We start from the raw sequence: 72,089 nt of genomic DNA, 5'->3' as shown, positions 1-72,089 counted from the left end.
TGGACCCGCCACTGTATACCTGTTCTGTGAACCCGCCACTGTATACCTGTTCTGTTCAGTGGACCCGCCACTGTATACCTGTTCAGTGAACCCGCCACTGCATACCTGTTCTGTGAACCCGCCACTGTATACCTGTTCTGTTCAGTGGACCCGCCACTGTATACCTGTTCTGTAAACCCGCCACTGTATACCTGTTCTGTTCAGTGGACCCGCCACTGTATACCTGTTCAGTGAACCCGCCACTGCATACCTGTTCTGTGAACCCGCCACTGTATAACTGTTCTGTTCAGTGGACCCGCCACTGTATACCTGTTTAGTGAACACGCCACTGCATACCTGTTGTGTTCAGTGAACCTGCCACTGCATACCTGTTCTGTGAACCCGCCACTGTATACCTGTTCTGTTCAGTGGACCCGCCACTGTATACCTGTTTAGTGAACACGCCACTGCATACCTGTTGTGTTCAGTGAACCTGCCACTGCATACCTGTTCTGTGAACCCGCCACTGTATACCTGTTCTGTTCAGTGGACCCGCCACTGTATACCTGCTCTGTGAACCCGCCACTGTATACCTGTTCGGTTCAGTGGACCCGCCACTGTATACCTGTTCTGTGAACCCGCCACTGTATACCTGTTCTGTTCAGTGGACCCGCCACTGTATACCTGTTCAGTGATCCTGCCACTGTATACCTGTTCTGTGAACCCGCCACTGTATACCTGTTCTGTTCAGTGGACCCGCCACTGTATACCTGTTTAGTGAACACGCCACTGCATACCTGTTGTGTTCAGTGAACCTGCCACTGCATACCTGTTCTGTCAACCCGCCACTGTATACCTGTTCTGTTCAGTGGACCCGCCACTGTATACCTGTTCTGTGAACCCGCCACTGTATACCTGTTCTGTTCAGTGGACCCACCACTGTATACCTGTTTAGTGAACACGCCACTGCATACCTGTTGTGTTCAGTGAACCTGCCACTGCATACCTGTTCTGTGAACCCGCCACTGTATACCTGTTCTGTTCAGTGGACCCGCCACTGTATACCTGTTCAGTGAACCCGCCACTGCATACCTGTTCTGTTAACCCGCCACTGTATACCTGTTCTGTTCAGTGAACCCGCCACTGTATACCTGTACTGTTCAGTGAACCCACCACATCAGTGCGCATACCTGTGCAGTTAAGTGAACCCACCTACCTACGTGAGTGCACGCAGTGTGATAAACCACTCCGTGCATACCCGATATGGACAAAACAGGTAGAGGAAGAGGTAGTGCCAGAGGCAGAGGAAGGCCACCCGACAGGTCTGCGCGAGGTCGTGTAAATGTAATTTCGTGTGGACCTGGCCCACAGTACAGTGCTCGGAAGAAGGCACGTCCCATCACCTCCCAAGATTGTCAGGACGTGGTTGAGTATTTAGCGACACAGAACACCTCATCTTGCTCAGCCACCAGCGCTACTACTAGCACCACTTCCGCTGCATTTGACACTTCGCAAGAATTATTTAGTGGTGGTGAAATCACTGATGCACAGCCATTGTTGTTACAGCCAGATGAATTTTCGCCAGCTCATATGTCTGCGTTACGCGGCAACACTATGGCTGTAACGTGTAAGGAGGATGAAGGACCTACACGTTTGGATTTTTCTGAGGCAAGCGAAGCTGGGCAGGATGATTACGATGATGACGATGATAGGGATCCTCTGTATGTTCCCAATAGAGGAGATGAAGAGGGGGACAGTTCAGAGGGGGAGTCAGAGAGTAGTAGTAGGAGATAAGTTGCTGAAAGAAGCTGGGGCAGCTCTTCATCAGAAACAGCTGGTGGCAGTGTCCGGCACCATGTATCGCCACCTATGTACAGCCAGCCAACTTGCCCTTCAGCATCAGCTGCTGAGGTCCCCATAGTGCCCACATCCCAGGGTGGCTCAGCGGGGTGGACATTTTTTTATGTGTGTGCCTCAGATCGGACCAAAGCCATCTGTTCGCTCTGCCAACAAAAATTGAGCCGTGGAAAGGCCAACACTCACGTAGGGTCAAGTGCCTTACGAAGGCACCTGCAGAAAAGGCACAAACAGCAATGGGATGGCCACCTGAGCAAAAGCAGCAGCAGCACACAAAAGAAAAGTCACCCTCCTTCTCCTCTTCCTCCTTCAGGTGCATCATCTGCTTATGCCGCTTTCTCCCTTGCACCTTCACAGGCACCCTCCTCCACTCCGCCTCTGCCCTTGAGCGGTTCCTGCTCCTCTGCCCACAGCAGCAGTCAGGTGTCCGTGAAGGAAATGTTTGAGCTGAAGAAGCCACTTTTGGCCAGTCACCCCCTTGCCCGGCATCTGACAGCTGGCGTGGCGGAACTGTTAGCTCGCCAGCTGTTACCATACCGGCTGGTGGACTCTGAGGCCTTCCGTAAATTTGTGGCCATCGGAACACCGCAGTGGAAGATGCCAGGCCGCACTTATTTTTCGAGAAAGGCCATACCCCAACTGCACCGTGAAGTTGAGAGGCAAGTGGTGTCATCTCTTGCGAAGAGCGTTGGGTCAAGGGTACACCTGACCACGGATGCCTGGTCTGCCAAGCACGGGCAGGGCCGCTACATTACCTACACAGCCCATTGGGTGAACCTGGTGGTGAACGATGGCAAGCAGGGCGCAGCGGACCAAATTGTGACACCTCCACGGCTTGCAGGCAGGCCTCCTGCCACCTCCTCTCCTCCTGCTACATGCTCTTCGCTGTCCTCCTCCTCCTTGGCTGAGTGGCAGTTCTCCTCTCCAGCTACACAGCCCCAGCTCCGCAGGGCCTATGCTGCATGCCAGGTACGACAGTGTCACGCCATCTTAGACATGGCTTGTCTCAAAGCGGAGAGTCACACTGGAGCAGCTCTCCTGGCTGCTCTTAAGAAACAGGTGGATGAGTGGCTGACCCCGCACCACCTGGAGATAGGCAACGTGTTGTGCGACAACGGCAGCAATCTGCTTGCCGCTTTGCATATGGGGAAGCTGACACACATACCCTGCATGGCACATGTCATGAATCTAGTGGTTCAAAGATTTGTGGCAAAGTACCCTGGCTTAGCGGATGTCCTGAAGCAGGCCAGGAAGTTCTGTGGGCATTTGAGGCGGTCTTACACAGCCATGGCACGATTTGCAGAAATTCAGCGGAAACATGCCGGTGAGACGCCTTATTTGCGATAGCCCCACTCGCTGGAATTCGACCCTGCTCATGTTCTCCCGCCTGCTAGAACAGAAGAAAGCCGTCACCCAGTACCTCTACAACTGGAGTAGAACAAAACAGTCTGGGAAGATGGGGATGTTCTGGCCCGACAACTGGACACTGATGAAAAATGCATGCAGGCTCATGCGGCCGTTTGAGGAGGTGACCAACCTGGTGAGCCGCAGTGAGGGCACCATCAGCGACTTAATTCCCTACGCTTACTTCTTGGAGCATGCTGTGCGTAGAGTGGCGGATGAAGCTGCGAATGAGCGTGACCAGGAACCGTTACGGCAGGAACAGGCATGGGACCAATTTTCATCAGACCCAGCTGTTTCCTCAACACCTGCGGCAGCACAGAGGGGGGAGGAGGAGGAAGAAGAGAGGTCGTGTGCAGAAGACAAGTCAGACTCAGAGGATGATGAGCAAGGTGTTTCTTTGGGGGAGGAGGAGGAGGAGGGGACGGCGGCAGGAAAACAACCGCAGCAGGCGTCGCAGGGGGCTTGTGCTGCTCAACCTTCCCGTGGTATTGTTCGCGGCTGGGGGGAGGAGGTTAACTTACGTGACGTCACTGAGGAAGAGCAAGAGGAGATGGAGGGTACTGGATCCGACTTTGTGCAGATGTCGTCTTTTATGCTGTCCTGCCTGTTGAGGGACCCCCGTATAAAAAACCTCAAGGGGAATGAGCTGTACTGGGTGGCCACACTACTAGACCCTCGGTACAGGCACAAAGTGGCGGACCTGTTACCAACTCACCGGAAGGTGGAAAGGATGCAGCACATGCAGAACCAGCTGTCAACTATGCTTTACAATGCCTTTAAGGGTGATGTGACAGCACAACGCCAGCAAGGTACCACTGCCACTAATCCTTCTCCCGTGTCCACGCAGTCAAAGACAGGACGCTCCAGCGATCTCATGGTGATGTCGGACATGCGGACGTTCTTTAGTAGCCCTTCCGGATCCACCCTCCACCAACGCCTGGAACGGCAGGTAGCCGACTACCTGGCCTTAAGTGTGGATGTAGACACTGCTGTGAACAGCGATGAGGAACCCTTGAACTACTGGGTGCTCAGGCTTGACCTGTGGCCAGAGCTGTCCCAATTTGCCATCCAACTTCTCTCCTGCCCTGCGGCAAGCGTCCTCTCAGAAAGGACCTTCAGCGCAGCTGGAGGCATTGTCACAGAGAAGAGAAGTCGCCTAAGTCACAAAAGTGTTAAGTACCTCACCTTTATCAAAATGAATGAGGCATGGATCCCGGAGGGCTGCTGCCCGCCCCAAGACTAAGTCAGTCCCCGCACACACAGCATCTCTGCCTGCACGCCGTGTGACTGGCTGCCTGGCCTGCCCCAAGAAGACTAAGTCGCTCCCAGTCCCTCCACACAGCATGTCTGCCTGCAGGCCGCTTCACTACCTTCTCCGCCACCACCAACAGGGTCCGGGACTCCAGGCGGATTGCTGAATTTTTTAGGCCGCTGCTAGCAGCGGCCGCTGTAATAATTTTTCGGGTGCGTGTACATGACTGCCTAATTTTTCTGGCTGCACTGCGGGCAGCTGCAACAACAAAAGAAAAGGCATGTACATGCGCCCATTCCCCTTCGTGATCATTACCTTGCCGTGGTGAAGGGGCTTGCGTATCACAATGAAGCAATGACCGGCGCCTAGATGAGTGTCTCGGGGGGCACACAAAAGATAATAAGGTCGTTGCTTCATTGTGGTCAGACCAAATTTGATCAGCTGGACAGTCACTGTTCTGTCATTCAGCTACATCAGCCAGGCCGACCATATGGGCTGTAAAGCCACCAAAACCTGCACTCTCGCCATGGTGCGCACCAGTCCAGCACGGCCGTCACTACACAAACAGCTGTTTGCGGTGCTTTACACGGTGAGTTTGGTGTGTCAGTGTGAAGCAGTACCTTAATTACACTACCTGATTGATGTATACACATGCAAGATGTTTTAAAGCACTTTAGGCCTGTCATTTAGCATTCAATGTGATTTCTGCCCTTAAAACGCTGCTTTGCGTCAAATCCAGATTTTTCCCGGGGACTTTTGGCATCTATCCCACTCCGCCATGCCCCCCTCCAGGTGTTAGACCCCTTGAAACATCTTTTGTGGCCAGCATAATTATTTTTTTTTCAAAGTTCGCATCCCCATTGAAGTCTATTGCGGTTCGCAAACTTTAACGCGAACCGAACGTTCCGCGAAAGTTCGTGAACCCGGTTCGCGAACCTAAAATCGGAGGTTCGGCCCAACTCTAGCTATTAATTGCATGTAGTTCCCTTTCTTTTCATATATATAGGGACTAATGACTCGTATCTCTATGTCTTTTCGAGGGGGGGGGGGGTTGCATATCAATGTGTATTATCTGTTATGGCTATTGACTAGATGCCTTTAGAACTATAATGTTTTTATACCTTGTAACCCATGCAGCCGGGGAGGGCCTCCTCCCCGGGTAGGCGCCACCATTAGGATTCGCCTACTCTATGGCCTGGGCTTGGTGAGTATCTCCACCGAGCTAAACGGCCCAAATGTTACGCAGATTAGCCTCTGTTCCCTCTGGACTGTGGAGGGCATAGAGGCACTTTCACTCTTGTTTTTTCTCTTTCTTCTCTTCTTCATTTCTCCTTTCCTCTTTCCTCTTCTATTATACTCTACCCTCCTTTGGACCAATGACGTGAAGACGTTACTCCTGCACTGGCTCTGTTCGGAGAAGTGCTGGCACTCAATACCATTATCCCTATATTTTCTTTCCTTTCATATATATCCGCGTTACAATAAACAATCATGGCTAGTCTCCCTCTAAAGATAATAACACATAATGTCCAGGGATTCAACTCTCCCCAAAAAATAGGCAAAGCCTTCCATTATTATAAAGCATGCCATGCGGACATTGTATGCCTCCAGGAGATTAGATTCTCCAGGGATAGTCACCCAGCTTACCTTAACCGGCATTTCCCCCTGGCTTACCATTCTTGCGCCCCGGATAAGGTGAGAGGGGTTACTATTGCCTTTAGGCGAAACCTCCCTTTTATCTGTGATTTCTCCCTACTCAACCCAACAGGGAGATACGTTCTGTTAAAGGGTACATTGTTTGACAGCAAAGTGACAATAGTGTCATACTATGCTCCTAATAGGTTCCAAGACCGTTTTCTATCACATTTACTCCAGGTTATTGACCATCACGCTGAGGGTATTCTTATCATGTGTGGGGACACTAATGTGGTTTTAAATTCAGACTTAGACAGAGCAGCAGGTCCTAATTCTGCAACAGCTTCCCAGCACTTTTCCTTCTCCACCTCACAAACAGTCAAGCAGCTTTTCTCTAACCGAGATCTAATAGACGCCTGGCGCGAGTTGAATCCTAGTGCAAGAGATTTTACTTTCTATTCAAACCCACACGGAAGCTTTTGCAGAATTGACCACTTTTTTATACACTCATCATTTATCATGAACATTCAATCAGCTAAAATTCTTACAGTCCCATGGTCAGACCATGACCCTGTACAAATACAGGTCTCCTCATTGATCCCTAGAGGTCGTATGTTTAAATGGAGACTTAATGACTCCTTACTGTCCCGCCCGGACAGCCTAGCTAAAATCCAAAACTGCATCTCTGATTACCTAGACCACAATGAAGGCTCAGTGAGCTCAGCAACCATCCTATGGGAAGCCTTAAAGGTTACAGTTAGGGGGGGCATTATTAGCATTGCTACTCATATGAAAAATTTAAAAACCCAGGCCATTTCTGACCTGACAACACAGCTAGAGGAGGCCAAATGCAATTGGAAAGCGGCTCCAACGGCGCCACTAAAGCTAGCAAGAGAAAATCTCCGCACAAAGTTAGATGCTTTGCTTAGTGAAAGGGTTGAAAAACAGCTTAGGTGGCAGAAAAACAAATATTATCGCTGGGCCAATAAACCACACACACTCCTAGCGAACAAACTGAAGAACTGTAGCTATAAACCCCCAACCTTACGGGCTCGTAGCCCCGCTCACCCACCTACAGCAAACCCCCATAAAATAGTCTCTATTTTTCAAGAATTCCTCCAAGATTTGTATAAATCTGGCAACCGCCCAGATTCCTCCAGCTTGGAAGCCTTCTTTGCCCCCATACAACTTCCCTGCCCACCTCCAGAAGCAATCAAAAGTTTATCTTCTGACATTAGTACAGAAGAGGTCCTAATAGCAATAAAATCTTTAAAAACATCCATGACCCCTGGCCCAGATGGGTTCTCACCCCTATTTTACAAAAAATTTGCGTCCACAGTAGCCCCAATACTGAGGCAGACCTTTAATGAGTACAGAGAAGGCAACATCCCCTCCCCAACCTCCCTTCTAGCAGATATTGCTATGCTGCCCAAATCCGACTCAGACCCACTTGATGTTACTAACTTCCGGCCCATATCTCTCTTAAATGTTGATGTGAAACTATTGAGCAAAATACTGGCCACTAGGTTGAATACTTTCCTCGAGAGTCTGATACATAGAGATCAAGTGGGCTTTGTCTGGCAGACAAGCCACTGATGCAGTTTTCCGCGCCATCCAAGTTTTTGAATGTTTGAGAGCCAGAGAGATCCTAGGAGTATGCCTTAGCCTTGACATATACAAGGCTTTTGATACCCTCTCGTGGGACTATTTACAGTTTGCATTGCAACGCTGGGGATTTGGCTCTCCATTCATTAAATGGATACAAGCTCTCTACTCCTCGCCCCGAGCCAAAGTGCAATATGCTGGATATTCCTCAGATACTTTTCACATCGAAAAGGGAACAAGGCAAGGCTGCCCCCTTTCCCCCATCTTGTTCATCCTTGCCTTAGATCCATTGGCACAGATAATCAGAGATGCAGCGGAGGTAAAGGGTTTGGAATTGGCGGGTATTCAGCACAAGATCAATCTCTTTGCTGACGACATGTTGTTATTTGTCATAGACCCTCAATCTTCAATCCCACACTTAATGACAATACTTCAAAATTTTTCACAGATATCTGGACTGACCATTAACCCCCATAAATCAGTTCTTATGAATATATCAATGGGTAGTAACTCTTGGTCCTCTTTAATAAAGGATTACCCTTTCAAGATAGCCACAGCACATTTAGAATACCTAGGGATATGCCTCACTTCAAACTATGATTCCCTATTCCAAGCTAATTACTACCATCTTTCTAAGCAAATCACCACTTTAATAACCCGATGGTCCCCCTTACAGTTGTCCTGGCTTGGGAGAATCCACTCCATAAAAATGACTATCCTACCCAAGATCCTCTACTTATTTCGACTCCTCCCAGTTAGGGTCCCCCCGCACTTCTTAAGGCTTCTGCAAACTAAACTGATGAACTTCATTTGGGGAGCTTCTAGGCCCAGGATTGCTAAACCTACTCTTTTCATACATAAGAATCAAGGGGGTCTGGGTTTCCCAAACATTATTAAGTACTACCAAGCGGCTCAAATCACTCCTTTAGTGAGCCTTTATAAAGGCCCAAAAATGCCACTTTGGTCCCTATTTGAAATTGTAGCTGCCGCCCACAGTCAGTCCAATGTCCTATATGGCTCCCTCCTAGGTCCAGACCCTCTACTCTGGGTAAAATCTTTAAACATTTGCTCTCTGTATGGGATTCCTTCAAGTACTCCCAAGGCCTCCTTTCCCCCACTCTCCCACTACTACCCATTTTGGAAAATCCGCTTTTTGCCCCGGCCTATGAAAGCCCGGCTGCGTTCCGTTGGTGGTCTTCTAAAAGGGTGCTCCTGGTTCGGGACCTGATTAAAAACTCCAAGATTATCCCCTGGTCGGACCTTCAGGAACGATACCAGATCCCGAGCTCTGAGTATTTTCGATACCTCCAGCTGAAGCACTGGATTGAGTCCCTACTAGTAAATCACCAAGACCAGGATATTAATCTCTCTTGCTTTGAAAGAGCGTGCATACAAAATCCAGGAGGCCGCAGCCTAATCAGCACCTTTTATTCTGCCTTAAATAGCCCCCCAGATGGTTTTGTCCATACATACGCCAAAAAATGGGAACAAGATCTACGGGGCACCAAACCTATAGAGGATTGGAGGATGTCTTGGGACACCATTAACCATATATCAATTAATACCAACCTTATTGAATCTTCCCTAAAAGTTCTAATGAGATGGTATTGGGTACCAGCTAGATTGGCCCATTTAGGGGGCTCTGGCAGCTGTTTCCGAGGTTGTACTGTCAAGGGTGATTTACTACATACCTTTTGGAGATGCCCCATGATAACCCGCTTTTGGACCAAGGTCTACAAACTAATACAAGCAGTCTTTCATATCTCTTTACAGAAGGACCCTTGGTCAGCTCTACTACATTTCCGCATAGATTCCCTCTCCAAGCATCAAAGGGCTTTGGTACACTTCATCTTTGTCGCCGCCAAACAAACAATTGCCAGAGCCTGGAAGCAACAACTAGTTCCCTTTGAGGAAGCTAAAAACAGACTAACTAATTTTATGACCCAGGAAAAGCTAGCAGGCATTCTCCTGGACAAGCTAACTAAGGTAGAGAGGATTTGGCAACCATGGAAGGATTATTTGGTCATAATAGGGAGAGGTTAACATCATTTGGGTGAACGATGGTCCTCTAACTCCAGAGGTGGGGGTATCTGATCTCCCGTCCAGGTAGGTCCACTCTATTCTTCTTTTTTTCTTGACCTTCTTCTTCCTTTCCTTCTTTCCTTTCTTCTTTCCTTCTCCTCTTATGTTGTTCCCCCCCTCTCCACCCCATTGTGGTGGAGGGGACGGGATGGGGTGTGGGAGGGGAACTGAAGGGGGTGGGGGTGGGACCCGTGGGTGGAGGGGGGGGGCGGTGGGAAGGGGTTGGGCGGGCAATGGGTAGGGGATTACCGGTCTCACACTCTGTGGGGATCCCGGCCATTCTGGGTCGAGTTTCCCAGCCAGTTGATTTCAGGCTACGCCTCAGGCGTACCCACTCTATTGTTGAAACGGTTCCTCATGACAACATTAGCCTTGTGTAAATGGTATGCCTTCTCTTTTTATGTTCTCATTGTCATGTGGTCCAGTTCTGAGTGAACACTGATTCCCTTAGGCCCGGTTCACATTAGCGGTTGTTTGCCAAACGGACCGGATGACCTGACCGGATCCGGACCGGATCCGGATCGGAACCGTACGGTTCTGATCCGGATCCGATCCGGATCCGGTCAGGTTGCATCAGGTGTCCATCAGGATGCGATCCGGATCCGTTTGGCAAAAGTACGTTAAAAACAAAAAAAATGTTGGGGTCTGGGAGGTCAGCAGAAGGGGGACCTGTGGAATCAGGCCCTCTGCTGTTTAGCACTCACCTCCACCTCCGACATGCTGCCAACATCTCCGGATCCGGATCCAGCTGTGCTGCTCCACTCCAAAATGCTTGCCCATGTGTCCCCATCCAATATCGCCGCAACAATCCCCATAGGAAGTGGGGTAGAACATCCGGATTTCTCAGCCAGTGTGTTGTGCGCTCTCCGGTTCCCATTGGTGTGTATTGGCCGGATGGTGCAGTCCGGCTCCGCCCCGGATACGGCTGCCGGAGGAGCCGGATGAAAAAATAGCGCATGTTGGAACGGAGGCCGGAGTCCGGATCCGGCCCGGATCCGGTCCGGTTCCGGTTCGGCAGAATGGACGCATGTGAACGGACGCATAGGCTTTCATTGCTATGCCGTGCGTCCGTTCCGTCCGTTCTGCAAGCGGTGCGGCTCCGGCACGGCGATTCCGGAGGGCCACCGCAAGTGTGAACCGGGCCTTACTGGTGTTGTACACTTATTTTATTGAAAACCTTTAATAAAAATTTTGAAACAGAAAGGGGTCTTAGATGCTTTCCTTGCGTTGAAAGACATCCATGGCTACAATTACTAGGTAATGCCTAATGATGTTGATCCAGGGATTTTATCTGATTTCCATGAAGTCGGGTAGGAATTTTTCCCTTTTGGGGCTAATTGGACCATGCCTTGTAAGGGTTTTTTTCACCTTCCTCTGGATCAACAGGGATATGTGAGGGAGCAGGCTGGAGTTGTACTTTGTACTGGTTGAACTCGATGGACGTATGTCTTTTTTCAACCAAAATAACTATGTAACTATGTAACTATGTGTGTGTGCATGCATGCTAAGCGTGTGTCTCCCTCCCCATCACGTGTGTCTGTGTGCATGCTTAGTGTGTGTCTCTGTTCACCCATCACGTGTGTGTGTGTGTGTGTGTGCATGCTCAGCATGTGTCTCCCTCCCCATCACGTGTGTCTGTGTGCATGCTTAGTGTGTGTCTCTGTCCGCCCATCACGTGTGTGTGTGCATGCTCAGCGTGTGTATCCCTCCCCCATTACGTGTGTGTGTGCATGCTCAGCGTGTGTCTCCCTCCCCCTTCACGTGTGTCTGTGTGCATGCTTAGCGTGTCTCCCTTCCCCCATCATGTGTGTGTGTGTGTGTGCATGCTTAGTGCGAGTCTCCCCCCTCCCCTTCACGTGCGTCTCTCTTTCCCCCCATCACGTGTGTGTGTGTGCATGCTTAGTGTGTGTCTCCCTCCCCCATCACGTGTGTGTGTGCATGCTTAGTGTGTGTCTCCCTCCCCCATCACGTGTGTGTTTGCATGGTTAGTGTGAGTCTCCCCCATCACGTGTGTGTGCATGCTTAGTGTGTGTCTCCCTCCCCCATCACGTGTGTGTGTGCAGGCTTAGTGTGTGTCTCCCTCCCCCATCACGTGTGTGTTTGCATGGTTAGTGTGAGTCTCTCCATCACGTGTGTGTGCATGCTTAGTGTGTGTCTCCCTCCCCCATCACGTGTGTGTGTGCATGGTTAGTGTGAGTCTCCCCCCCATCGTGTGTGTGTGTTTATGCGCGTGCCTGCTTAGTGTGAGTCCTCCATCCCATATATGTGTGTGTATGCTTAGTGTGAGTCTCCCCCCCCTCATCACATGTGTGCACGTGTGCTACTGCACAGGCATAGCCATGCTTGCGTGGGTGTATGAAGGGGTGTGCCCTGTGTTAAAGGGCGGAGCTTAGGGCACCAGACCTTATGTGCCTATAGGCTCCCAATCTGTAAATCCGGCATTGAGTCTGTGCTTTCAAATGGGCTTATCTGCTTATCTGCCATAGGTAGTCATGTGGCACGGGAGGATCAAATTATAAGTTGTGATTAGACACAAATGAGGGGGAATTAAACAGGCTAAATACATTCAGGGCGCATTTCTCTACGTTTCCCGTCTGTCCTGGGCAAGAGTTCAGGTCCACTTTAAAGAAATGTATTTTAGGGCTTGCTTGAAGGTGTTGAAGGAAGGAGCGAGTCTGAGGGGGGTGGAAGGGAGTTCCATAGAATGGGGGCAGCTCTTGAGAAGTCTTGATCCGCCAGGCGGATCGCTCAAGACCAGTCTTATCAACTGAACGACGGACTGTACACATGCCCGATTTGACGTCTGGACGAATGAACGACGGGACGTCCAAACGACGGGTCGTTTAAAAAAATCCGACGTGTGTACGAGCCTTAAGGCACCGAATCTTAAAACTGACCCTGAAGCAGATAGGGAGCCAGTGTAGGGCTTTCCAGAGGGGTGAAGTAAAAGCAGAGCTGTGGGAAGAATGGATGAGTATAGCTGCTGCATTCATGACTAATTGAAGGGGTAAATACGTTTCAAGAGAAGGCCAGACAGTAGGGCATTGCAATAGTCAAGGTGGGAGATGATGAGGGCATGGATGAGAAGCTTGGTAGTATCTGGGGTCAGAAAGGGGGCAGATTTTGGAGATGTTGCGAAGGTGGAAATTGCCGGCTCTGGTAATATTTTGGATGTGGAGGCTGAAGGAAAGGGCAGAGTCTAGGTTGATGCCCAGGCAGCAGGCCTGTGAGGTAGGGGGGATGGTAGTGCTGACTGAACTATGATTACACTGAATTAACAAATGTCTAATCATGGCATGGTACAGCGGTGTAAAAGCCACCTTGTGGTGCTAGGGTCCTCCCAGTTCAAACTTGGACCAAGAAAATGAAGGGATTATCTAAAGAGCACCACCTGATAATATAAAAGATCAGTGCAAAATTGTAGGTACTGTATATGGAAAAACTGTAAATGTGTCAGGAGAAAGGGATCCATCTGAAAATGGCGCCTGTGAATAATGGCGCACGATGTTGCCGCTAATCCGTTTGCCGCTTATCGCTATTTAACGTTAAAGCCTTATTGTTATTTAACGTTAACACACAAAACCCTCTCTGTACCTATCCCTAACCCCTAAACCCCCCTGGTGGTGCCTAACCCTATCCACCCCCCTGGTGGTGCCTAACCCTAAGACTCCCCTGGTGGTGCCTAACCCTAAGACCCCCCCGGTTGGTGCCTAACCCTAAGACTCCTCTGGTGGTGCCTAACCCTAAGACCCCCCTGGTGGTGCCTAACCCTAACCACCCCCTGGTGGTGCCTAACCCTAACCACCCCCCTGGTGGTGCCTAACCCTAAGACCCCCCCAGTGGTGCCTAACCCTAACCTTGACAGTCTTACATTAAATCCATTCACCGTTTTGCAGTTAAATAACGTCTGCAGTTTGGCTTATGTAGGGCGCTATTGATAAATAACGTTACTGTGGGCAGTAACGTCTGTTTCGCAAATGAACAGCACTATTGATAAATAACGTTAGTGTGTGCCACTATTGATAAATAACGTTAGTGTGTGCCATTTTTCTTCTTTTTTCCCCTGTGCGCCATTATTATGCAGTACTAACGATAAATAGTGATAAGCGTATCTTTTTAATGCGGCGCCATTTTTATGCATAGGCGCTGTGCACCATTATTCACTGATCCGGGAGAAAGATCCAAACACACCAATTTGCAAAATGACAGAATATCTTTATTCAATATATGTAACGTTAAAAAACCAGGGACAAGAATGGCAGAGGGGGGGGGGGGGTTGTAGTGGAAGAGAGGGCATAATGCTGAGAAGTGTAAGACCACAGATGGCAGGCACAAAAAACTCAGAAGTATACATAGGCCTGCTGGTATCTGAAACACATCCAGAAATGTAAAAATATATGTATGCAGCAATGATCCCTCACAGTATTAACACACAGTGCAAAAGAAGGAACAAATAAAGTGATTAGTACCTATGTACAGTCAAAAATGGCGCGGGGGGGAAAAATGGCGCACAATGCTGCCCTGTAAAGTGCTTAAAACGCTATTTAGCATTTTAAAGTAATAGCACATACGAACTTTAAACTTCATTTAAAACGCTATTTATTGTTTTAGTCGTGATGACTAAAACAATAAATAGCGTTTTAAGTGAACTGTAAAGGTAATATGAGTAATGACTTTAAAACGCTAAGTAGCGTTTTAAGCACTTAATCGGCGGCTCTGTGCACCATAATGTTGTGCTTCATCCGTGCATCGTTAATTATCTTCTATTCCTTTATCAATACAGTACTTACTAAAGTTAATACCGTATATACTCGAATACAAGTCGACCTCGTGTATAAGTCGACCCCAATATTTGCCCCTCTTAAGCTGGATTTTTTTTATTTACTCAAGTACAAGTCTACCCAGGAAAGTTAAAGACTGCACTTGGGCACCAGGATGTCTCAGTGTGGTCACTGTGACCCCTCTGCGTGGCCCCTGTGTCCGCCAGGCTGTGTGGCCCCTTTAGCTTTGTGGCCCCAGTGTCCCCTTGGCTGTGTGGCCCCTGTAGTCTATGTGGCCCATGTCCCCCTGGCTGTGTGGCCCCTATGTCCCCTAGCTGTGTGTCCCCTGTTTTACAGGAGCTGCAGCAGCCAGCATCTGTCTCCCCTTCCCCAAAGTGCTACAGCACACAGCTTGCTGAAATTCCCCCCTCCCTCCCACCACTAAGGAAAGGGCCCCCATCTCACTCACTCCCTTCCCAGCAGCTCTCCACAAAGCCCCCCTCCCTCCCATCACCACGCAAAGGATGGCTTCTTCTTCCTCTCGCTCAGCCCTCTGTGTCATCAATGCAGCATCAGCGCTGAAGTGGAAATGTAACTCACTGACTACAGGGGCAAATCCAGGATTTCCAAGGGGGGGTTCATGAAAGCGGTGTGTGGGCGTGGCCAAAACATTGAGTGGGTGGGGCCAAATTCTAGCAGTTTCTAGGCTAAATTGCACCCAGGGTGAGGGCGTGAAATGCACCCCCAACGTGGAGACAGGTACAGGTGCTCGCAGTATAGGTAGCCAGCTATAGGTCACCCCCCAGTATAGGTAGCCCATATAGTTGCCCCCAGTATAGATTAGATAGGTATATGCCCCCCAGTATAGATTAGATAGGTATATGCCCCCAGTATAGATTAGATAGGTATATGCCCCCCAGTATAGATTAGATAGGTATATGTCCCCAGTATAGATTAGATAGGTATATGCCCCCCAGTATAGATTAGATAGGTATATGCCCCCAGTATAGATTAGATAGGTATATGCCCCCCAGTATAGATTAGATAGGTATATGCCCCCCAGTATAGATTAGATAGGTATATGCCCCCAGTATAGATTAGATAGGTATATGCCCCCCAGTATAGATTAGATAGGTATATGCCCCCCAGTATAGCTTAGATAGGTATATGCCCCCCCAGTATAGATTAGATAGGTATATGCCCCCCAGTATAGATTAGATAGGTATATGCCCCCCAGTATAGATTAGATAGGTATATGTCCCCAAGTATAGATTAGATAAGTATATGTTCCCAAGTATAAGTTAGATAGGTATATGCCTATAGATAGATTAGATAGGTAGGCGGGGGGAGCGAGGAGAGAGGAGTTTCCACTTACCTGTCTTCATCCTGCACGCAGCTTCTATCTTCATCCTCTCCCGGCGCGCGTCACATCGGTAAGAGCTTCCCCTGTGATGACATGCGGTTACGTCATCACAGGGGGCACTGTTACCATAATGACAGACGCCGGCCGGGACAGGATGTTGATAGAAGCTGGCAGGATCGAGGAAGGTAAGTGGAAAGTCTTCTCGCCGCAGCTGCCTGTACGCCCGCTGCCCGCCGCCAGCAGCAAGCGAGGCCCCCTGCAGCGTGAGGCCTCGGGTGCCCCTGCTGCCAGTCAAACCCTCGGACCCTCCACCGTACACACATACGGCAGCCCCACTTCCCATCTCGGTGCAAGGGGGGGTGTTCCAGACACCCGGAACACCCTCTTCCGTGCGCCAGTGGACTACACAGCGCAACATCCTCTGTTGTCCCTCTGCTCGTTCTGGTCTGTTAGTTTACAATACCACAGCTACGGCTCCGATGTCATGTGATTTCATGTGTCATCGGAGCCGTAGCTGTGGTATTGTAAACAGACCAGCGTGAGCAGAGGGACAAGGGAGGATGTCACGCTGTGTAATCAGTGAGTTTCCACTTCAGTGCTGACCATTAGATGACTGCGGCAGAGGGAGGAGAGAGGGGGAGAAGACCATCCTTTACGTGGTGATTGGAGGGAGGGGGGCTTTCTGGAAAGCTGCCAGCGTTAGGACTGAGTAAGGGGAGAGAAAGAGGCTCCCCTACAATTCTCTGCTATAAGTTGTGAAATTTAGGATTACTCAAGTATAAGGCGACCCCCCCCCCACTTTTATACTTTGAGTCAGTCCTAAATTTCTCGACTTATAGGCGAGTATATACGGTACCCGTTTATTGGCTTGGGCTGCTTGCCGTTTATATCTTTTGTTCATGACACAATGGCAAGTTTGTTTTATTCAGCATTTGAATTAATGACACAGCGTACAGTTCCTAATGACTTTAATTATGGTAACTAACGTTATTAGGGACTGTGTATCATTAATTAAAATTCTAAATAAAATGAATTTGCCATTGTTACATGAACAAAAGGATATAGCTAATAAACGGGTATTCACTTTAGTAAGTACCGTGTACTGATAAATCAATAGAAGATAATTAACAGCAAGCGGATCAAGCCAATGAACAGACTATCCACGTGGCATCTTAAAGAAATGGAGATTAGCGGCAGCTGCAAGCAAGGGTAACAAAATGGTGAATGTTTGTAAATACTGTGATATGATGTATGAATTAGCGTAGAGAGAAAGCAGTTACAATTAGGGAAAAGTTAAATAATCAGAACTTATATAAAGGTGAGAAAATATTGAAATACTATAAGGGGAAGCAATATTTAAAGATCGGCAAGTTATGTGAGGAAAATGAAGTGGGATTTAAATATTGTCAGTGCGCCATCATTTCTCTTCCTGTACTATTAGAGCAGCCGTGCGCCATAATGTTTTGCTGGAGAACGGTAAATTAAGTTTACCATGCATTTGAATGGCGCGCCAGAAAGTAGGCACGGAGCTATGCGCCATTTTTTCCTGCTCTGAAACAAATTACATAACCATTCAGTGGATAATTCATACAAGATAGGGTGCAAACACTGTGTACACAACTTGACTTCTCCAAAAGAACCACAAACCATCTGTGCAAAGTAAAATTAATATCTACATGAACTACATGAACCAAGAGTCCTATGATCTTAACACCTAACGTCTCTTGTGTGCTCAGACATTCAGACTTAAATGACCACGTGTCTGCAAAGAGGTAACAGATACAATACAATAATACAATACAATAACATTTCTATAGCGCTTTTCTCCTGTAGGACTCAGATGCCAGCATTACTTGGCTTGTAGCCCTGCACCGTACCACAACAGCCAGCCCCTACTCTAAAACGTGTCACAGGACAACCGATTCCACCAAATTCGGACCTAGACACTATCTGCATGAAGTTTGCATATTCTCTCCATGTTTGTGTGTTTTTTCTATGGGCACTCTGGTGTCCTCCCAAGAAGATACTGATATATCTATAACTATAGAGGGTACAGGCTATAACTATAGGGGGATTCAAATGTGAGCTCCTCTGAGGACAGTCAGTGACATGACTATGTACTCTGTACAGTGCTGCAGAAGATGTCAGCGCTATATAAATACATAGTAATATGGTATCAGACTACAACGACGGTAGGATAGATTGTAAGCTTCTGTAAAGGTGCATACACAAGCTCAGCGGATCGTTCAGAAAAAGCCTTATCAGTCTGCCTACAGCGCGTACACATGTGTTACTGTCGGCTGAATGTTCACCCAGCGGCAGGGCGTGACGGAGCCGTCGTTTGCGGCGGTATGGGGTGTGTACGCACCTTAAGGACTGTCAGTGACATGCCAGTGTACTGTGTAAAGTGCTGCAGAATATGTAAGCGCTATATAATATAAATATTTAATAATAATATGGTAGGACATTCAACTATGACTATGGTAGAGATTAGATTGCAAGCTCCTCTGCGGACAGTCAGTGACGAGAAAAGATGATCAAAGAAATGCAAATTCCTACGAGTTGATGCAAATGTATATGCAGCTTCAAAATGGACCAATCAATTTAATCCTGAGTTTAAATTGATTGGTCCATTTCAAACTGCATACATCAGCATAAAATTTGCATACATTTGCATCAACACCGAAAAATTTGCATCTCTTTGACCATCTCTAGTGACAAGACAATGTACTCTGTAAAAATCTGCAGAAGATGTCAGTGCTATATAAATACTTACTAATAAAATGGTAGGACATCAAACTATGACTATGGCAGGATTAGATTATGGGCTCCTATGAAGACAGTCAGACAGTGACATGACTATGCACTCTGTAAAGTCCTGCAGAAGATACCAGTGGGATATAAATGTATAATAATAATATGATAGGACATTAGACTACGACTATGGCAGTGATTAGATTGTGAGTTCCCCTGAGCGACAGTTACTGACATTACTATGTACTGTACTCTGAAAAATGACACACAGATAGATAGATAGATAGATAGATAGATAGATAGATAGATAGATAGATAGATAGATAGATAGATAGATTGATTGATATAAAAACAGAAAACGCCATAACTTTAGCTCTGCAAACTACGGCTAAACTGCTAATACTGCTACTACTACCACCACTAATAATAACACGATGGGGACAGGCAACCTTTTAGGAAGGTAGAGCGCAGCCTAAGCTCACCTGCTGGATGTGTAATCTACACTTTTGATATTTAATGAGGATATATCATGTCACATTAGCCTCTTAGCAGCGATTAAGTATTTTCCAAAGGATTATATCAGCCTACTTAATCTGAATTGCTGATATTTGCACAAGACTGACAAATCTCCCATTAAAGAGCTTCTCTATAGCTATGGCTACAGTGACAATACATGTATAGTAGGGAATGACACATGAACTGTGGTAGAGGATTGCTGTGCTGTGAGTTTATTTTTCCACAGAAGGGAGATAACAAAAACAAAACTTAGTCAACACATGGATGCAGTGGGTAAAGTTTAAGCATGGATCACAAATTACATGCAAAAGGATAAACATATTTTTCAAAAACAAACCTGCTTAAGGTAACCCATAAGGTAGGTAAGCAATATTGGGGAGAGTTAGAGTTACCTTAACACCCCAGTTGATGTTCAAAGTGCATGTAATAAAATGTAAGGTATTTGTTTAATTTACAACATAAAATTACATAATTATTATTTACCGTTTATATTGGGACGACATCTTCTGCAGCCTTTTAGATAGTATATATTTATGTCCCTAACTGTCCCTCAAAGGAGCTCACAATCTAATCTCCACCATAGTCATTTGTCCATCGTAGTCTAGGGAAGCAGGACATTTGGGTGCCTGCGGAAAATGGGCTGTTTGGGTGCCCCATAGGCACTAATGCGAAATATCTACTATTGGGCGAACAAAAATTGCGGGTGCTGGGCCTGTTCAACTGGAATTTTTCCTTTTGAGAACTACTGGTTTGAAAATCTATTGTTTTAGAAACGTATTTTTTTTTCATTTACGTTATTTGCGGTGGAGGAAGATAGTTTTAAGGTTAGGTGTCAGAAAGGGGGGTTTTAGGGTTAGGCGTTAGAAAGGAGGGTGTTAGGGTCAGGCATCAAGAATGAGGGTCTAAGGGTTAATCATTAGGAAGGGGGGTCTTAGGGTTAGGCATCAGAAAGGGGAGTTTTAGGGTTAGGCATCAGGAAGGGGGGTTTTAGGGTTGGGCATCAGAAAGGGGGGTCTTAGGGTTAGGCATTAGGGAGGGGGGTCTTAGGGTAAGTTACATTTGCTATTTTACAATTTTAGCTTCACCCCGTGCCCTAATAATACCGTTATTTTATCATATTTATTTTTCTAATGGAGATAAAGATGAAGACATTATAAAAAAACATTGTCATAAACGATATTTTGAAATTTCTACTTTACCCCATGCCCTTTTTTCCTCACACCCTTGGGTGCATGGCCCTATGCATCTAAGGCCAATTTTACAGGGAATTAACTTATCTGTATGATTTTGGACTGTGAGCGGAAATGGGCCGGATTTACCATAAGGCACTGTAGGCACAAGCCCACAGGCGCCTGATTATTATTTTTATTTATTTATAAAGCGCCAACATATTCTGTGGCGCTGTACAATGTAAGAAAACAAACAAGGGATACATAATGATACAGACAATGATATACATCAAATATGAAAACTGATACAAGATACAGCACTGCTGATTACGATTTGATTTAACATGATGACTAAAATGTATAAATGTCTAACAGTGTGCAAGCAATTAAATAAATAACAGTCCATGACACAAAAGGGTGAGAGCCCTGCCCTTGCGAGCTTACAATCTAAAGGAATGGGGTGGAAAGAAGAGGTGGGGATGTATACAGTATATGTACAGGCAGTGCGTAATTAGGTTATTTAGTGGGTGCATGGCCTAAGCTAGAGAATATGCTTGTTGGAAAAGGTGGGTTTTGAGGGAGCGTTTAAAGATTTCAAAGGTGGGAGAGTGGCGGATGTGTTGTGGAAGGGCATTCCAGAGGAGGGATGAGGCACGTGAGAAGTCTTGTACAGAACTTCCGGTTCCGGCGCTTGTATGGGAGGCTGAGGGGAGAAGAGCTCCGGCTGAACCCTCTCACAGCGGCTCAAATCACAGCTGAACGCAGCCATCTGGTCCTCCTAAGCTGCTCGCACCAGCACCCAGGACCCCCGAAGAACCCTATAGCGCCATATGGACAAATTCCTAAAGAGGGCAGGCACCCAAACACCGAAGGGAGCGGCAGCCACGAGGTCCAAGATGGCGGGCGGCGCTACAGATAAAGTAAACAAGCAGCGGCCAAAAAAAGGAGAAGAAGCAAAAAACATAGAAAATTCCCCTGATCACGACTCTGGAGATGAGACGCAGTCAGACCGCCGGGAACAAACAGGTATGCAGATCGACTATAAACAGCTGGCGCAGGAGGTGGGGAAAGTCCTAGCACCGGAGATAAGGGGCATGATAGACTCAGCCATCACCAAATCTCTCCAGCAACTCAAGCAAGAGCAGCGCAAACAGGGGGAGAGACTTGCAGCATTAGAAAACAGAGTCAGCACATGCGAGGACGAACTGCGTGAGGCGCAATCCAACATAGACTCCCTGCTCCATGAAAACGCCACAGCACACGAGAGGATCGAGGACCTGGAAAACAGGTCCCGCCGAAACAATGTGCGGATAGTGGGAGTCCCAGAGGAGGTCCCAGCCACAGAACTTCACACACTCTGCTCAATGGAAATTCCTAAGTTGCTGGGGATCACAGGAGAGCTTAAAGTAGAACGTGCCCACCGTGTAGGACCCCCCCAAGAAAAGCGCAAAACTAACAGACCAAGAATGATCATGGCCAGATACCTAGACTTCGCTGATAAGATAAAGTTGATGACGGCCTACAGAGCAGCCGCTGAGGATCTACTGTATGCAGGCCGAGAGATACGTCTCTTCCAGGACTATTCTTTGGAAGTGTCTAAAAAGAGACAGGCGTTTGGCAAGATATGCAGCACACTTTACAGCCGCAAGATAAAGTTCGCCTTAGCGTACCCAGCGATTCTGCGCATCACAGACGAAGATAACCAGATCATCACATGTCACACTCCAGAAGAAGCACAAGATTACCTGAAGGGAACTCCAGCATCCCGACTTTCAAGATCAACCTCTACAGCGGACTGACGAGACCTCTCTTCCAGGACAGTGGTAGATATATATAAATCTTAACTCTGAACAAACAGTAAGCACTGCTAACTGACACCCAACCGCAGTCATTTAATCAGAAGATGGCCTATACTAGAAAGGTTAACTCAAGTGAACTCTCTTATCACCAGTTAACTCCTTAGCGCAAACACTTTTAAAATCGATGTTCTGTTAATTGTTTCAATTTCATACAAGTTTACTGAATATTGCTGTGAGAGGATTCCTCAGAGCAAGATGAGGAATCCTATACAAGGAAGAAGTGAAGTGATTTTGCTGATATGCAAAGTATGTATGTTTAACATTCTTTCTCACACCTATGGAGGGATGGGGCAGAGGGGAGGGGAAGGGGGGAGGGTATTGTCTCTGTATGCTCAAATGAACGATGTTAGAATCAGAAAGACCAGGTACAGTTATAGTGAACAATGGGATCTAGGCTAATGAGAATAGTTACATGGAATGTGAAAGGTCTGCAATCACCAGGGAAAAGGTCCAGAGTCCTGACGCATCTTAAAAAGATGCGCCCGGATATTTGCCTGTTACAGGAAACTCACCTCGGAAGTGAGCAAATGCTCTACCTGAAAAAACGCTGGGTAGGAGCGGTATACGGCGCTCCAGCAGTAAACAAAAAAGCGGGGGTGATTATATTAATAAGCAAACACCTCAAACATGAATGCCTTCACCAAACTCACGATGTAGAGGGTAGATGGGTACAAATTCAACCACAATTAGCCACAGAGCAAATAACGATAATAAATGTATATGCACCCAATGGGGAGAATAGAAAATTCTTTGACAATCTCACTGCCCAAGTCACTGCTATTACACAAACACGATTATAGTAGGAGGTGACATGAACTCAGTCTTAGACCATGCACTTGATAGAAGCTGCCCGAATCCAACCCCACGTAAAACAGATACCAGACTGACATCTCTGCTAGAAGCGACCACCTTGGTGGACAGCTGGAGATACCTAAACCCCTTCGATAAAGAATATACCTTTTTCTCCCCAAAACACAATACTTGGTCACGAATAGATCTACTCCTAACCAACCCTGCCATGACCAATAGAATTGAGTCCTGCTCAATAAAGGATATACTGGTGTCAGATCATGCTCCAGTGGTCCTAGATTTTCGTGACCTAGCCCCTCGAAAATCTGAATTTATATGGAGGTTTCCTACAGCATTATATGGGGACGAGGCATTCGAGCAGCTCCTGCAGTCCTGGTGGTGTGAATATGAATTCGACAACAAACAACACAAGCCAACACCTGTATTATTTTGGGAGGCAGCAAAATCAGTACTAAGAGGTAGGATAATTTCATACGTAGCAGCAAGGAAAAAACAGCTTGCACAACAGTACGCAGAAATGGTAGGTCAGGCTAGCAAGTCCCAAAAAAACTATATGGCCAATCCTACTCCCCAAACAAGAGAATGTTGGATGCGAGACAAAGCAAAAGCAGACCTATGGTTCACAATGAAAGCAAACCTACAAAAAGCACATTCAGACCTATTCTTTCATAGGTTTGGAGAAAAAGCAGGCAGACTAGTAGCGAACATAGCATCCAAACAATTCAAGAAGCAAGAAAAACCAATCACACTGCAAAATGAGAGAGGTATTCTTGAAAACAACCCTAAAAAAGTCGTTGCTATCTTTGCTAAATTCTATGCCAAATTGTATGAAGCAGATACAACACCGCGACCCGACTTAGATGACATACTAGCACATATTAACTTACCTAAAGTAACAAATGCGGAAGCAGACATGCTGAATGCACAAATTACAAAAGGAGAGGTCCTCCAAACCATAAAAGCACTGGCGAACGCAAAGTCGCCAGGACCAGATGGCCTCTCTGCGGAGTTTTTTAAAATATTACAAAAAGATGTGGCAGACTCGTTAGTTCTATTATATAACCATATATTAAAGACAGGGGACTATCCGGCCACAGGTCATTTAGCCTACATAAAGCTCATCCCAAAAGAGGGAAAGGACCCCACTAATCCGGGCTCCTACCGCCCTATTTCGCTGTTAAACCAAGACATGAAAATTTTATCTAAAATATTGGCGGATAGGCTAGCGCAACTGGTACCGAACCTAGTGCACCCAAACCAAACGGGCTTTGTCCGCAGTAGAGCAGCTGTGAGTATTGTAAGAAAACTCCTAACCATTCAAGAGCACGTAAAAGCATACCCGCACACATATCAAAACGCAGCCGTTCTGGTGCTTGACGCAGAAAAGGCCTTTGACAATGTGGAGTGGGATTGGCTGCAGGCAGTTCTGAAACGGCAGGGCATCTCTGGGGCCTTCTTAAAGGCAATTCAGGCTATGTACACTAGCCCAACGGCCAGAATCAATAACCAAGGGTATACCTCAATGCCCATTCACCTAACTAAAGGGACCAGGCAAGGGTGCCCACTGTCGCCGCTATTATTTAACCTAGCCCTAGAGCCACTAGTAACAACACTGAGGCGTCATATTCCTGGGATACAAATAGGGGAATCCATGACACAACAAGCATTGTTTGCAGATGATACCCTATTATTCCTGAAAGATCCCAAACACCAGGTGCCAGAGGTTTTCCAAATCATCAATGAGATGGGACCTCTAGCGGGGTATAAAGTAAACAAAGTAAAGAGTTTTCTTTTTCCGTTATCCACTCACGCTCCAATAGCCCACTGGAAACACTTAGGGGTAGCAATTAAAACCTCATCTTTCAAATACCTAGGAGTGAATATACCCAGAGACCCTGCAAATCTGTATGCGGAAAACTACGGTCCATTAATCAAAAATATCATAGGACAGCTAAACAACTGGCACAATCTCCCTATAGGCCTAGCGGGAAGGGCAGCATTAATAAAAATGGTCTCAATGGGTCGCTTGCTGTACCCCCTGCAGACAATCCCACTCCTTGTTAGGCACAAGGACGAGCAGCTCTTAAAAACTGCTTTTATCAAGTTCCTCTGGAGGGGGAAAAAGCCAAGAATAGCTTTTGCTAAGCTACAATGCTCAAAAGATATGGGGGGGTTCAACTTGCCGAACATACGGGCTTATAATTTGGCTGCTCTGCTGCGACATGCCAGAGATTGGTTGAACCAAACAAACGTTCACTCCAATTATCCTTTAGAAGCCGAAATGGCATCACCTTGGTCGCCAATGGGCTTGCTACATGCCAAAATTAAACAACTTCCACTTAGACTAAAAATAAACGCTATGTTCCGGGACACCATTGCAGCATGGCAGGCCACAAGAAAACTGTTCAAACTTCCTGCACGAATATCAAAATATTTACCAACCTGGGGAAACCCCAACTTCCCATCAAGTATACAACAATCTAACTTCTCTATGTGGGAACAGAAGGGAATCAAAACACTGGGACATATGCTGGATATCAGAAAGGGGACATGGCGTCCTTTTCCTGAATTGAGACACATGTATGGTCTACCTAGATCTGACATTTTTCCATATCTCCAAATGAAATCCATGGTGCAAGCATTAGTCCACCAGGTTAAACCCATTGCAGAATCTACCACCTTCGACACTCTTATAGGTCCAGGAGGAGGTACGAAGTCTTTATCAGATTTATACAGATCTTTACAGCTACTCTGGATCCCAAAAATTAAGAATCAGATCTTCAAAGCATGGAACATCACATTCCAAGACGATGCTCTACCAGATAAAATAATGCTGGGGTGGAGTGCAGTGAGGAATAATGTGATCAGTGAAACATGGAGAACATCCCATTTACTGCTAATGCACAAAGCAAAATTTGCGTTTAACATTAAATACAAACAACCACCGCTGCACTACACCCCACACTGCCCAAAATGTAAACTTAAAGATGCCGACTTATACCATTGCCTATGGACCTGCTCTCCTATTAACCAATACTGGGATAAAGTTTTCCATTATGCAAACAGCCTATGTGGAAAAGCTGTACTAAAAGAACAGTACCTAGCCATCTTCAATTATGTTCCCGACGAGCTAGACCAACCACGGTTACGACCATCACCTCTATTCCATATCTTATTGATAGCTGCCAGGAAGGTAATTTTCAAAAAATGGCTAGACCATGACCTTCCCAAGGTAACTATGGTAAAGCAGGAACTTCACCGTCTATTTATACTAGACAAAATGAATACTTTGCAAGCAAAAGATAAAAAAAACAGTACCCTTCTTCAAAAAATGGAAAAAGTTTATACTCACCCAGCTCACGGATAGGGAACGTATAGCATTAATGGGAAACTTTACCTACACCAAATGGTATTTAACAGAGCAACTCCATTGCACTCTGGGAGCGCTAGAGGTTCACTAAACCACCAAATGCAAATTGAATAAACTGTGTTCTAACTGGCAAAATAAGACAACAAAACATACAGAGACAAAAGGGGAGGGGGGAGGGAACTCCTGAAAATACTAAGGGGGAGGGGGAGGGAAACCTAAAGTGGGGAGGTATGGGAAGGTTTGAGGGAAAAGGGGAGGGAGAAAACTAAAAACCCAAGGCTGATGACCCTGTACAGTAATAGAAATGTTTGATTTACCATAACTTCTCTAGTTTCTGTTATGGAATGTTACACGGATGTTTTGACATTGCTAATCATTTGTATATATGTGCCGCAGTCTTGGAAATAAAAAGTTTAAAAAAAAAAAAGAAGTCTTGTACATGTGAATGTACTAAAGTAGTGTACTAAAGGGCACCTATAGCTACCTATGACAGGCAAGGGAACTAAGGGAGAAGTGACAGCTAAATTCTCATGTGATCTACACTGCATAACCCATGGACCCTAAGAAAAAAATGATAGGGTGGAGGAACACATGAAAGTTAATGGTGAACACATCAACCCCCTGCCCTAGGGTCCCATAGCAGCGTGACAGTTAATAATGGCGCACAGCGCCAGGGGAATACAAAGGGCGCCCCATAGACTTACATTATATAACGCTATTTAGCGTTATAAGTGTTAAAAAATGGAGCAGGCAGTGTGCCTTACACTTATAACGCTAAATAGCGTTATAATTGTTCAAGAATGCAGCGGGGGTCGGGGGAGGAGAGAGTCAGCGGGACACTGGAGGGCATAGGCAGCGGGGAGGATGTGTGCAGAAGCATACGTTACCTTGTCCCGGCCGCCGATCGCTCCTTCCCTCCGCTCCTGCACTTCTTCCATTCGTTTACTGTAGTCCTGCAGCCGGCCAATCACCATGTGGCTTCAGTCTCCGCATGCTGATTGGCCGGCTGCGGGACTACAGCAAACGAATGGAAGGAGCGGAGGGAAGGAGCGATCGCCGGCCCAGGACAAGGTAACGTATGCCTCTGCATACATCCGCTGCCTATGCCCTCTAGTCTCCCGCTGCCTCTCTCCCCCAGCCCTGCATGTTTATCATGGCGCACCGCTCTGCAATCAATGTAGCATAAAACGAAATTTACCGTTTTATTGTATTTACATTAAAACGGTAAATAGCGTTTTATGATACATTTATCGGCAGAACGGTGCGCCATTTTTCTCCCTGCGCCATTTTCGGATGGACCCCCATAGCAGATGCTATGGCTGCTATGGCTATTGCTACGCCCTTGCACGCAGGTCTAATTGCCACACTAACAGCCACTACTCCCTAGTAACTGACAGTCTATTCCAGGCTTTTGCTACATTTTTCTGTATCAAGGAATCCATCTGTAAATTCAGGAACCCTTTGCAAAAAATCATTACTTCCCAAATTACAAGTGTAGCCTTCATTCAGAGGGGACAATAAATATTTGATGCCATGCTAAATTTGTAAGTTTGCCCACATTCAAAGAAATGAACAGTTTGTAATATTTACGATTGTGTCATTTTAAAAAAATGTGAAAAGGAACAGCAAATCAACCAAAAATCCAGAAACAACTTATTATATAAAAGTTATAAATTATATTGCATCTCATTGAGTGACATAAGTATTTCATCCCCTACAATCCAGACAGCATTCTGCTACCCACAGATTGGTTATGTGCCCATATGGCACACAGATTATAATCAATTGATGATAAATACAGGTACTCCTAATCTCAACTCATTATGGGCCATTTGCAATTCACAATTTCTCCTAGGAGATCATTTTTAATCTTGCATTTAAAATAAATTTCCAACTAAAAAAGTACCAAAAAGTAGGTGGAAAAGTACTATCAAAATCATTTTAAGTATTTTCTCGCTTTCTGGTGGCTTAAAAGACATTTTATTGCCAAGTTTAAAAATATCACCTAGGAAAAAACTCAAGTGAAAAAGTGAATTGCATATGGGTGGGTATATGTGTATAATGCACAGCTCGTCTACAGAATCAAGCCCATATGCAAGATATCTCCTAAAAGATCATTTTCATCTTCTCTTTAACCACTTCCGGACCGCAGTGTTAAACCCCCCTAAAGACCAGGGCATTTTTCATTAAATTGGCCACTGCAGCTTTAGGACCAAGCTGCAGGGCCACACAACACAGCACACAAGTGACCCCCCCCCCCCTTTCTCCCCACCAACAGAGCTCTCTGTTGGTGGGGTCTGATCGCTCCCCAGATGTTTTTTTATTTGTTTATTTTTGTTTATTTGTTGTTGTTTTTTAATAAAAAATGTGTTTTTTTTACTTTCTTGTACTCACCCCTCCTTCCCCCCACCAGCCAATCCCCGTGATCAGCTGTCCTAGGCTTCACCCCTGTGCAAGCCAATCACCCCTGTGCCTCTGGAAGGGACAGCCATGTCACACGGCTGTCCCCAGCACAGCGCTGCTGCAGATTGCAGCACTGTACCAGTACTTAGACGGCGAGGACTGAAGGCGGACTCCTGCAAAACAGAGCCCCAGGACTTTACACCGATCGGCGTTAGGCAGTCCTGGGGCTGCCGCCGCGGCCACGCACATCGGTGTGACGCAGTCGGCTAAAGGTTAAACTACAATTTCAGCATTTTACAATTGAAAAACTGCTCAAAAGTTGGTGAAAAAGCACTATATAATGTATCATAAAATTATTCATCTCCTAGGTGATATTTTCGCAACTTGTCATAAAATGCCTTTTAAGTCACCAGCAAGTAAGAAAACACTCAAAATAAATTTGATAGTACTTTTTCACCAACTTTTGGGTACTTTTTCAAACGTAAAATGCTGAAAAGTTAGTTTAAAGAGAAGATGAAAGTTATCTCCTAGGTGATAACTCAGGTGAAAAAGTTAATTGCGTATGGGCCTCAGTGTCTTCCATTACAACCTCCACATGGAATAGAACAAAGAGCTGCTGAAGGACATACAGGACAAGACTGTAGACCTGCACTATGCTGAAATGGGTTACAAGACCATGAGAAAGAAGCTTGGTTAATGCCTACAGGAGACCAGCGATTGCGATTAGGCAGATCACAATCACAGGACATGCAGCATTTTGGGAGCGTTTGTGCTTCAAAGTAAAGTATTGAAGCGTTGGCAAATCGCTAATGAATTGCTACACATAGCGATATGTGTGTGATTTTAAATTAATACAAACTGTATAAAAAAATTATAAAAATTTGAAACGACCAATTAAAATTGAAATCGCAAATCACAATCTCTGGGAAAAAGCTTACAGTTTTTAAAATCGCTACCAAAATCGCCGGAAAACACTCATGAAGATTTGCGACTTGTAGTGGGTTCTAGGCCTGAGTTAGGTGTAGATTGGTTTAGATGCGCTGCCATTCCTCTCTACTGTGTATAACACTATTTTGGCAGATGGACTAAGCAAGTGCCCTTCATTAAATGCTTTTGAAAACCCTGAGAACCCCCCACAAGGAGATGGACTAGTCCAACACCAGTCAGATGTGTCAGATTTTTATAACCTACTGTAAATAGCAGCAAGGCCGGCGCTGCAAGTAAGGCAAAGGGGGCAATTACCCAAGGGCTCCAAAGTTGCTGGGGGCCCCCTTTGCCAGCTAGAGAATGATGTCCGCCTGACGTGACCCAGCTGCGGCAGCCAACGGATGCTTTGCCTGCCGACCGCCTGCTCATTGTATGCTGTCTGCCTGGGCTGATTGCAATTGAGGCGAGTTGGGGAGCTGATTCCTCCTGGCAGCGTCCAGGTCTCTTTGGTAACCTGGCTCTGTATATACACGCAGCCAGCCGCGCGGCGCTCCCCCACCATGTGATGCAGGCATGGATGTCACATCAGTGCGTTCATGCCTGCGAGGAGAGAAGAATCCAGCTGTTGTTGGACGAATCCACTGGAAAAAGCCCGCTGGACCTGGCTAGATAGAATCGCCTTGGACTGTCAGCCTGACTCCGTGCTGGCGAATAAGGCTCAATAGCTCACTTCGGTGGGGGGTGGGAGCATTTTTGAAGTTGAAGCTTGCTTGTGGTTTGGGACTTCAAACTTGCTGCCTGCCACCAGACAGTAACCCTGTCCTCTACATCAGACTCTCCACCCCCCCCCACCACACACACTCACACACACACACACCGCATCCTCACTCTCTCCCCTGCTACCCCAGGTAATCCCCTATTCACTTCCCCCTGCAGACCCCAGTAATTGCCTGTTTTCTTCCCCCCTACACCCTCATTCTCTCCATTGCAAACTGCAGTGACCCTGTTCTCTCCGCCCCCCACTTTCCTCCTTGCAGACCCCAGTAACCCCGTTTTCTCCCTCTGCAACCTCACTATTCTCCCTGCAGACCCCAGTAACCCCCTGTCTCCCCTTCCCCACACATACACCCCCACTCTCCTCCCTGCAGACTCCAGTAACCCTGTTCTCTTCCCCCTGCACCCTAATTCTTTCCTCTACAGACTCCAGTAAGCCTGCTCTATTCCCCCTGCGCCCTCATTCTCTCCCCTGCAGACTCCAGTAGCCTTGTTGTCTTCCCTCTGCACCCTCATTCTCTCCCCTCATGACTGCAGTAATCCCCTGTTTTCTCCCTCCTGCACCCTCATTTTCTCCCCTGCAGACCCCAATAATACCTGTTCCCTCCCTCTCTTGCTCCCTCATTCTCATCCCTGTAAACCCCAGTAACCTCCTGTTTGCTTACACCCTGCACCCTCAATGACCCTCAGATTTGCCCCTTTAGAACCCAGTGACCTACTATTCAGGTGGGGTGGAGGCCCAGACTTCTAAATTCCTACCAGAGCCCCTGTTACAAAGGCCACTAACTAGTGCTATATTGGGGGGGGGGGGCAGCACAGAGGCCACCAAATGCTGCTATCTCAGCCCTGAGAGCCAGCTTAGGGACCCTGGGGGAAGTATTTATTAGGGGGGGGGCAGCACAGAGGCCACCAAATGCTGCTATCTCAGGCCCAAGAGCCAGCTTAGGGACCCTGGGGGAAGTATTTGGCTGGGGGGGTGTCATGTGTCGGGTGGGCAGGTTAATTTTGCCCCAAGGCCCCAGTGTAGCTAGAACTGTCCTTGAATAGCAGCATAATAGGAAACAAGTTATTTATAGTGCTTTTTACACTGAAACAAATGTAACAAATACCTTTGCATGGACATGTATTTTACATTTTACATTTTCTCATGATAGTGGTCCTTTTGTCTGGGTTGCTAGATGCACTTTAATCATGGATACAGTGAAGCTGCCTGAACTGTTGCTTCCTTAGATAATACTAGTCAATCACTATCTTCAGTTGATGTGATATTTAATGGGCAACGTAAATATTTGGATCAAGCATTTCTAAGCCTTGCAACGTCACACTCTGAAGACTTCACAGCTCGCTATTTGCCTTGGACAATAAGCTGAGGACCTTTATGCATCCAATAATCCTTTCTGTCAGCAGTTGGCATCTCCTACTTGGATCTCACTGCTATCCCTTCCTATATAAAGCAGGTCCCTAAGGTCTACAGCCTCAGTGGAGAAGCAGGTGGAACAAGTTTCCACTGAAGTAAAAAGTCACCACCAAGCTCATCACAATTAAGGTAAGTCAAAATGATTATTCCATAATAATAACTCTTTATATCATGACTGCATATTCCATTTAAACATTCTGATTTTTATTCACTTCAGCATTTGTCTTATTGTGTGCTCTGTATGATGTAGTCAGTTGCACTCAAACAAGAAACTTGCTAGCGGACGTCTTTTTGTGCTTGACTTCCTGGACCTCATGCATGAAAAAAATGGTGTTCATGTCTTCTGACAGCCACACACTGCACATGTGCTATCTAGAGAAAAACAACCTGCCCTTGGTTGTTTTTACACAAATAAAAAAATTGCCATAAATGGAAACGGCCCATTGAGTTTACATGGTACTTCAGTTGCAATGTTTTTTTCACGTGCAGAGAAAACAGCCGGGCAAATGGAAACAGGCCCTAGCAAAGTAGAAGACTTATATGCTTTTTAGTTTCGGATTGCCCAGAAAGCTCATGGTGAACCAGAACTCCTAGGAGTGTGTAAGGGGCTACAAATGACCAAAAGCCCTCTTATTAAAATGGTATGCAAAACAAACGTTTGCCTTCTTAAAACAGAAGGTATTTGCGATTATTCAGATTGGAGTGAGCATATGAGGTGTCCCACAATGCCTCACTACTGAATATGCAAATTATTCATTGTTGTCCCTGTAAGCTAACCACACATCCAGAACCGCTGGAATGCAATGATGTGTAAGCTTGTTAATATTACAGAGCCACAATAATCCAACATACATACAGACTGTTTCTGATTAGTTTATCCTCATCAGTGCATGTGGCTCTGTGGGGTAGGACTTGAAGCACCCAGAGTTACATATTACCCAGCAAGCTCATGGTGAACCAGGCCACTTTACAGGAGCCTATAGGCACAGATGTTCTGGCTCCCTAGACTTTGCCATCCATGAACCTACAAACCCCCACCAAACCGCACCACAAATGTGCTGGCTGGACCAGCTGTCACTTCTCTCTTTGTTCCCTTGCCCGTCATAGGTAGCTACAGGTGCCCCTTAGCATTAGGTAGCCAGAGCTAACCTACATATTAAGTAGCCAGAGGTGCCCCCAAGTATTAGGTAGCTTGAGGTTCCCCTGAATGAAGGGATTTCTGGTCACTGGATTGCAGAGACCCTGGTGAGTAACTTCTTATTTTTACTCTGCTCGGGACTCTGGATAGGTAAGGCAGGAGGGAGACACTTGGGGAGGCGAGTGAGCCACATTTCCATCATCAGGCGCCTGTAGGCACATGCCTACAGTGCTTTATGGTAAAACCGGACCTGTGTTGAACCAGAACTCCTAGAAGTGTGTAGAGAGCTACAAAGGACCAAAAATGTGTATTATATTCTTTTTATGTGCTGCTGAAAATGTTTACATTTATATCTGTTTAGCATGTAATATTAAATTGTTTTGAATATCATTTCAGAGTGTAAGAATGCAGCTTCACTGGAAGATGCTGCTTCTTTGCAGCCTGGCTATTCTATCCCAACATGTTGTGCTCTCCAGACCTGCAGCCAGGATCTTCCCTACTGATGGCTTGATGTCATGGGGCCATGGTGAGGATCATCAATGTGTTCACACCTACATAGCAGACAGTCTGAAGAAACTGATAAACCAATTGAGCTTAGTATGGTTGAGTCTAGCATTCTCAGTTTTCTCAATACTTATTTTTAGCATGCTGAAACATTTTGATTATTGTTTCAAAGGGCAGGATGCACCACGCCTCTTTACTGCCTTTAGGGCTAGTTCACAGCGCTCATTTGCTTTGCAAAATAATTCTGCATGTGAACTCACTGCCCATACTGTTCTATGGACCGGCTCACAGTACTGCGTTGTCATGGATCGCGTTATTCTAACTCGCTGCATGCAAGCTTTGCATATCAGTCTACATCCAGCCCCCATTGCAGTTCACACTCATTATGCCGCATGCGTTATGCAATGGACGACTGTGAATCTAGCTTCAGTGAGTGCAGTGATTAGCCCAATAATAGAGCCATGGTCCCGCCTGCAGGACCATCAGCTTCACTAGAAACACAAGTTGCTGTACTTATTCCCCATAAGCTGAAGCTCAGGGACACAGCGGCATGGAGCTGGTGGAAAGAAGATGATGCGGAAGGGACATTGGAGGACACGGGGACAGCGTGGCAGGGAGCTGGGTGTAGGAGGAGGGGGACATCAGAGGATATGGGGCCACCAGGAGGACATGGGGGACAGCGGAGGACACAGGGGATAGTGGAGGACTTGGGGTCATAGGGGAACACGGGAGGACGGGATAGAAGAGGACAAGGGTACAGAAGGAGGACACCAGGAGGACACTAAGGGTAAAAGGGGGACACAGTGGCACACAAGAGGTGGATCCAGCAGAGGATGAGGCGGCACAGTAGGAAAGGCAGGAGGACACACAGAACAGGAACTTGTGTGTTCATAGAAATATAAGACATCCCCTGAAAATAAGCCCTAGCACATCTCTTGGTGCAAAAATTTATATGACACTGTCTTATTTTCGGGAAAACACGGTACATAATTTTTCTGTGATAGTTTCATCAAATATTGAATCCATAGATAAGGAAACCATGTAGAGGTCCAGGTATAATGGCAATATAGCCTCCTGACAGATCAGGACTCATCCTAAATTCAGTATTTGGTGGAACTATCTATCATACAAATTGCATGCAAAATTATAATGCATAAAGGGACACCTACATATAGCATAATTAATTCATTTGAATTCATGACTGTATTCCAATGTGTTAACCTCTTTTAAATGATCTATGCAGCATGGTGGCGTAGTGGTTAGCACTCTTGCCTTGCAATGCTCGGTCCCCGGTTTGAATCCTAGCCAGATCAACATCTGCAAGGAGTTTGTATGTTCTCTCCGTGTGGGTTTCCTCTGGGCACTCTGGTCTCCTCCTGCACCCCAAAAACATACAGATAAGTTAATTGGCTTCCCCCTAAATTGGCCCTAGACTACGACACATACACTACATGATACATACATAGACATAAGACTATGGTAGAGATTATGTAATCGTCGAACAACAGAGGCGCCAGAAAGTGTAAAAGAATTCCGTTTGGAAGACGTTTTAAAATCGGAGGGATGTGGGTGGATTCACCTCCCTTTAACAAAGACCAGCCAATGAGCTGTATACAAACAACAGTATTGTTTATTGGGGATTTTCCAGGTTATGCAACGCGTTTCACGGGCAAACGTCCCGCTTCATCAGGCAATCAAAACGGAGAAAAACTGGGGAAAAGACAAGGGGACAAAACAAACAATGGGACTGAGCCAGATGATGGATTTTATGATGGATTAAGCAAAAAAACTTTTAACCAACGGTTAAATCATATCGATTATATAATATGCATTATGTTTATACTGTGGAGTGTCCTCTGGCTCAGTCCCATTGTTTGTTTTGTCCCCTTGTCTTTTCCCCAGTTTTTCTCTGTTTTGATTGCCTGATGAAGCGGGAGCTTTGCCCGTGAAACGCGTTGCATAACCTGGAGAATCCCCAATAAACAATATTGTTGTTTGTATACAGCTCATTGGCTGGTCTTTGTTAAAGGGAGGTGAATCCACCCACATCCCTCCGATTTTAAAACGTCTTCCAAACGGAATTCTTTTACACTTTCTGGCGCCTCTGTTGTTCGACGATTACATTGAATAGTCCACCCTGGGTGGAGGGGTGCATCCCCATCTCTTTCTTTCCTATCTACAGAGAGCGACATTTTATACCTGAGTGGGGTCAGGTTATAATTCTCCCCACCTGCCGTTTTAGTGGTTGCCTGTGTGGTAACCCATTTTTGTGAGTATATCAATTATTGATTTCTTTTATTTTCAATTATCTTAACATACTACACCATATCGGGCTCTCGGTCTCATTTGTCTTTTTATAAGCTATGGTAGAGATTAGATTGTGAGCCCCTCTGAGGGACAGTTACTGGTAAGTGACAGGACAATATACTCTGTACAGCGTTGCATAAGATGTTGGTGCTATATAAATACTAAATAATAATAATGATCTAGAGGTCACAAGATCTATTCGTGATTTATATTCTGTTATTTACTTGGGCTATAGATCTCTGACTGTTTTTGCAATAAGGGAGTTTACTGCTTGTGTCGCAGTTTGTGGATGTTGGCCGACAAAGGGACTGGGCAGAGTAGTTTACTATATCAGAAATGGTCATACCCAAGCACATAAAGTATACTATAGTACTGTATCGCAATTCAGTCAGTCATTGGGAGTCATTATTTCTTTTCAATGCTTCATCTAGGGAGCACAGACAGTTTCTAAGCTAGGTCAAAATGCACAGTGCTCAATATGCAGGGATGTATATGTGATAACCATGCAACAGCTTGCACATGAAGCATAGGTATCACCAGTAGATACAGGTAAAGTACTAATAATGTGCTCCTCTGTCCATATTTCTGTGCAGCCTGAATGATACTATAGCATTGCAGCCATGCACAAGCAAGTCACAGATGACAGGAATTTCAATCAGTAATCAGGCAGCAGCTTACACAGGAAGCATAGGTCTCACCAATTAATGTAGGTACAGTACTTATAGTGTGTGCCTCTGACCACATTTCTGTGCAGCCTGGATAATGCTGTAGCATTGCAGCCATGCACAAGCAAGTCACAGATGACAGATAATTCCCTCAGTAATCAGGTCGATCAAGTCTCACATGCTGGTGGTTTGAAGTAATCCACATAGGACCACAGTAGAGCGCAGATAGAAAGCGGGCTACAACCTGCTGCCAGCCCACTCACTGACAACAGTCTCCGACTGAAGTATGGTACATGCGCCAGCCCACTTTCCACTATAGCCAGATACAGAATACCACAAGAGATTTAAAAAAAAAAAACAGTTACACCCCATTTAAACGCTTGTGTGAGCATGAAGGACATCAAAAAGGCCTTATTTCAGCAATCTATACCTTGCTTCTTGATAAATCTGGTACCGCAAAACCTAATCATTCATATATGACAAAGTGGGAACAAACTCTGAACCAAACCATAAGCTTGGAAGACTGGTCCTCTATCTGGGAAAACGCTAAGCACACTTCTATGTGCACGCAAGTAAAAGAAAATATCTATAAAATACTATTCAGATGGTATAGAACCCCTGAAGTATTAGCTAAGATTTATCAAGATGTATCTAACACCTGTTGGAGGGGGTGTGGTCATATAGGTTCCCTGGAGCATATCTTTTGGTCCTGCCCAGCTATTCAATCTCTATGGACAGATATTCAGGTCCTGATCCTAAGAGTAACAGGTATTCACATCCCCATGGATCCTATATACATGTTATTAGGCAAACCTATCCCTAAAATCAAAAAATATACTATGAGACTAATAAATCACATCCTGACGGCCACCAGACTCTCACTGGCCTCCAATTGGCGCAGTCCCTGTTGTCCTACAACGCCTGAGATTATGGCTAAAATCAGATGGACCAAGCTAATGGAGTTCTTAACAGCTCTATTACGAGACTCAGAAACCACCTATGATAAAATATGGGATCCATGGGAAACATACTTCTTGAATTATATGCCCCCATGATTGAAACGGAAACTGGAATGGTAACAGGGACCTGAGGATGTTACACCTTTGACATCAACTACTAAACAGAAAGACAGACCCACACAAATAGACCTTCTCTTCCTAATTCTATTATTTTTTTTTTTTTTATTATTTCTCTTCTTAGACTCTCTTCTAGGTTCTACTTACTTCTAAGTTTATATCACTCTCTCTTGTACATTACAATGTTAATAACACTCTTTAAGGATGTTCATTGCATTACGACCCAAATAGAAGTGGACATGGTTAGAAGGATGACAAAGCATCATAATATCTGATGTATATGTACCTCCTTGTTTATAGAATCCTATATGGGTATTCGTATATCTACATGTTTATAATGACTATTCACTGCTTTTGACTTAGTTGTTCATGCTCTGTGAATTCACTTAATAAAATTTTGTGTTAAACCAAAAAAAAAAAAAACAAAAAAAACAGTTTAACCATAACAGAATGCCTATTTTATCTGGGTTTACTTTACCAGGCATTACATTGTTTCAGACAGTATGATCTCTCTCCCCATATGCTTTAGCAGACTTTTTATGACCCCTTTGAAACAGCGGCTTCTTCATTGCCTAGCAGCCTTTCAGGTTATGTTAATATCAGACTAAATTTTCTCTGAGTATATATACTGGTTTACCTTTTTCCTCCAGCATCTTCAAAATGACCTTTGTTATTCTGAGATCGATTTGTACTTTTTGTGCCAGTCTTTTTTTATCAAAAGGGGACAGAATAGATCTCTTTCCTGAGCCGTATGTTGGTTATGTGGTCCTATAGTGTTTGTATTTGTGTTTGTACTTGTGTATGATTGTTTGTATAGATGAATGTGAAACTCATGCATTTGGAGAATGAATCAGGTTTGTGAATGTACGCAATTTTACCGGAGATGGCAAACCTTAAAGTGACACTAAAGCAAACAAAAAAATGTATGATATAATTAATTGTATGTGTAGTACAGATAATTGATAGAACATTAGTAGCAAAAAAAAGAGTCTAATTTATTTATTTTCAGTTACCGGTATATAGTTTTTTTTATAACATTGCATCATTCTGTCATATTTGCAATTACAAACCACACACTGTATTTAAACTATGAAACAGAGCAGAGCAGGTGGCTGGATAGTGTAAGGTGGCTGGATAGTGTAATGGTTAAGGGCTCTGCCTCTGACACGGGAGACCAGGGTTCGAATCTCGGCTCTGCCTGGTCAGTAAGCAAGCACCTATTCAGCAGGAGACCTTAGGAAAGTCTCCCTAACACTGCTACTACCTCTAGAGCGCATCCTAGTGGCTGCAGCTCTGGCGCTTTGAGTCCGCCAGGAGAAAAGCGCTATATAAGTGTTTGTCTTTTTAATGATTCATTGAACTCCCCTGCAGTAAAAGCTTATCTGAAGCTGTGTCTAAGGGCCCATTCACACTTGAGCGTTTTGCCGGCAATTACGGCAAAACGCTCAAACGCTAGCGCTTTTGAAAGGGCTAGTGTAATTAAACCCTATCTTACTTGGGCGCTAATCACCGCAAATCGCCCAAAATCGTGAAACGAAAATGCGTCGCCTGCACCATTTTCAGGCGATTTCCCGGCGATCGCGTTTCAGTGCTATAGAAGCGCTAAACGCGATCTCGGGGAAATCGCTGCACTGCCCAGGGATTTTTCCGTGTGAAATCGCAGAAAAATTACTCCCGCAAAACACCGGCAAACATGGCCGGCGTTTTGCGCTTTCAAGTGTGAATGGGCCCTTACTGTTTCTTTGATGTATAAGTGCTTCAGAAAGTAGGACTGTCTCTGACCAAGTTAGTCGGAGAGCTCAGAGAAGCTCTTTTGCATAGATAATAAGTGAAGCTTCTTAACTCTTCCTGTACTGGAAACAATATCAGACTGTTCTTTGCTTCTAATGTTCTATTTCTTAGGTGTACTACACATACAATTCATTATCTCATAAGTTTATGTTCACTTCAGATTCCCTTTAACAGTGTTCACAGAAATTTGTTAAACTTCTTATTGACTCTATAACAATTTCAGTAGGCCACAACTTTACAAACGCTCTGTTAATGTTTCCTTTAAAGAGAGTCTGAAGCCAATTTAAAAACAGCTTTTTACCTTTTATTTATGTTAGGCATGTTTGCTCCTGTTAAAACGCTGCTATCCCGCGGCAGAACGAGGGTTTTTTACCCCCCAAATCCCCTGTGGCACATTGTGGGGAGCGCTTCCGTGAGAGGCAGAGCTTTTGGCTGCACCTCTGCCTCTACATGCGTCCATCAGCACGGATCGCCACCTCTCCACGCCCCTCTCAGTCTTCCTTCACTGCGAGGGGCGGGGGAGAGGCGGAGATACGCGCTGATAGACGCGCATGGAGGCAGAGCTGCAGCTGAAAGCTCTGCCTCCCTGGGCAGCAAAATCCACCACCAAGAAAGTCGTGGATTTTGCACAGGGGATTTGGGGGGGGGGGTAAAAAATCCTCGTTCTACTGCGGGACAGCAGTGTTTTAACAGGGGCAAACATGCCTAACAAAAATAAAAGGTAAAAAGCCATTTTTTAAGTGGTCTCTTTAAACAGTTTGAAAAATTCCATAAAATAATGTCAAGCTTTAAAGCAATTAGATAAATGTGTTTTTAATAGCCAGTTAGTCTAACTGGAGTCAACAAGTGCATGTATGTTAAAGGGAATCTGAAGTGAAAATAAACTTATAATAAAATGAATTGTATGTGTAGTATAGCTAAGAAATAGAACATTAGAAGCAAAGAACAGAGTCTGAGTTAAGAAGCTTCACTTGTTATCTATACAAAAGAATAGTCCTACTTTCTGAAGCACTTATACATCAAAGAAACAGTAAGACACAGGTTCAGATAAGCTTTTACTGCAGGAGAGTTCAAAGAATCATTAGCTCTGCTCTGTTTCATAGTTTAAAATGCAGACTGTAGTTTGTAAACGGCAAATATTAGAGAATGTTGCAATGCTATATGAAAAGCTACATATCTGAAACTGAAACTCTTTGCTACTAATGTTCCATTAATTATCCGTACTACACATACAATTCATTATATCCTACTTTTTTTTGGGGGGGGGGGGGAATCGCTTCAGTGTCACTTTAAATAATTATATTTGCCTTGCACAAAGTAGATATCTTAAATGATATGCCAAATTTATAGTTAATTATTATAAAATATGTGTAGGGATTGTAAAGTGGGTTTTAAAGGATTTGCCATTAGTGCAAGCAAACTTCTGACATAAACAATAAACACACACACACATCTGTATTATTTCTTTACGATTCAATCTCTTTTAGGTCAAAGCCATGGCTCGTCTGGAAAACACCATGGAGGGCAAAAATGGACTTCCACAATTCAGGAACCAATCCAAACAAACTATGGAGTGCAACAATGGACTTCCACAATTCAGGAACCAATCCAAACAAACTATGGAGTGCAACAATGGACTTCCAGAGTTCAGGAACCAATCCAAACAGAGTTCTGGAGTTATTCTAGTGGGGGAGAGGCAATGTTTGATAGCAATGCAGGGGGAGGTGATTCTTATAATAGCTGGGGGAGTGATGATGAAAGTTGGAGTGCATATGGAGATGGTATTAGTCAGTCTTCTAGCTGGGTTTTATCTGAAGAAACAGAATTCCTAGGTCAAAATATAGACAAATATAGTAAAACTCACAAGGGTCATGATAAGCATGGTGGCTTTATGTCAGGAATATTTGGAGGACACCACCAAAATCATAAGGATCATAAAGGGCAAGGACTTGAAACAGGTTGGATAAACGGAGAAGATGGGAAAAAAAGTGTTGGGGTGGGGGGATTGCTGGGTGGTTTTGGAAGTGGCATTGTTGGCGATATGGTTAGCATAGTAGGCGATAGTTTTGATGGTGAAAGTGGTGTAGGAGTACTGATTAATGGAGGTTTTGATATACTGGGTGGTGATTTACCTGGTTTTGATGAACTACTAGGAAATGGTTTTGAGAATGACTTGATGGGAGGAGTGTTAGGTAATGATCGACCCTTGGGAGGAAGTTTTACTGATAACATAATAGGAGGAGCTATGGGTACAGAGGGATTAGTGGGAGGTTTTGGTGGTAATGTATTAGGAGGAATTGGTGGTGAAGAATTAATGGGAGGAATTGTTGGCGAAGAATTTCTAGGGGGCATGCTTGATAATGGATTTGTAGGTGATGGCTTGTTAGTATATGGAGGCATTTTTGGTGATGATGGAGCAGGTAGTGGAAATGGTTTGATAGGGGGAATATTTGGTAAAGATGAATTAGGAGGAGGAGGTTTAAGTGAGGGCTTTTCAGGATTCGGAGGACTTCTTAGCAATGATGGAATACTCGGTTCAGAGGGATTATTGGGAGGAGTAGAAAACCAGGACTTACTGGGAGGAATAATAAGTGATGAAGGACTGGTGGGAAGAATTGTCAGTGAAAATGGTTTAGTGGGTGGAATGCTTAGTGAAGATGCATTAGTGGGAATGCTTGGTGCTGCTGATGATTTACTGGCAGGAGGAGACTTGCTAGCAGAACTTCTTGGTGAAGATGGATTGTCAGGTGGACTTCTTGGTGATAAAGGACTATTGGAAAATGATAGCATGTTGGCAGGGCTTTTGGGCGATAATGGACTGTTGGCAGGACTTCTTGGTGATGATGGAGTGCTAGATGGACTTATTAGTGTAGATTTGGTAGATGGACTTCTTGGTGGAGATTTGGCAAATGGACTTCTTGGTGGAGATTTGGCAAATGGACTTCTTGGTGGAGATTTGGTAAATGGACTTCTTGGTGGAGATTTGGTAGATGGACTTCTTGGTGGAGATTTGCTAGGTGGACTTCTTGGTGGAGATTTGCTAGATGGACTTCTTGGTGGAGATTTGCTAGATGGACTTATTGGTGGAGATTTGCTAGGTGGACTTCTTGGTGGAGATTTGCTAGATGGACTTCTTGGTGGAGATTTGCTAGGTGAACTTCTTGGTGGAGATTTGCTAGATGGACTTCTTGGTGAAAATGGATTACTGGGAGGGATTCTTGGTGATGATGGACTAGTGGGAGGGCTTCTTGGTGGAGATTTGCTAGATGGACTTCTTGGTGGAGATTTGCTAGATGGACTTCTTGGTGGAGATTTGCTAGGTGGACTTCTTGGTGGAGATTTGCTAGATGGACTTCTTGGTGGAGATTTGCTAGGTGGACTTCTTGGTGGAGATTTGCTAGATGGACTTCTTGCTGAAGATGGATTACTGGGAGGGATTCTTGGTGATGATGGACTAGTGGGAGGGCTTCTTGGTGGAGATTTGCTAGATGGACTTCTTGGTGAAGGTGGATTACTGGGAGGGATTCTTGGTGATGATGGACTAGTGGGAGGGCTTCTTGGTGGAGATTTGCTAGATGGACTTCTTGGTGGAGATTTGCTAGGTGGAGTTCTTGGTGGAGATTTGCTAGGTGGAGTTCTTGGTGAAGAAGGACTACTGGGAGGGCTTCTTGGTGGTGATTTGCTAGGAGGAGTTCTTGGTGGAGATTTGCTAGGTGGAGTTCTTGGTGAAGGTGGATTACTGGGAGGGATTCTTGGTGATGATGGACTAGTGGGAGGGCTTCTTGGTGGAGATTTGCTAGATGGACTTCTTGGTGGAGATTTGCTAGGTGGAGTTCTTGGTGGAGATTTGCTAGGTGGAGTTCTTGGTGAAGAAGGACTACTGGGAGGGCTTCTTGGTGGTGATTTGCTAGGAGGACTTTTGGGTGGTGATTTGCTAGGTGATGTTCTTGGTGGTGATCTGCTAGGAGGACTTTTAGGTGGTGATTTGCTAGGAGGACTTTTGGGTGGTGATTTGCTAGGTGATCTTCTTGGTGGTGATCTGCTAGGAGGACTTTTAGGTGGTGATTTGCTAGGAGGACTTTTGGGTGGTGATTTGCTAGGAACAGTTGGGTAAGTAAACATGATTCACATTTTATTTACCATCATTATTTATATTTTCTGCAACTAATTTATCAATTGATTATTTTTAAATTTGTTACCTGAACAAATATGATTCAAAGTGAAACTCTTGTTTTGCTTATAGACAGTAATGCTGGCCAAATCAGCTCTATGCCTTGCAAGGATTTTGTCATCTGTTATTTTAGTATCAAACATCATTGTAATATGCATACAGTACGTAGCATACTGTGATGAGCTCCTAACCCTAACATGAAATGCATAATAGGAATGTCACGAATAGCAGAGCTCTGCATGGCAGTTACTCCCAATAATGTGCAGGAAACCAGGAATCCACAAGGCTAGGCTGAACACAGTATTCGGAATGATTGTAACTGAGATGTAGGACCTGGAATACCGAGCGGGGTTCCAGGCAAGACAGAACAATCAGGATTCAAAATCCATGCAACCGAGATGTATGCAACCGGGCTTGAACAAGGCAAGGCAAGGCAGGATCTAGGAACAGGATCAAGGCAAGGCAGGATCTAGGAGTACTGAGCTGTTTGCCAAGAAAGGCAGGACTGCCAATGCAATAGCAGGGATTGCTGAGAAATCCAATCCCTAAATGCTCCCCTAATGTGATCAGGTGATCAGGACTGGTTCAAGCCATAATGGGGACCCTGGGCAAAATTAACCTAAGGACCCATCCAGCATATCCACCCTTCAGGGCCCCTGCTCCAGCTGCCACTCCCCCTTCCCCTTCAACCTTACTGTGTTCCCCGGTGCCCCGCAACATTTTTGTCAGCATAGCAACTCACCTGTTCTGGAGTGCTGCTCCAGAGTGAGCGCTCTTATCTTCAACCCCGCTGGCTGACTCTTCAGTTATTGCCATGCAACGGGACATGGAGAAGAAGCAGCCATCAGGGATGAAGACGAGGAGCCCAGACAGAGCATCATGCCAGGACAGGTGAGTTGCTATGCCAACATTGGCAGGTGCCCTAGAGAGCACAAGTCTGGGGGAGACCCGAGGGGCCTGGCAGCACTCAGAAGCCCTGGGGCAAATGCCACCTTTGCCTCTATGGTAGCGCCAGCCCTACAGGGGATCAGGCGTTTACTTCCATACACACAGCAACAAAGCAAGCCAAGACAGAGTGCAGGAATCCTACACATTGCCATATCAGATTTGCAGACAGAGGCAAGCCTACAGATCCTTACAGGGATTGTCACTCTGTCATGATAACTTAATAAATCTTAGCTTTACAGACAGGATGGAAAAAAAAGACAAAAAATGCAGACAAAAACTGCATAATGTGTTTGCCATTCACATGTACTAGAAGGTTTACCAAACAGTTTAAACCTTGTTGAGTCTGCCCCTGTATAGCATTAGTCAACAGATCTCACACATCAATATATAAATCCATAAAAAAAATGTAAAATAGTACACAATTATTTAATATGATCCTGTATTGGTTTGAGTCCATTATATGCACCCTTCCCACCTTAGCAACATTAGACACACAGACACAGAACATTTACAGGATCTTCTCAAAAAAATTAGCATATTGTGATAAAGTTCATTATTTTCTGTAATGTGCTGATAAACATTAGACTTTCATATATTTTAGATTCAAATACACACAACTGAAGTAGTTCAAGCCTTTTATTGTTTTAATATTGATGATTTTGGCATACAGCTCATGAAAACCCAATTTTCCTATCTCAAAAAATTAGCATATTTCATCCGACCAATAAAAGAAAAGTGTTTTTAAAACAAAAAAAATCAACCTTCAAATAATTATGTTCAGTTATGCACTCAATACTTGGTCAGGAATCCTTTTGCAGAAATGACTGCTTCAATGCGGTGTGGCATGGAGGCAATCAGCCTGTGGCACTGCTCAGGTGTTATGGAGGCCCAGGATGCTTCGATAGCGGCCTTAAGCTCATCCAGAGTGTTGGGTCTTGCGTCTCTCAACTTTCTCTTCACAATATCCCACAGATTCTCTATGGGGTTCAGGTCAGGAGAGTTGGCAGGCCAATTGAGCACAGTAATACCATGGTCAGTAAACCATTTACCAGTGGTTTTGGCACTGTGAGCAGGTGCCAGGTCATGCTGAAAAATGGAAGCTTCATCTCCATAAAGCTTTTCAGCAGATGGAAGCATGAACCCACTTTTGAACCAGAAACAGCGGCAGAAGCGCCTGACCTGGGCTACAGAGAAGCAGCACTGGACTGTTGCTCAGTGGTCCAAAGTACTTTTTTCGGATGAAAGCAACTTTTACATGTCATTCGGAAATCAAGGTGCCAGAGTCTGGAGGAAGACTGGGGAGAGGGAAATGCCAAAATGCCTGAAGTCCAGTGTCAAGTACCCACAGTCAGTGATGGTCTGGGGTGCCATGTCAGCTGCTGGTGTTGGTCCACTGTGTTTTATCAAGGGCAGGGTCAATGCAGCTAGCGATCAGGAGATTTTGGAGCACTTCATGCTTCCATCTGCTGAAAAGCTTTATGGAGATGATTTCATTTTTCAGCACAACCTGGCACCTGCTCATAGTGCCAAAACCACTGGTAAATGGTTTACTGACCATGGTATTACTGTGCTCAATTGGCCTGCCAACTCTCCTGACTTGAACCCCATAGAGAATCTGTGGGATAATGTGAAGAGAAAGTTGAGAGACGCAAGACCCAACACTCTGGATGAGCTTAAGGCCGCTATCGAAGCATCCTGGGCCTCCATAACACCTGAGCAGTGCCACAGGCTGATTGCCTCCACGCCACACCGCATTGAAGCAGTCATTTCTGCAAAAGGATTCCCGACCAAGTATTGAGTGCATAACTGAACATAATTATTTGAAGGTTTACTTTTTTTGTTTTAAAAACACTTTTCTTTTCTTGGTCGAATGAAATATGCTAATTTTTTGAGATAGGAAATTTGGGTTTTCATGAGCTGTATGCCAAAATCATCAATATTAAAACAATAAAAGGCTTGAACTACTTCAGTTGTGTGTATTTGAATCTAAAATATATGAAAGTCTAATGTTTATCAGTACATTACAGAAAATAATGAACTTTATCACAATATGCTAATTTTTTGAGAAGATCCTGTATATTGAACTTTTCTCCTGGCGAACTCAAAGCGACAGAGCTGTAGCCACTAGGGCATGCTCTATAACAGTGATGGCTAACCTTGGCACTCCAGCTGTGACAAAACCACAAATCCCATCATGCCTCTACCTGCCCGAGTTATGCTTAGAGCTGTCAGAGTATTGCAATGCCTCATGGGACTTGTAGTTCCACCACAGCTGCAGTGCCAAGGTTAGCCATCACTGCTCTATAGGCAGTGGCAGTGATAGGGAGTCTTGCCCAAGGTCTCCTCACTGAATAGGTGCTGGCTTACTGAACAGGAAGAGCTGAGATTTGAATCTTGGTCTCCTGTGTCAGAGGCAGAGCTCATAACCAGTACACTATCCATCTACTACTCACCCAACCCCTCAAACTCAAACAGCATCCATCTTGGCATTACAGCACCCAGAGTGCCCCATAGAAGCAACATTGCACTGAGCATGACACCATAGCTCCCAGCATGGCACCACAGCATTACAACAATGGGGGTATGTTGGTTGCTATGGTGCCTATATGTAGGCATATTGGGTGCTGTGATGCCATGCTAGGTGCTGTGATGCCTTTATGGGGCATGCAGGGAGCTGTGGTTCTTCTATGGGGCATGCTGGGAGTTGTGATGCCTCAATGAGAGGCCCATGGGAGCATGGGAGGGGGTCCAACAGAAGGTCAGAAAATGCTATGGGGCAACTGCCAGATAACCTTGCAGCAGCCTAACCCGTCCAGCAGAAAACCAGGCCAGCCAGCACAGAAGCCAGGTAACTGCCTACTTGTGTTTAGGTGACACTGCCTATGTATGTGATCCTAGCAACCCTCTGGACCATGGTTTATTATTGCGTCAGAAAGCACTATCACTGAATTCTGATGGGAGATTCTGAGTCCCATGTGTGCAATTCACGTTTTCTCCAGAATTTTCTCTTAGCAAATCATTTTTATTCTTCTCTTTAAAAAAACTTTTCAGCACTTAGCAATTGAAAAAATACCAAAAAAGTAGGTGAAAATTTAAAGAGACACTGTAACAAAAAAAAAGCCTCTGTGGAATATTTACCTCCGGAGGGGTAAGCCTCTGGATCCTAATGAGGCTTCCCCTGTCCTCCTCTCTCCCTCCATTCCAGCGCTGGCTCCTCCGAAAACACAGCCGACAAGCCTGTTGGCTGTAGTGCAGGTGCAGTAGCGCCTGCAATATTTTCCTCTCCTGGCTCCAGAGCAGGTGCAGTAGCATCTTTCCATTCAGTGGAAATTGCTGAGCCACACCTTGCTCTGCTCTACTGAGCAGGCGCGAGTCTGCACCTGCCTGAGCCCGAACAGAAGGCCACTACTGCGCTTGCACTGGATCGCGTTAGGTAAACATTTACCTCTCCAGTGTTTCAAGAAATACAACGGAGGGCTTCAAGAGATACAAGGGAGGGCTTCAAGAGATACAACGGAGGGTTTCAAGAGATACAACGGAGAGGTCGACAGTGGAAGCCTCGTTAGGATCCAGAGGCTTCCCCTCCTGAGGTAAGTATGCCCCAAGTGGGTTTTTTTAATTACAGGTTTTCTTTAAAAGGCATTTTATTGATAAGGTGTGAAAATATCACCTATGAGAAAAAGTGAATTGCATATGGGCCAGGATGTCTCCCTAAATACTTTTGACGTAGTAAAATGGTCATTTATGTGAAAATCACAATTCTCCTGGGCCACATTCAGCTAGTGCAGGACGTATCTAATTTATTCAGTAAGCTTTGCAGTCAGAAAAATACCATTACAATCAGTGTAACTTGCACAATAAAGTATCTTTTTTTTCCCTCTGTCTGTTTACAAAAAAAAAAAAATGGTCTATACATTTCATACCTGGCTTTCCCCTCCCAACACAGGTTAGCATGGAACATGTTGTGTAATAGTTACTAATGTGCCTGTTTAGATCTGTGATATAGTTTAATCTTAACCACTTCAGCCTAACTGGACGAAAATTTTCGTCCAGTTAGGCTGCGCGCACTCCCGCGGGTTGCGCGTGCTCCCGCGGGCCCCCCTGTGCGCGCCCCCGCTGCTGGCCGTTAGCCCACCGATCAGTGAAAGGGATTATAAATCCCTTTTGCTGATCGGACCCCTCCGGAGAAAAGCCAACAGCGTCTCTTCAGATGCTGCGGCTTTTCTGAGCTCTGGTCTCCTTTCTTCTGCCTGGGAGCGAGATCGATCGCTCCCAGGACTTTTTGACTGTGGCCATCTTGTGACCAAATAGCAAATTACACCAAAAACACACTTTGTGTTAAATAAATACATTTTAATACATTAAAAAACCCCTGTTTACCTCCCACACCAAAAAATACCCACATACAAGTTTAAATAAAAAAAAAAAAAAAAAATTACAACAATAAAAAAAAAAAAAAAAACATAAATAGTTACCTAAGGGTCTGAACTTTTTAAATATTCATGTCAAAGGAGTATATCAATATGATTTATTAAATTATGGGCTTCTAAATAGTGATGGACGCAAATTGAAAAAATGCACCTTTATTTCCAAATTGAATATCGGCGCCATACATTGTGATAGGGACATAATTTAAATGGTGTAATAGGCGGGACAAATTGGTAAATAAAGTACATAGGTTTTAATTATGGTAGCATGTATTAATTTTAAACTATAATGGCCAAAAGCTGAGGAATAATGATTTTTTTCCATTTCTTTCTTAATATTCCTGTTAAAATGGATTTACAATAAATGAATTCTCAGCAAAATGTAGCACCCACAGAAAGCCTAGTTGGTGGCGAAAAAAACAAGATATAGATCCATTCATTGTGCCGAGTAGTGATAAAGTTATTAGCAAATGAATGGGAGGTGAAAGTTGCTCAGATGCAAAAAAATTTCAACCCTGTAGGCTGCAGTGAGACACTGAAGCGAAAAAAACCAACCTCACAATATAATGAATTGAATGTGTAGTACGGATAATTCTTAGAACATTAGTAGCAAAGAAAAGAGTCTCATATTTTTTATTTTCAGCTATATAGCTTTATTTTATAACATTGCATCATTCTCTAATATTTGCAGTTTACAAACTACACACTGTATTTTAAACTATGAAACAGAGCAAAGCTAATGACCCTTTGAACTTTCCTGCAGTAAAACCTTAACAAACATGATTTTTCGGAGAGCTTAGAGAAGCTCTTTTGCACAGATAACAAATTACGTTTCTTAACTCTTCCTGTAGTGGAAACAATATGAGACTTATATCTGTGCTACTAATGTACTACTGTATTTCTTAGCTGTACTATACATATAAATCAATATCTCATAAGTTTATTTTCACTTCAGATTCCCTTTAACTGAGTTGAGGTGAAAAAAGTAAGGGTGTGATAATTCAAGAGAAAAAAGCTTTGTGAATGAACCTCGAAATAACTGTAGCTCAAAATAATGTTTCAGGTTTGTTAAAGTTAACAGTTTAGGAATCAAGATAATCAAAAATTTGCAAATTGTTCTGATGTAACATTCAGTTAACACAGCTGAGGGATCAAATTACAATTTGTGCTTAGTCACAGATGAGGGGGGGTTAGACAGGCTAATACAAACGGTGCATTTCTCTCTGTTTTCTTTCTGTCCTGTGCAAGAGTTCAGGTGCACTTTAAGCAACTGCCAAGTCAAATTCCTTGTTAGTGAAAACTTATGATTCGGATGTAGATTTGTGGGTCTTTTTTTATTTTGTTTTTTAATCCTAATTACATCTTATTTGGAAAACGTTGGAGGAGGAAAACAGATGTAGAAAAATCTGGGTGGGCTGTACATACAATTTAAGATTGTGTCAAAACTTTGCCAAAACCGTTAACAAACCTTCGTCATTTTACAGGGCTATTCAAATTACATTCCCGAGCATTAAAATAGACCCAATGGAAGACAAACTTGGAGCTGAAATCTGGGCTGAAACCAGGGTTAAAATAGGTGGTGATGAAGAGGCTGATGGGTAAGTCATAATTTACATACTATACTATACTAGTATTAGTGTGTGGTACCTATCCCTTTCCATAGGCTACATCATTTATGATTTGCCAGAAATGTATGTCTACTGTCTCTCCATTGAAGCTCAACAGGAAATTAAAGAGGAACTTCAGCCTAAACAAACATACTGTCATTAAAGTGAACCTCCAGAATAAAACTAAATCTACTCAGCAGCACTGAAAAGGCTTGGTGTTTCTTTAACAGTTTCACAGCATCAGAACTTTGTTTTTCTTACCAAAGCCTTATTTTTTAGCTGTAAAGAAGCTAAGCCCCGTCCCATCAAAGAAAACTGCCTGGGCATTTTTCCCCTGATGCTGTGCAAAGCATGATGGGATTGCTGATGTTGTTGTTCTTGTTGCCTAGCAACTGGGAGGGGTGATCAGGACACAGGACAGTTGGAATTGTGTCTCATGCTCCCTGTCACCTCCTTTCAATCTATCTATTTTAAATAGCATAACTATTGTAACTTAATGACAGTATGTTTGTTTAGGCTGAAGTTCTTCATTAATTTACATTAGTTATGTTAATTAAAATAGATAGGTAATATAATCTCTTACCCACCCTGTTTTAAAGAATAGATCTCGCTTCAGACCTCATATATAGCAGGGGCACACGCCGCTATCCCGCGGCTTAACGGGGGTCCCTGTCCCCCCAAACCCCCTCCGTAATGTGGGGGACCGCTTCCTGGTTGGGGCAGGGCTAACCGCCGCAGCCCTGCCCAACGCGCGTCTGTCAGCGCGTATCTCCGCCTCTCCCCCGCCCCTCTCAGTCTTCCTTCACTGAGAGGGGCGGGGGAGAGGCGGCGATGCGCGTCTGATAGACGCGACTGGAGGCAGGGCTGCAGCCGTTAGCCCTGCCTCCAGGAAGAATATTTCTACGACCAACTTTCCGACCAACTTTTGCGGGGGGTGGGTTGGGGGTGAAGGGACCCCCGTTTAGCTGCGGGATAGTGGCGTTTTAGCAGGGGCACACGTGCCCCTGCTATATATGAGAGCTGAAGCGAGATTTAGTCTCGCTTCAGTGTCTCTTTAAGAACAGGCAAATGTTTGTGGTGTCATGAGGGCAGCCATGTTTTTGGTTGAAAGGAGGTGACAGGGAGCATGAGACGCAGTTCCAACTGTCCTGTGTCCGGACTAGCGACAGTTCCGTCGATGTTGCGGCGACAGCAGCGACTAGCGACGGTTCGGGGTGCCGCAACACGCGCGTGCCACGTGGTTGCGGCGACGGTTGTAGCCCGTGTGTATGGGCCATTTGATGCATATTGTAGAGACTAAGCAACAAGGAAAGAACCCATCTGTTATTTATAAAAAATTGGCTGAACAAAACAATTGCAAAAAGAAAAACCTTTATTGATCTCTACACACTGATAATAAGAACAATTAAAAACATATAAAATTCCCTGTAATGGGGATGACCATAACCCCTGCTTGTATGACTGTCATATGTGTATTGCTAATGCAGCGTATGGAGGGAAAAAAAGCGTTCTGTCCAGAGTGAACAATGAACGTGAAAAAATCTATTGAAAAAAAAAATTAAATATATTTAAAAAAATGAAAAACACAAAATATCTAGAAAATGTGCTGATGCACAGGGTCACAAAACATGTGTAAAAATTGAGCAGATCTGGAAAAACGTGGACAGTTGGTGTTACAATAAATGCAAGTGCAATGAAAAAATCATCATGCAGCCAAAAACATGTTATATATACTGATGGGTTCTTTCCCTGTTGCTTAGTACATTCATGCACCCTATATCTGTGAGGCATTCCTAGCTCTATGCGGTGTGTTGTATATTGTAGAGACCTCCCCAGTAAGCCAAATAGAACAGTGCTTGACCAAATAGAGTCACAATATAATGCTTACAGTATCATGCTCAATGTCCGGCAAAATTGTAATGCTTCTAAGTGTGTGGGTCCCAACCTTGCAGCATCATAATCCTCTGCAATACTGTGGAAAACTGCAGGACAGTATATAGCACTACGGTCATCCAACTTAAAGAGATAGAGAATGAGTGGGATCTACCCAGAAGTCCTTTGTGATCAACCGGTAGATCACAGTTTACCCAAGTCTACCAATGAGCACCCCTGGTGTAGACAATACTGTTACACTGCAGCTATGGAGTGCAGAGGAAGTGAAGGAGGTTGGTCCTCTACAGTAAATTCAACATTTGCTACTGGGCTGTGAGCAAGTGGTGGCACAGGTAATAGCATCAGTCTGTGATGCACCAGCTGCATCAAAATAAAGGTAAAGGTAAAGGTACGGCTTAGCTGTAAAGTTATTTACTGTGTGCTGGTTGGCAGTATGGTGACCTCTGGGCTAGATCAATTATATGCTATTGACTTTCTAGCATTTCTGGTATTATTCTGTTTGTCGTGTTATTAGAATTCTAGTGATGCCTAGTTCATTTCATTTTATTAACTAAACCTATTGCTTTTGTTTTAGTGGTCTCGCAGGAGGCTTGACCAATGTCCTCATAGAACTTGACACAATTGTGCTAGTCTATATGGAAAGCGACCCTGCTCCTCATATAGTTGTCGACAACTGCTTTACAATCTTCCGGGACATCACAATGAGAGGCTTGGTGTAAGTGAAACATCGGACTTAACTATAAATTTGCTTAGTTAGGATGTATCCCCCTGGAAACCATTTGTAATGAAATCTATATCCCACTTGTGGCTGCTGAAAGCAAACCTGAACTGAAATTTAAGTCAAAATAAACATCCACACATCATACTTCCCTCCCGTTTAGTCTACTCATCAATCTCTTTCTCCTCCTGTGTCCTGTTTGTCCACGGGAATTAATGGAATTCTCCGTCCTCCATTTTAAAAATGATGAGGACCCCATAACAGCTTCCAGGTCAGCACACTCTTAAACTGTAATATCACCCACTTGAGCCATGGGGAAGCATGGACATTACCAGGAACTTTCAGTTATAACTGACAGCAACTGATATCTAACTGACAGCAACTGATATATATCAGTACTTTGTCAGAACTGGAAGGAATCACTGTCTGGAGAGGATGGTGAGCTTCTGAGAGGAACTGACGGCAAGGTAAGTATGTGATATTCATTTGCAGGTACATCATGAGTTTATTTTAAATAATTTTACTCAGTTCAGGTTCAGTTTAAGCCTGACGCAGCAAAACTTTAACTACATAACATTCCAAAAGAGGCGGGTACAAGGGGAGTTTCTAGCCAAACATGTTCTAAAAGGGAAATGCCCTATTGGTATCTATAAAATCAAATCTTTGTGTATGTATTAAACATTGCTGGGTTGGCCAATGTATAAAAACACAAAAGGACCAATATCTGTCATAGGAAGTAAGTCTCACAATCGGGTCAACCACTCCACATTACACTGGTCTTTTTGTGGATTTTTTGTTCACACTTTGACAAGTCCAGCAATGCATACCCAATAAAGGTTATTTTTTTATAGGTGACAAAATGGCATTCCCTTTGGCAATGTGTTTGAGTAGATATCATTACACCAGCTCGCATACACCCAATGTGCATCCACCCTTACCGCTAACTCACCTGCTGATGGCTGAGTTCTGTGCTCAGAACAATACAGTGCCAGACACTTGAGATAATAAACTTCAGTAGACAGAGCTCTCTGCAACTTTGAAAGTCGTGGAGCTCAATGGCTTTTTTCATAGATAACAACTGGAGTTTCTTAACTCTTCCTGTACTGGAAACAATATTAGACTTATGTCTCTGCTCCTAATGTTTTATTTCTTAGCTGTACTACACATACAAATCATTATATCATTTTTTTTTCACTTCAGTGTCTCTTTAAAGAGAACCCGAGACAGTGTTAATTTGTGATAAAAAAAACATACTACCTGATCTGGGTGGCTAGCTGGATCAGGTAGCGCCAATCCCCACTGCTTCCCAACCACCCTGAAGCCTGTACTGGCTTACTTTAACTTTCAAAGGTCACAAAGTTGTATACGAAGATCTGTGCTCTCATCCGAGAAGCACAGAGCTCCACTTCTGTTTGGATACACCCACTTCTCTCTAGAGAAAAAATACAGTGGCCCCCTCAATGATAGGAGTTGTTTTACTTTGCTTATTTTGCTGAACTGGACATTTTTACATGACTGTTGAAAATCTCAAATGCTCGCTTGCAGTTATATATCTCTACATATTTGCTCATTACTTCTTTTCTTTTATCTCCCCTAAAACCAGTGCGCTTGACATGGTTGGACCCATGGCTCAAGAGATGGCACCTACCCTTGTAAGTAACAAAGGCAATAGTGTAAATCATACTATGATACTATGACATTTGCCACTGCCTACATGTCAAAAGACACCTCATACACAGCAGAGAAAACCAAGCATAAAAGTATAGTTCACTTTGCTAGATGGAACAAAGTGTCTCTCCTTTGTGAGTCAGTGGCTTTCAGCTTTTTCTCAAGAACCACCTCAAATACTTGTGACACTTAGCAATATATACGGTATATATCAGAAGTAGAAAGCATAACATTGTCACAGTTAAGTAGCAAGTTCACATGCCTTCATAAAGAACGGTAAAGCTTTGTTAGTTGTTTGGGGTACTAGAGTGATTTCTTTCTTCCTTTCTGGCCTGACTCTCTTGCTAGGCTTCAGAGGCAAGGTATGGGCTGTGATTGCTGAATTGGTACTAGCTTGGCTTTACTGATTCTAGCCTTACTTGGCCTATGCTGGCCTAGTGTTGTCTTGGGACCCACTTGTCTAGAGTATGTGTATTTCTTTGCTCTTCAGAAATGATAAAAATGGAGCGTATTACTGGTAGTCATCAAAAAACAGCATTGTTTTTGCCTAAAGCCAATTCATTACATCAAGGACCCTCCATTTGAATTGGCACCTACTCTAGCCCACATCAGTCAGTATACATCTTAATATGACACCAAGGCCCGTATGCAATTTGGAGATCATTTTTCATTGTCTCTTTAAAATAACTTTTCAGCATTTTAAAATTTAAAAAAAGTACCTAAAAGTAGGTGAAAGAGTACTGTCAATATTATTCTGAGTATTTTCTTGCTTGCTGGTGGTTTAAAAGGCATTTTATGACAAGGTATGAAAATATCACCTAGGAGAAAGCTCAGGAGAAAAAGTGAATTGCATACGGGCCCAAGTGTAGTCATTTTTTTCTTCAATAGTAGCACTTACATGGAAGTCAGGCACAAAAAACAGACAGATCCCCTGTATAACTGGATGGACAGCATGACCGTATACACATACATTTTCAAGCTTTCATATTTTTGATTCTTAGAAAACACGAAAATGTATTGCACATGTAGTACAGTACCCTCTGCATTGCAACACAAAGCAATATTATCTGAAGTGAATTCCAAAAATGGTTCACTAAAATGGTAATTCTTCAACAGTTGTTTCAGTTACATCCATCAAAAGCAAGAATCTCCACTCCCTTTGGGGAGATTTCCTGTGACTTCCTGTTGTGTTTTCAGGACAGGAAGTGAGAGAAAATCTCCTTAATGGAGGCAGACAGCATCAAAACCCGACAGAGGTTTTAGTCTTTTCCCATCTATACAAAAACAATAAACATTTTGGATGGAGCTTCAGGATAATGGAGATCTAAAGTAAGCGAACATAAGGAGGCTGATGTCTCTAAAGGTCCGTACACACGCCGGACTGGAGGAAACGACGGGTCTGTCGTCACCTCCTGCTGGGCGTGTTTTCAGCAGACAGTCCGGCGTGTGTACAGTCTGTTGGGAGACTGATACGGCTGTTTCTGAGCGATCCGCCGGGCGGATCGCTCAGAAACAGCCGTATCAGTCTCCCGACAGACTGTACACACGCCGGACTGTCGCTGGAACGCCTACCCAGCGGGAGGCAACGACGGACCCGTCATTGCCTGAAATCCGGCGTGTGTACGGACCTTAATCCTATACACAGTTTTTATGCATCTAATGGAATTTTATCTTAAATTAATTAGGCATAACAAGTTTGATAAGAAGTTGACCTTTAAAATAAAAAAAATAAAAAAAAATGCATGCCTTCCTGCTAATTGCCTATTCAGGAGGTGTGGTTTCAGACTGGGAGAATGGTCAGGCATTTGAATGTTGCTGAGTATCTATGAATTACTTGTTTCTAAAAACAGCAGTGTTAAAAAAAGAAGGAAAATCTTTTTCTGTGCATAATTATCGTCACTTCATACAGTATTAGAGACAGTGCATCAACACAAAAGCCAGGCAAGTAGTGTTTTAAAACATTTTCTTGATAGTAATCATTTTGCAAAGGAAAAATGTTTTTTAAATTGTCATTTTTCTCTGAACTTAAAAAAACATTTTTCCTATGTTTTTTAAGATCGATTTCCTCAAAAACTACAAGGCATGAATGGGGGCTTTGCTATGAACCGCTAAAGTCGGCGCAAGATTACGCGACAATAACGTGAAATTGCAAAATTACGGTTGCTAATTACAACTACAAACAAAGATGAATTGCGATTTTTGCCAAAATTCCGCATTACGATTTTGCAATTGCGAAATTACGATTGTGCAATATTTGTGCTCGTCACTACTCAATAGAGCATGGTTAGCAAATAGAGGGATCGTATAAGATACCATAACGAGTGCAGTTGTGTCTTTAAAGTGGAACTCCAGTGAAAATAATGCAATAAAAAAAGCGCTTCGTTTTTACAATAATTATGTATAAATGATTTAGTCAGTGTTTGCTCATTGTAAAATCTTTCCTCTCCCCGATTTACATTCTGACATTTATTACATGGTGACATTTTTACTGTGGGTAGGTTATGTAGCTGCTGCTAGCTGTTTTGGCTGTTAGAGACAGCTGTAAACAGCTAATTCCTGTCTGTGAACCTTGTTACATTGTAACAAACTGCCAAAAGTACCGCGGTCCTCAGAGCTTCTTGTGGGAGGGGTTTCACCACAATATCAGTCATACAGCGCCCCCTGATGACCTGTTTGTGAAAAGCAATATATTTCTCATGTAAAAGGGGGTATCAGCTACTGATTGGGATAAAGTTCAATTCTTGGTTGGAGTTTCTCTTTAAGAGGCCCTGCAGCTCTATGCAGATATTGTCAGTCAGCTGCAGCTTGGCTTAGATGCACTGCCATTTCTCTCTGTGTACATAACATACCATAGTTGTGCTCAACCCAAACCCAATAAAAAAAATAAAAATAAAAATAAAACCTGTATGTTCTTGTTTCTACTTTATAATATTAATTTCCTTGTGGTGCTGGATACTGATCTCTAACATTTTCTCCCCTAAATACCCTGAATGCCCCTCACCATGCCCCCCCCCCCTTAGTTTTCCTAATGGACCACCTAGCCTACACCGTTCTATGACAATTAACATAGAGGTGCAAGGTAGTAATTGCACCCTCAATCACAACAAAAACAAAACAAGTATAATAGAAGGAAATGAAAGGGAATGACCACCTCTCCACAGTGTATTACGAACTGTCACTCATAATGCTGGATACACATGGTTCGTTCTCGCACTCGATTCCCGTCGATGCGCCGCTCGATTCCCGTCGATTCGTTTATTTCCGACATGTCCGATTCGTGTTTCGATGGATCGTTAGGTCGATTTGCCATACTTTACATGGCAATCGACCTAAAAATCATCGAAATGCGCTCAGAAATGTTCGGGAATAATCAATTCGTCGGGAATCGAGCGGCGCATTCGATGCGGGAACGAACCGTGTGTATTCACCATAAGATATTCGCACCCTTCTCTGTCTCAAAGGCCCAGTAAGAGTTTACTTTCATCCGAATCTTTATGGAGGGTCAATAATGTCCAAGATCTGTAATGATTTAATAGCCTATTCGTTTTCACTTTTTACAAAATACGTACAAAATGATGTAAAAACGTAATTACTTTTCTTAACACCTAGAAATTAGTCTTTCTTCCAGAAATGATGTTTCTTTTCCCTAACTTATCAGGTTTGTCCATTGTTTGAAGTTGCCCTTGGACTTGTGAATGCAGCTGTGGGTGAGTTATAGCCTCTCAATAATAATAACATTGCCAGCTTGTTCTACAAACTATATTAATGTAATTATTTTCATTTTGTTTACAGGTCTTATTCCCATGGATGGCTTACTGGGGGGTGATTTATTACCAGACCTAGGCAGTATGGTTCCAGATCTAAGTGACATGCTAGATGTAGGTAACTTATTACCAGACCTAGGCAGTATGGTTCCAGATCTAGGTGACATGCTAGATGTAGGTAACTTATTACCAGACCTAGGCAGTATGGTTCCAGATCTAGGTGACATGCTAGATGTAGGTAACTTATTACCAGATCTAGGTGACATGCTAGATGTAGTTAAATTAATACCAGATCTAGGTGACATGCTAGATGTAGTTAACTTAATACCAGATCTAGGTGACATGCTAGATGTAGTAGGTAACTTAATGCCAGATCTAGGTGACATGCTAGATGTAGGTAACTTAATGCCAGATCTAGGTGACATGCTAGATGTAGGTAACTTAATGCCAGATCTAGGTGACATGCTAGGTGTAGTAGGTAACTTAATGCCAGATCTACGTGGCCTGCTAAATGTAGGTGACTTAACATCAGATCTAGGTGAATTGCTACAAATACCAGTTCTGGGTGACGTACTTGACCTCGATGACTTAATTGACAATTTAAACATAAGTGACTTAATGACAGAGGTAGGTGATTTCGTTCAAGACTTACTTGATACAGTCACAGACATTGTGGAAGAAGCCTCCCTTGAATCTGTTGGTGAATTTGTTCAAGGCACAGTTGAAACAATCACAGATATTCTAGAAACTTCCCTTGAAGCTGGTGATGACATTGATATTAAATGGATCTCTCAGATAACAGACATTCTAGAAACTTCCCGTGAAGCTGGTAATGACATTGATATTAAATGGAGCTCTCAGATAATAGAGGGAACAGACACATCTAGTATGTTTTGGGATGACCAAGTTCAAGTAGTTTCCGATATTTCAGTAGATGTAGATGTAGATGTCAGTGCTGTCAATGACATCACACAGATTGATGGTTATATGGATGGAGGCGTAGGCTATATGGATGGAGGGGTAGGTTATATGGATGGAGGGGTAGGTTATGTGGGTGGAGGTTATATGGATGGAGGAGTAGGTTATATTGGTGGAGGTTATATGGATGGAGGGGTAGGTTTTATGGATGGAGGGGTAGGTTATATGGGTGGAGGGGTGGAGTTCAATGGTGATTTCACTACCTTTGGAGCTGAAGGAAGCTTTCAAACAGCAGGAGGCTTGGGTGACGCGACAGAATTCTGGAGTGGAGGAAGCTTTGGCTATGAAGGGGGGGAAGAATATGGAAATCAGTTTTCCCAATCAGCAGACTATAGCTGGTCAAGTTGGGATTGGGATGATGAAAGCTACTAGGATTAACAGCTCACCCCCAGTCAAAGTTGATCCATGAAAGAGTGGAAATTCTAGAGAGCATAATCATGCTGAAGCATTCTAATGGCCTTCAGGATCATAGACGAAAGGTCATGAAACCATAATGTTAACTGATAACATATACAATCATAATAAAGATTATTGTTTCAAATATAAATCATACATGTGAATGGCACACAAGAATACAACTGAATCCACGTAAATGCTATGCCTACATGCACATTGTGTGACTTACCCAGAAATAACACTTCTTTATGCCATAAGCTGTGATGTAACCGTCTGTGCTGATTAAAAATTAAAAAAAATTAAAACTCAGTTACTCGTTTATTGTTGGTTTCTTTTTAGTCTGAGTGTAAAGGTCTATTTTATTATTTTTTTCTTTATTTCGAAAGTGACATTGCCAACATACAGTATAATGCAATACTACATCATATAATCATACCTCCCAATTTTTTGAGATGAAAAGGAGGGACACTTAAGCCACACCCTTCCACACCCCTAATGACACCCCCGACACACCCCTAGTCACACATACAATAAAGTTTTAATAACCAAATATGTTTTACGATTCAAACTACGCTGGTCCTTTCTATCCTGGTTCATTTTTCTTCATATTACCATTTGAAAATAAGAAGTATGTGGGATGGAAATAAAGTTTAGAGCCAATTAAGCACATTTTTCAGTAGAACAATACAGTACATATATTTACATAGATCAGTACATCAGTCCTGAAAGAGGGACAAATGAGGAATAAAGGGGGTCAGAGGGACAGGGTTCCCAAAGATTGGAGGGATGGTTGGGAGCTAGGATATAATAAATAATAGTTCAATCCATGACATAAAGAAAGGGAGGGTCTTTTTAAAGATAATCTGTACTGTAAAATTCTTACAATAAAAAGCATACCATTCTATTCATTATGTTCTCCTGGGCCCCTCTGTGCTGTTTCTGCCACTCCCTGCTGCAATCCTGGCTTGTAATTGCCATTTTTATGCAGTGTTTACAAACAAAAGACATAGCAAGTCATAGGCTGAGAGTAGCTCAGTGTGTGAGTCATACAGAGTGTGCAGGGGGCCTGGAGAGGGTGTGTATAGCTTCTATCCAATCACAAGCAGCATAGCACATTCCAGCCTGACTGCCTGAGCCCGACAGACCCGACAGAGGAGAGAAGATTAGATCATATAACAGAGATAACACAGCCACTGGAAAGGCTGCAGTAAGCCAGAGCACGTTAGAACAGGTATAGGAACTTATAGGATAGAAGAAATAAGGCTCAAAATTTTGTTACAGAGTCTCTTTAAAGGATGTAACATATAGGGAAAATGGGACTGTAGATAATTGGAAATGAAAACTTAGGACAGATAGGAAAGATGAATAGAATAGGTTGAAGAGATTGGTTTCAAGATCTCATTTGAATGTGCTAAAGTGAAACCGAGGTGAGAGTGATATAGAAGCTGCCTGCCATATTTGTTTCCTTTAAAATAATACCAGATGTCTGCCAGCTCTGCTGATCTATTTGGCTGCAGTAGTGTCTGAAGTATACCAGAAAGAAGCATGCAACTTGGTTCTGACAATATTGTCAGAAACAAGAATTGTTGTTTTATGGGGTCAGCAGGCTGTGCTGTGCAAAAGGTAAATTTAAAGTTTTTGAATGGACCATTTAGTAGGTGAAGCCGTGGTAAATACATTAATAACAAGTGGAAGAAATTGGTCTAGTACACCTGATCAGAATTGTCACATAAACATAGACACAGACAATCGTTAAAAATCATATCTGCGCAGACATTAAAACCAGGAGTCCTCCCGCTTTCCATCACTATAGTACCCAGACTTGTGCGCATGGAGACTGGCCAAATACATTGGCTCATACGCTCCATGCATCAAAGCCCGTGTCCCTCATTAGCACTCACACACTGCACAAGCATATAGCAGCTGGTTCCCTCTAATAAGGTAAAGTCCCAATTTGCATTCCTTGCTGCAGCTTACACTGCTATATTCACATGAGTTGTTTCCACATGGGTTGTGACAACAGTTCATCTTCCATAAATATGTAAGCAAATCTCATTGCCAGTCAGCTATTCAACAGGTAATAACATCAGAGCAGAGATAGATTAAGATGTAGTGGGGCCCTAGGCAAGATAGTATATATGGGCGCCCCTTTTGTTTTTTGGGTAAACTGAAGTGGAGAGAGATCAAAGAAGATGGCAGGTGGGCCCCTTGATATCCACTAGGCCCCAGGCACCTGCCTAGGTTGCCTGGTGGATAATCCTGCTCTGCATCAGAGTACTTGCGTATGTGTCCCTCTTGCAGACTTCTCCATCAACTCATCAGCCAATATTGTCAAACACCTGATCTGCATATGCTTGTTTAGGGCCTATGGCTAAATGTATTAGAGGCAGAGGATCAGCAGCATGCCAGGCAACTAGTATTGCTTAAAAGGAAATAAATATGGCAGCCTTCATAACTCTAACCTTTGGTTCACTTTAAAGGTAGGTGCAAGTATAACCGAAGCACGTAACATAGACCACAATGTTTATTGCAGCTATAGTGGCACCCAAGGGTTTATTTGGGTGCTTAATAAATAGTGGCATTAGGCAGCTGGTGGCTGTTAAATAGCGGAGGAGAGGGAGTTTTCTTTGCGGCAAGATGGCGCTGATATTGGCGGAGATTACGGCGGAGTGTGTGTGTAGTTAGGCTAGTGTTAGGCGTCGGTAGAGGGAGGGCTAGTGTGAGAATAGGGTTTGGTTTAGAAATAAATATTGGCAGATATTGTGATGGGGGCGGTAAGAAATATTAGGCCTTGGCAGAGGGTTAGGGTTAGATCTGCCTACTGAAGAGACGTTACCATAAAGAACTTGTATTGTGTAGAAAGATTAGGTTGATTCATTTCAATACATTGTCCCAGAGCTTTTCTTTGTTTTCGATTTGTGAAGATTGGACATGTTGAAAATTTCAGACCAACTTTATCAAGAATTGTATGGTGTGTGATGGATTGTCAATTACTTGATGTACAGTTCCAATTAATTTTTCTGTGCTTTCAATTATTTTATTCATGATTGGGGGAAAATTGAACATAGGTGTGTGGTACATTGGTCAGATTTTTGAATTGTTACAATCAGTCAGAAAAACTGATTGCTATTCTTGAATTGAACAGATATTTAAAAATTGTATGGTGCGTGGGCACCTTTAGACTAGATATCCAGGGGGTCCGATTCCCCTGATTGAATTGGTGGTGGCAGTTTTACCATTGATTGCTAGTTATCTGTCTGTAAAACTGCAACTCTATTGGCTGGCATAGATTGCGACCCCAGAAGATGGGTCTTCTGTGTGCCAATCAGACTGAGTGGATGCTGAGCTGGACCAGGGGTGGTGTGATAGGTGAGATCACTGTGTAGATAGGGAATCCACATAACTGCCAACTAGGAATCCAAATGAATTAACCAAGCTGCTTTGGTGACAACATCCAATATACAAAAATGTAAATGTTAACAAAATAATTAAAAAAAAAAAAAATCCAACAACTGAAGCAAGACTGATATGAAGGCTTCCATATTTATTTCATTTTAAGCAATACGAGTTGCCTGGCTATCCTGCTGATCCTTTGCCTCTATTTCTTTTAGCCATACACCCTGAATAAGCATGCAGCAAAGCAGGTGTTTCTGATATTGTCAGAGCTGACAAGATTAGCCACATGCTTGTTTCTGGTGTTTATTCAGACACTACTGTTATAAACTGTTCTTATCACCTTGCTTCGACACCATCGTCTCACAGACTGTGAGATCACTTGACTCTCCACACAGCAAACAGGAAATAGACTTTCTCAGGCTTCTCCAATGTTTCCGTTATTTATTCAAGTCACAGAAAGACAGATAGATACAGTCATCATATCCTAGCTATGCAAATCTTCATGTTGCATTATAAGCTCATGATTAGACTCCCTACCGAAGTCTATCAGGTACCTTCTTCCTACCTACGTTACACTAAACTACCTATGTACATAGCATACATTATATCAGCTTACATAAAGGAATAACATGCTTAGAGGTCCAAGTCGGCCTTGCGAGCTAGTGCAGAAGGAAGAAGCAGAAGTGCCTTCTCCATTGCTCGCTCCAGATTTAATACCGACTAGGAAAGAGTTAAATATGACATCATCTTCGCCACCCCCTATATCAGTCGATTGGTGGACCCACTCATGGTGTCATCATACCCGCCTACTCGATTAATAATCAATGAGACATTTGACATACATGCAGGAATGTGAATATTTACAAAACATGACTGATGTTTATTGTTCCAGGCCCAGGTCAGGGAGAGCTGCGGCCTTGTTCAGAACAGCTTCTTGGTATGTTCTAGTTCTGCTGACAGAACTGCAGATTTTCTCTCTTCAGAGAAAATCCCCTTAAAGGGCAGGTCTGCTCATCAAGCCTTTTTGACTAACTCAGTCCAAATAACTGAGGCCTACTTAAATTATAACAATCCCCCCTAAAACGGCTTGACCCGCAGATCCCAGCGTCTGAACCTCCCAGTACCTGGTTTCTTTCGTTTATGTTTCACTTTTCGATGTTCGTGCTCACACAACTTCTCTGCTCTCGGTGGTTACCCCTGGAAGAGAGAGAGCAAGACCTCTTGGTCTTCCTGTAACCAGGCTCTCTGGGGAAGCCCTACTTCTAAGTTCCTCAATACCACATGCTCAGCATTTGCGTCACTTGCGTATCACTCACAAACTTGCATGACCACCGAAAAGTGAAACTCGTTTGGTTGTTACAAAACGGAGCAGTGCCAGGTGCCTTCTAAAAGAGCGCCTTTATACAATCAGCCCCATCATAGGTACTACTAAACCTATACCCGTAACCCTGTAGATCCCTTAATTTAAACTATTGGTTCAGTAGATTGTTTATGAGGCACCAATCTCTGGACTAGGTTAATTTATTTTACGTAATTTTAACCCACAACCTCACCTGGATAATGATGCCTAAAGTTGTCATGCACATCCAGACGACCAGTGGGTGTAGAAAGAACTTTGGAACTGCAGATGCCCCGTCCGAGTGTCCCTGGAACATCACCGGAACCTTTGTCCACCAGGGCAGACTGGAACTCACCTGCTCATTTTTGTGTTCTACCTCGTTAAGATCACCTGTATCATGATGAAATCTTACCTCTAACTTAGTGTACTGTTTGTTTAACCTTTGTAACAAAATGTGGTCGTCTTGGATCAAACCCTGTTCCCCTTTGTCCCATGTCGGGTTCTCTTTCAGGACGGGAACTACCCGTGAAACTTTGACCTTTAGAGTTCTCTTAACAATCTGAGAAACAACGTCATCAAACCTGGATGACAGGATCCATATGGGATTTCCACTCACACAATATGTTCCCCTTGGAAACTCCCCCTTATCGGAACAATTATGAGAATATACCTTGAATGTATCATTAGACCTTATGTTAAAAAAACAAACCTTTCCTTCAGCCACCGGAACTATCGGTTGGGCTTCAGGGTGGATCTTTTGAATGGTAGCCTCGCACTCTGCATTATTGAGCCTGCAGGCATCTTTACTAAATTTGACTTGCCCCGGCCAACGCAGGTACTTCTGCCAGAATTGCCCACATGAGGACAACTCTACTTGCTTCACCTCCCCGTCTAGCACCAAAAAAGGTTGACCTCTCAGGTCCTGGTGTAAGACACGGGTTGAGGTGGGAACTAAGGAAGTAGCGGTGCCTAAAGGAATGTTGCACCGTTTCCATTTGTTCACCCAAACATCTCGAAGCTGCCATGCAAAAGATCCTTCTCCAGAAAAATTAATATACCTCCCCTTGTCCAATCTCTCGCTGACAAAATATGTCCCCAGCTGTCCTGATTGGACCTCTTCCCCCCTTACGTCCTGAGGCACAATATGTACCTGAGGTCGGGAAGACTGTACTCTCTGCAATCTTTCGATTAAGAGTACCTCTTCACTTACCCAACTATCATGAGGATAAACTGCTGCATATGGACTGTGTAATATCGTCCCCTGTTGTGACCCGTGTGGTGTGAATGGGGTTCCCTGTGTGGGCTTTCCCTCCCCCGGGACCGCTCTCCCCACCCTCTTTGTCACCTGGAAATGTGGCTTGATCTCGATTGTTACTTCTTGTTTCGAGAACCACCCACCCTTGGCTTTCCAGCCTTTACGTGTGTAAAGTTGTTTCAGAGGCACTCTCTGTTGGTAGCTCCAGAGTGTGATGTTGTCCCTTGCGTCTCTCTGGTAAGAGAATTGACGCCCCCTGCTCGTTCCTCTCCAATCTGGAACCATCTCACTCTGCATAACCAAGACAAGGTACCCCTGAATCACACACTCCACCTTTTGCATGTACCCATTGTACTGCAATGTACCTTTTAACAAACCTTTGGATCGGTGCATCGATTCTGGGAGTGTGGCATTCAATAGCAGATTTACACTGCCATTAAATTCCCACTGCCCGCACACTTGACCCTTCAGACCTTTCACCCACCTTGTGCCATGAAATTTGCTTTCTCCTGGCACAAGTGCTCTTTTCCTCCGTCCCTGCATGGTCCATCTGTGCCAAGCGGAGGGAGGTGTGAAAGGATCAGTACCTTTGTCACCCAACATTAACATGCTTGGGCCTTGCATTCTCATTAACCCCTTATTATACATGAGAATGTCCTCTCTTCGTTCTCCTAGGACGGAATGGCAACCTAGGATCACCATCAGCATGGTACTCTTCATTATAAAAGCACCACCCTGGGAAAGAAAAACATTAGCACTTTGCATTATGCTTTGCTCCGACAGTTTTGTTAGTCTCTTTCCGATCTCCGAAATCTCGTGTTTTAGTCTCTTTCCGATTTCAGGAATCTCGTGTTTTAGTCTCTTTCCGATTTCAGGAATCTCGTGTTCCTCCAAGCTTAGATTGGCATCTGGAACCTTTCGCTTATCCGACTGACATCTCCATCTTTGCTGCCAGCACTGCATCTGTCTCAAATCCATATTGCCAAACACCTGAAATCGAAATACAAACAAATCAATTCTTATTAATGATTTGGGATTCGCCCTGCGGCTTGTACTCTTTACACTTTAGATTGATCAATATATATCGTAATTGATCTCGTTGCTTTATGGTTCTCATGAACTCTGTTTACTCTTATTGGTAGATTGGAGTTAAACTTCACCCCCCTACCTCAGTACTATCCTCAGTACTTACCTGTTTTAAATATGCTCCCGCGGACTTCACCTTTGGAAGCTCGCTTCACCTTTGGAAGCTCTCACCCCATTGCAGCTCACTCCTCCACATCCCCCCTTATCTGTCCATGCGCGGCCGTCGCATGCACAGATTTCGGATGCCACACCTGATGCTGCTTTGCAGGTGAGCCTGCAATGCTCTTACTCATTATCGCATTTACTTATCTAGAACTTCATCGCGATACCAGCTCTGCTAGAAGTTCTGTGTGTTGTACCCTCTGATCCATGTTTGCCGTGCCACTACCCCCAGACTTCACAAAAAAAAACGGCTGCCTCCCTGTAGGAAGGAGCACTTTGCACTTAAACTACACAGGGTGCAGGGCTAAGCATACCAGCGTCACATGCCTGTATGCAGATCCCTGAATGCCCACTTGGTAGGTAGCCACATGGCAAACACCGTACTGATACACTGTCACTCTGTAAACGGCAATTCTATCATCTGTATAATTGCCCCATGAACTGCTGTCAGTCCTTGTTCTTTGTGCTACAATTGACAGGAGCTGGAAAAAAACACCTTTGACCAATCAGTGGACGAAAAAACCGCACCAAAAAACAGCCCCAGCCCAGCATAGACCTCTCAGTCAAGCTCTGGCCCTGTCCACGACAAAAACCGGAAAAAACGTTACCGCTCTACAGAAGCGGCGACGGAAACCCGAATTGGTCAACTCCCTTTTTTCCAACTCCGGCACCCCCCTGATGCACTGTCCCCCCCTATACGCTATTGGGAACTCATGCTGCACCACCCATTAAGGTGCCCCACTTACAGGCATAATCCCATAAGCAACACAGTACAGACCCATTTCTGATCTGTACTGCTCCGTGTGTCCCTGCACCGAGCTGGGAAACACTTCCTATTCTGGCATTCCTTTCCATGGACCCAGGGAAAAGCTCTGGGGAAATACTTTGAGAACCGAGACACACAGGAGAATGTCTCTGTATTTCTCCCCCCCCTCCCTTTCAGCTGCTCTGCCCGGAGCCGCGAGCACAGCCTGACGTGACGTGGATCCCCCAGCCCCTCCTCCCCCCTGCCATGACGTGTGGGGGCCATGACTCACGGGGGCGGGCTCTCTCCACTGCCGCCATTTTGAGTCCTGGACTGCCAGCCAAGATGGCTGCTCCCATAACAGCCTCTCGTTCCTATACCTTAGGAAAGAACAAAATCAAATAGAACATACATTTTTTTTTTTTATGCATAGTTACACACAGCATCTATCCACAGTGCACCAAAAATCAGCCTCAGCATTCCTTCACGTCTCAGCTGTAATCCGAACTGCAATCAGACATACGGATCCCCAGAGATGTAGGAATCTTTCTCACTCTATCACAGACATAACTAAGAACCGCCCGAGCGAGCTATACGACTCCAAACCACTGTAACTGTTTTAACTGTTAGCATCCCAGCTCGAACTTCAACACAATACAGACATTGAAAAAACATGTTAGCAGCAGCACCGACTGGAAATGCGAGAAACGTGCAGAACATCTCACAAACAGAAAGACACTCGCTTTCCTCCTCTCTCCCTCTATCCCCTCTCTCCACAACTCATCTGCAGCTTATCTCAGCCATAACTCAGAACTATTACAGCGCTATTACTGAGACGAACAACAGACGAGCTGGCTGAACAACATAACAGATGCAGATATTTACAAGCATGTTAGCAACTCTGACTGGAAATAGATAAGCTTGCACCTCTCACTACACTCCTCTCTATCACCTCTCCCTCACATCCAGTACTAACAGAAGCACCGCTGGCTTATCTCCTGCTGCGGGGGACCCCCCCCCCCTTTTTCCCAGCCTCTGTAGAGACGGGGAGAGAAGAGAAGAGAAAAAAAAAACCCAATCGACTTCTTTCCAGCAAAAACATGCCTGTGACAAATGCAGAGATAACCACTCCATAAATATACAACAGCCCGCAGCCACCATGCTGCAATTAACACAGAATATACACATTAACACATTATCCTCCTCTCATACAATAAAGATAATGCAACACAACAACGTAAAACATACTTGCCTGAGCAGAAGACTTTGTAAGCCTGCGAATTCGACCAGCTTTTGGCAACTTTCCACGACACTGAGTGGATCTCTGGAACTACTGAGCGTCAGCTCTGTGTACCCACACTGGCTCAGCGGATCGATCTCCAGCGGCAGCTGCCAGCCGGCCTCGGAGCCTTCCAGTCACCTGTGATCCGGTTTAGGCTAGGACTGATGTGCACTTTCAGTCTAAGTTTAACATCCACGAGTGTCGCCGCTGGTTCTCTCGAATTGCAGCCCTTGCCCGTGTGTGCTCGGCTCCCACACACTACTCACACCAGCTTATCAGTCTCAGCTTGATAAGCTTTACAGTCCGTGTCCGTCTATTCCGCTTGCTTTGCTGTGGAATATCTTGAAACCACTTTCTTCGGCCCCGGCCCCGTCTGCCTTTATAGCTAGGCAGGGAAGGATTTCAGGCACCACTGTTATAAACTGTTCTTATCACCTTGCTTCGACACCATCGTCTCACAGACTGTGAGATCACTTGACTCTCCACACAGCAAACAGGAAATAGACTTTCTCAGGCTTCTCCAATGTTTCCGTTATTTATTCAAGTCACAGAAAGACAGATAGATACAGTCCAAATAACTGAGGCCTACTTAAATTATAACTATCCCCCCTAAAACGGCTTGACCCGCAGATCCCAGCGTCTGAACCTCCCAGTACCTGGTTTCTTTCGTTTATGTTTCACTTTTCGATGTTCGTGCTCACACAACTTCTCTGCTCTCGGTGGTTACCCCTGGAAGAGAGAGAGCAAGACCTCTTGGTCTTCCTGTAACCAGGCTCTCTGGGGAAGCCCTACTTCTAAGTTCCTCAATACCACATGCTCAGCATTTGCGTCACTTGCGTATCACTCACAAACTTGCATGACCACCGAAAAGTGAAACTCGTTTGGTTGTTACAAAACGGAGCAGTGCCAGGTGCCTTCTAAAAGAGCGCCTTTATACAATCAGCCCCATCATAGGTACTACTAAACCTATACCCGTAACCCTGTAGATCCCTTAATTTAAACTATTGGTTCAGTAGATTGTTTATGAGGCACCAATCTCTGGACCAGGTTAATTTATTTTACGTAATTTTAACCCACAACCTCACCTGGATAATGATGCCTAAAGTTGTCATGCACATCCAGACGACCAGTGGGTGTAGAAAGAACTTTGGAACTGCAGATGCCCCGTCCGAGTGTCCCTGGAACATCACCGGAACCTTTGTCCACCAGGGCAGACTGGAACTCACCTGCTCATTTTTGTGTTCTACCTCGTTAAGATCACCTGTATCATGATGAAATCTTACCTCTAACTTAGTGTACTGTTTGTTTAACCTTTGTAACAAAATGTGGTCGTCTTGGATCAAACCCTGTTCCCCTTTGTCCCATGTCGGGTTCTCTTTCAGGACGGGAACTACCCGTGAAACTTTGACCTTTAGAGTTCTCTTAACAATCTGAGAAACAACGTCATCAAACCTGGATGACAGGATCCATATGGGATTTCCACTCACACAATATGTTCCCCTTGGAAACTCCCCCTTATCGGAACAATTATGAGAATATACCTTGAATGTATCATTAGACCTTATGTTAAAAAAACAAACCTTTCCTTCAGCCACCGGAACTATCGGTTGGGCTTCAGGGTGGATCTTTTGAATGGTAGCCTCGCACTCTGCATTATTGAGCCTGCAGGCATCTTCACTAAATTTGACTTGCCCCGGCCAACGCAGGTACTTCTGCCAGAATTGCCCACATGAGGACAACTCTACTTGCTTCACCTCCCCGTCTAGCACCAAAAAAGGTTGACCTCTCAGGTCCTGGTGTAAGACACGGGTTGAGGTGGGAACTAAGGAAGTAGCGGTGCCTAAAGGAATGTTGCACCGTTTCCATTTGTTCACCCAAACATCTCGAAGCTGCCATGCAAAAGATCCTTCTCCAGAAAAATTAATATACCTCCCCTTGTCCAATCTCTCGCTGACAAAATATGTCCCCAGCTGTCCTGATTGGACCTCTTCCCCCCTTACGTCCTGAGGCACAATATGTACCTGAGGTCGGGAAGACTGTACTCTCTGCAATCTTTCGATTAAGAGTACCTCTTCACTTACCCAACTATCATGAGGATAAGCTGCTGCATATGGACTGTGTAATATCGTCCCCTGTTGTGACCCGTGTGGTGTGAATGGGGTTCCCTGTGTGGGCTTTCCCTCCCCCGGGACCGCTCTCCCCACCCTCTTTGTCACCTGGAAATGTGGCTTGATCTCGATTGTTACTTCTTGTTTCGAGAACCACCCACCCTTGGCTTTCCAGCCTTTACGTGTGTAAAGTTGTTTCAGAGGCACTCTCTGTTGGTAGCTCCAGAGTGTGATGTTGTCCCTTGCGTCTCTCTGGTAAGAGAATTGACGCCCCCTGCTCGTTCCTCTCCAATCTGGAACCATCTCACTCTGCATAACCAAGACAAGGTACCCCTGAATCACACACTCCACCTTTTGCATGTACCCATTGTACTGCAATGTACCTTTTAACAAACCTTTGGATCGGTGCATCAATTCTGGGAGTGTGGCATTCAATAGCAGATTTACACTGCCATTAAATTCCCACTGCCCGCACACTTGACCCTTCAGACCTTTCACCCACCTTGTGCCATGAAATTTGCTTTCTCCTGGCACAAGTGCTCTTTTCCTCCGTCCCTGCATGGTCCATCTGTGCCAAGCGGAGGGAGGTGTGAAAGGATCAGTACCTTTGTCACCCAACATTAACATGCTTGGGCCTTGCATTCTCATTAACCCCTTATTATACATGAGAATGTCCTCTCTTCGTTCTCCTAGGACGGAATGGCAACCTAGGATCACCATCAGCATGGT

The 72,089-nt window shown here is 44.4% G+C and overlaps 1 protein-coding gene and 1 long non-coding RNA gene across 2 annotated transcripts; both read left to right on the top strand.

Moving 5' to 3' along the window:
- The first annotated feature begins 32,004 nt into the window (after positions 1–32,004).
- On the top strand, positions 32,005–41,039 carry LOC137541411 (uncharacterized). Its single transcript, XR_011025160.1, has 3 exons — positions 32,005–32,065; positions 33,471–33,600; positions 40,905–41,039. It is a non-coding gene; the product is annotated as an uncharacterized lncRNA (long non-coding RNA).
- Positions 41,040–41,458: 419 nt separating this feature from the next.
- On the top strand, positions 41,459–59,963 carry LOC137540998 (uncharacterized PE-PGRS family protein PE_PGRS10-like). Its single transcript, XM_068262152.1, has 6 exons — positions 41,459–43,527; positions 50,448–50,561; positions 53,038–53,178; positions 54,785–54,833; positions 58,508–58,556; positions 58,642–59,963. The coding sequence occupies exons 1-6, from the start codon at positions 41,459–41,461 to the stop codon at positions 59,961–59,963; spliced, it is 3,744 nt and encodes a 1,247-aa protein (XP_068118253.1).
- Positions 59,964–72,089: the final 12,126 nt, after the last annotated feature.

The sequence above is a fragment of the Hyperolius riggenbachi genome, chromosome 12, assembly GCF_040937935.1.
Source record: "Hyperolius riggenbachi isolate aHypRig1 chromosome 12, aHypRig1.pri, whole genome shotgun sequence".
NCBI lineage: Eukaryota > Metazoa > Chordata > Amphibia > Anura > Hyperoliidae > Hyperolius > Hyperolius riggenbachi.
The sequence above is the reverse complement of the archived record's forward strand: the minus strand, read 5'-3'. Positions and strand labels throughout refer to the sequence as shown.

What these genes read in the sequence shown, in the direction of transcription:
- LOC137540998 (XM_068262152.1), top strand. Translation starts at nt 41,459, where the DNA reads ATGGTTAGCATAGTAGGCGATAGTTTTGATGGTGAAAGTGGTGTAGGA. An exon ending in GATTTGCTAGGAACAGTTGG is followed by an intron (nt 43,528 to 50,447) that starts GTAAGTAAACAT and finishes GTCATTTTACAG; the next exon opens with GGCTATTCAAATTACATTCC. An exon ending in GGTGATGAAGAGGCTGATGG is followed by an intron (nt 50,562 to 53,037) that starts GTAAGTCATAAT and finishes CTTTTGTTTTAG; the next exon opens with TGGTCTCGCAGGAGGCTTGA.